At 44.0% G+C, this 72089-nt stretch overlaps 1 protein-coding gene across 1 annotated transcript; it reads left to right on the forward strand.

The window, feature by feature from the left end:
• Positions 1–12113: 12113 nt before the first annotated feature.
• On the forward strand, positions 12114–58757 carry LOC141098645 (serotriflin-like). Its single transcript, XM_073586617.1, has 9 exons — positions 12114–12198; positions 12265–12326; positions 14914–14982; positions 25616–25732; positions 30956–31046; positions 35183–35328; positions 36550–36644; positions 38094–38182; positions 58516–58757. Exons 1-9 carry the CDS (start codon positions 12114–12116, stop codon positions 58659–58661), a joined length of 900 nt encoding a protein of 299 aa, XP_073442718.1. The 3' UTR covers positions 58662–58757.
• The last annotated feature ends 13332 nt before the right edge of the window (positions 58758–72089 follow it).

Genomic DNA, 72089 nt, shown 5'->3' on the forward strand with positions numbered 1-72089 from the left:
CACCGCATAGTGCGCTATACAGAGTAATGAGGCCCATATATTTCTCCATACAGAATCATTGATCCCATGTAATGTTCCATACAGTATATGATGAGCTCCACATAATGCTACAGTATATGTTGGTCCCCATGGATGAAGCTCAACTGTCTTATGGGCCCAAATAATGCTCCATATATAATTGGCCCCATTTCTAATGCTCCAGTGTATAATGGGGCCTATAAATGCTGCTCCAGTGTCTGATGTCCACCTTTGAAATGCTCCAGTGTATGGTGTGCCCCATATATCATTCTCCAGAGTATAGTGCTCCCAAAAAATTTCTCCCAACCTTTAAAACAATTAAATAAGTCTCCTAACTAGGGAATCCCTGTACTAGTCTGGACTCCTCGCCATCCCCATATTCCATCTCTCTGCACTTGGACTGTTTAGGCAGAGGGCGTACAGACGTGATGTCATCTCGCTCTCTGACCAGAATGTCACTGTCAGGAAACGTGGAAGACGTTACGTCGGTGGAGCAGGGAGAGGTAAGTATTTCAACTTTGCAAGTGCTTTGATCCTGAGCAAGCAGGGGGGACCCACTCGTTGGCGACGGCACTGGCACAGGGCCCTTCATAGTACGGCGGTGTGACTGACGGCGGGTGGAGGCCCCTCCCACCTCCCACCGGCAGAGACACTTTTGCATACTATGAGGGGCCCTGTGCCAGTGCCGTCGCCCATGAGTATGCCCCCCCCCACCTGCTCAAGGAGCCTGCACTTTCATCTGCATCTTCCTCTTTGTCACCGTGTAAGGAGGTATAGTATGCGGGAAGGGGAACCTGAGTTTCATCAGGGTCAGATTCTGGCTGTGTAGAGTGTGAGGGGAATGTAGTGGTCGGGGTCAATGTACCAGCAGAATCATCTAGCAATGGCTGGGCATCAGTGCACTTGTGGCGCCCCCAGGAGTACGGTCGCCACAGTGGCATTACCTTCTTCCTAGGGAGTGTGATGTCATGCTTGGGAGTAAGGAAGGATCCCTCTAGCAGTTAAACCAACACACAACACAGTTCCCTCTCCAGGCCAGCAGGGAGAGCTCTGAACCTGACTGCTGAGGAGCTGCTCTCTGTGGTCGGGAGGAGGTAAGTTAGGGCAGTCTGTGAAGGGAAGGGGAAGTGTGTGGATGTGAGAAGGGGAGCTGGAGGATGAGCAGAGTTAAGGCTCACTCCTAGCTGGAGCGCAAGGTCTGGATTCCGGTCTCCGAGTTTGTAGGGACACTGACAGTCCTGCAGCAGAAACCGGAGGAAGTAGCAGCTGTAAATGCTCTGTTCCCAACTAAGGCTCGGAGGCCCCAGCAGTGACTTGTGTGAGCCAGAAGGAAAAGGCTACGGCTGCCTGCCATACGAGAAAGTTTCAAAAGAGAGTCAACAGAGGGAACTTCAGTGAACTCAGTTCTGCGAGTTCCTCAGGCAAGCGCTAGAACGGAGGCCACACTACCTATCTGCTTTGACAGAATTCCTAATTTGCTTCCAGGCTGACCAACTCCTTCTACATCTGTACTCTGGGTCCTGTATGGCACTTACCAAGTACAAGTAAATGAACTGCTTGACTGTGTCTGTCATCTTTCTCCTGCGCCTGGCGCACGGCTCTGCTACATCCTGCACTGCACCCCATCAACCAACTCTTTCATCTGCCCTGCGACTACGGCCCTACCTGTGCAGGACTTCTCCATCTTAGCTGCACCACAACATCTGTCCCAGAGAAGCGACACTGCTGCGCTGGTCAATCTGATCAGAAACCACAGGTGGCGTCACGTATCATTCACCTATAAACTTTATTCATCCCTTTGCATGGACGCCTATGCTCACGGACCGGGTTACCACTGTGACACATCCCTCTGAGACACTGGCCCGGTACCGATTAACCCCACTGCCCTGGCTGGCCACCCACACTCGATGTCAGATTCATGTTGGACTGGGGAATTCACGATTTGACTTGATAACCCAGGCATGGTATGTGGGAAAGCGCTTCATGGACTAATGTGAAGTGTGGCCTGCTGCATCATTCACGTTTGGTGGAGGTGAAGGACACAAGGAAAGGGGTTCTTCCTGACCAGGAGCCAGCACTTGACGACTCAGTGCTTGCATTTTTTGAAACTTTAGAAGAGGAGGGCATATTTGCTGGAGTCTGTTTCGGCAATGTAAGCCAAAACCAGTTCCTGATGCTCCAGCTTTAAAAGTGGTTTACCTACTCCCAGAAAAGGGAGCCTTTGAGGCCATGTGGAGCCAGATGATGACGCAGGCTCAACACCTCCTGCCTTAGCTGCTATTGTGCTTTTGCCACTACCAGCAGATGCACCTCCACCCCCACCACCATCAGTACCAGCTGGCAACCCCAGCCCACTTGCATGGCCTCTTCCACCATGCTTCCCCATTTTTGGAAAAATGTACCCAAAATACCACCAGCTATATGGTACCGTAAAATAAGGTACACGGTGTATATAGTATTGGGGAGAATTTGAATCTCCCTAGAGGCTGAACTATTATCTCAGACCCACTATAGATTACACCTCAAAGTAACAGGCTGAAATTGGCTGGTGTATGACAAAGTGTACAAGGTGTGTATATATTATTGGGGAGAATTGGAAGCTCCTTAGAGATTTTGGGAGGCTGAACTATTATCTCAGGCCCACTATAGATTACACCTCAATTTAACAGGCTGAAATTGGCAGGTGTATGACAAAGTAGAAGGTGTCAGGACTCTAATGTCAGGACCCTGTCAGCATCGGCAAACTGCCACGCAGAGCAGGGTGACTTACCCACACTATGGGAGAGCACGGGGTCCAATACTGTAGTGAAAGTTCTGAGTACAGGACCTGCGACACTAAAGGTAGTATAGAGTACCAAAACCTACGATCATGTGACCACAGAGGGCGTGGCTTAGCATCCTGCTGCAGTAGATGACTGTAGGATTCTATTACAGGAATCCTGGAGTGAAGATTAGGGGAACTCAGGTCAGACAAGCGGGGGGGGGTCATACACAGAGCGGGCAGAGATACCGGAGGAGCAAGCAGAGAATAGTCAGAGCGGAAGCAATGAGTCATACACAGAGATAGCAACGCGGTACAAGGGAGGCAGTCAGAGAGTAATCAGGTCCAAGGCAAGAGAGTCATACACGGGAATAGCAGAGCAGTACCAAAGGAACAGGCAGAACTCGTAACAGGGACAGACCCGGGCCAAAACAAGCATAAAGTATCACAGTCACAAGGCACACGTACGCACAAGGTCAGCTAACTCAGCCGAGGGCAGGAGAATAACTGACACCGGACCTAGGTCGAGTGAGCATTAAATAGCAGCCCTCTGCCAGAGAGAGGCACAAACAATTAACCCCTGTCTGACCAGGACGGGCCAAAGACAAACTCCATCCTGGATCATGACACAAGGTGTGTATTAAGTATTGGGGAAAATTGGAAGCTCCCTAGAGATTTTAGGAGGCTGACAATGATGCTCTCAGTCCAAGTATGGACGCAGGCAGCCTAATAAGCATGACTACTGCACACAAAAGTGTGGAAAAATTAACGTTTGGTAACTGTGCAGAAAAGAGGAAGAAAAGTATTTTTGCTTTTAAAAAAGCAGTTTGCACAGTTGTGTGCAAACAGCAGTGCAGCTATCAGGGAGCCTTATAAGGCAGCCTAATAACCAACAGAGCTGATGCACAAAAAAATAGCCTCCCCTGTCACTGCACACAAACTGTTGTGTTGTACAGTGGAAATCGCTAACAGCAGAAGCAGTTTTTTTGTTCTTCTTCCCTGACTAACGCTCTCCCTTATTCTGAATCAGCAGCTGCAACCTCTCCCTAATGCTAATATCGGCAGAAGAAAGATGGCGGTCGGCGTGCAAGCCCTTTTATAGCCCCTGTGACGCCATACAATGCAAGCCAATCATTTGCATGCCCTTCTCAAAGATGATGGTGACCGCTGCCCATGTCATCGCGTTGCCCACAGTGTGCATCCTCCATCATTGGCTGAAAAAGGGCGCTGGAAGCATCATTTGAAACGCGACTTTGGCGCTCTGGTCGCCAACCTCGTGGCCGACCTCACGCTATGGTCGGGTTTAATTTCATGAAACCCGACTCAGCGAAAGTTGGCGACTTATGAATTTGACCGACCCGTTTCGCTCAGTTGCGAATATATGCATAAGTATGCAAATTTCTGCCCAATATATATCTAGTTGCAACTCTATGAATTATGCATTCAAGAAGAACACAGAGTTAGTGCCACAAGTTCTTGAAAATCAACGCAGGTTTTATTTGAAAATTACACGCACATATAAAATACACAGAAAAATTGGGCATAAAGTATAGATGAGGACAAAAATTAGTGACAGTAACCCAGAAGAGATTGAGCGGTCAGTGGTTCTGATGAAAGATGCAATGGGTATGGACCGATGTTAAATATATATTTATGATGTTTGTAGGTGTCCGCCCTGGAAAAGTGTATCCATTGCTGGATTGTATCCCTAGTATGTATGTCTTAAGCCAAAATGCACTGTAAGTTTCCAAGGGTTAGTTTCACACTGTGGCCACAGTGTAGCAGAGTTCAACCAGTACATACAGTTGTGGCCAAAAGTATTGACACCCCTGCAATTCTGTCAGATAATACTCAGTTTCTTCCTGAAAATGATTGCAAACACAAATTCTTTGGTATTATTATCTTCATTTAATTTGTCTTAAATGAAAAAACACAAAAAGAATTGTCCTAAAGCCAAATTGGATATAATTCCACACCAAACATAAAAAAGAGGGTGGACAAAAGTATTGGCACTGTTCGAAAAATCATGTGATGCTTCTCTAATTTGTGTAATTAACAGCACCTGTAACTTACCTGTGGCACCTAACAGGTGTTGGCAATAACTAAATCACACTTGCAGCCAGTTGACATGGATTAAAGTTGACTCAACCTCTGTCCTGTGTCCTTGTGTGTACCACATTGAGCATGGAGAAAAGAAAGAAGACCAAAGAACTGTCTGAGGACTTGAGAAACCAAATTGTGAGGAAGCATGAGCAATCCCAAGGCTACAAGTCCACCTCCAAAGACCTGAATGTTCCTGTGTCTACCGTGCGCAGTGTAATCAAGAAGTTTAAAGCCCATGGCACTGTGGCTAACCTCCCTAGATGTGGACGGAAAAGAAAAATTGACAAGAGATTTCAACGCAAGATTGTGCGGATGTTGGATAAAGAACCTTGACTAACATCCAAACAAGTTCAAGCTGCCCTGCAGTCCGAGGGTACAACAGTGTCAACCCGTACTATCCGTCGGCGTCTGAATGAAAAGGGACTGTATGGTAGGAGACCCAGGAAGACCCCACTTCTTACCCCGAGACATAAAAAAGACAGGCTGGAGTTTGCCAAAACTTACCTGAAAAAGCCTAAAACGTTTTGGAAGAATGTTCTCTGGTCAGATGTGACAAAAGTAGAGGTTTTTGGGCAAAGGCATCAACATAGAGTTTACAGGAGAAAAAAAGAGGCATTCAAAGAAAAGAACACGGTCCCTACAGTCAAACATGGCGGAGGTTCCCTGATGTTTTGGGGTTGCTTTGCTGCCTCTGGCACTGGACTGATTGACCGTGTGTATGGCATTATGAAGTCTGAAGACTACCAACAAATATTGCAGCATAATGTAGGGCCCAGTGTGAGAAAGCTGGGTCTCCCTCAGAGGTCATGGGTCTTCAAGCAGGACAATGACCCAAAACACACTTCAAAAAGCACTAGAAAATGGTTTGAGAGAAAGCACTGGAGACTTCTAAGGTGGCCAGCAATGAGTCCAGACCTGAATCCCATAGAACACCTGCGGAGAGATCAAAAAATGGCAGTTTGGAGAAGGCACCCTTCAAATATCAGGGACCTGGAGCAGTTTGCCAAAGAAAAATGGTCTAAAATTCCAGCAGAGCATTGTAAGAAACTCATTGATGGTTACCGGAAGTGGCTGGTCGCAGTTATTTTGGCTAAAGGTTGTGCAACCAAGTATTAGGCTGAGGGTGCCAATACTTTTGTCTGGCCCATTTTTGGAGTTTTGTGTGAAATGATCAATGTTTTGCTTTTTGCTTCATTCTCTTTTGTGTTTTTTCATTTAAGACAAATTAAATGAAGATAATAATACCAAAGAATTTGTGTTTGCAATCATTTTCAGGAAGAAACTGAGTATTATCTGGCAGAATTGCAGGGGTGTCAATACTTTTGGCCACAACTGTAACACAATGGCATACAAATGACTCATTGTTTGGCAGTATCAATTCTGCCCCAGGGTGTCTACATATGTCAAGCAAGCGGTAAAATGGATCAAGTACCGGACATATAGATAATGAAAAAGTAGTATATTAGTTACCCATGGCTGACAGCAGTGCACACTGTGTCAGCAGTCCCCAATGCACATTTCTCTAGTGAGTCTCTTCTTGCTTTGATTTTCAAGATCTTGTGGCACTAACTCAGTGTTCTTCTTGTATGCATTTGGAGCGCCCGCCAGGGCTAGCGCGGTACTCGGTACCGGGCCCATTGATCTCAGTGGGAGTTGTCACAGAAGCTGTGACCCGGTCCGTGGCCCTGGGGCTCCATGGCAAAAGGGGAAGAATGAACAATGAAATAGAGTTTATGACTAGTTCGTGACGCCACCTGTGGTGTTCGGCAAGTGAGATGTTAGGCCGACGCTACATGCAGATCCTCTGGGACTGGTGGTGTGTTGCAGCCGAGATGGTGAAGCTCCCCACAGGTGGAGCTGTAGTCTCAGTGCAGTGTGGATGTAGTAATGGAGGGGAGACGCAGGCAGCGTGGAAGCTGGTACCCAGATGTAGCGGTGCGGAGTGTATTGGTGCGGGAATAAGTGGAGGACACCGGGGCATGTAGTTCCAAAGCTTTACTCACAGTCTGTAGTACACACTGGTGCCTGCCTCTGTCCCGTGTCCTCCAGGTCAGGGGCTCAGTCAACCTCCAGGCAAGATAGGATGCTCCCTTCCAACACTCCGCCAACATGTGCCTTTCTGAACGTCTCCTCTATAGCACCTTTAAGTGAAGTACTCCTAGTACTGAGTTACACTGGAGTTCCTCCTGACAGATGTTCCTATGAACTCTACTTGTACGGCAGACAGCTGTAGCCTGCTTCGGGGACTCCTTACTCCTGATTCCCGGCTCACTATCCAAGTTGCTGTTGTGCCCCCAAGTCTTAGGTGGGAGTAGTGAATTTACAGCCCACTACTCCTCCAGTGTCTGCTGCAGGACCATAAGTGTCCATACAACCTCGGGGACCGTGCCCCGGCCTTGCGCTTAGAACTTCTTGGCAGGGTTCTCTCCTAACCCACATCCTCTGTTCCCTTTTACTCCTACATTCCGTACTAGTCTTTCCTTCTTATGGAAGATCAGGTTTCTGTTCAATGTCTTTCTCCTTCTTTCCTTTCCTGTGCCAGCTGGCTCAGATCACTGAGGCAGCTGCAGAACTCCTTCCTCCATCCCTCTCTCAGGGATCTTCTCCTTCTCACTCTCACTGACTGACTGCCTGAAATCCTAAACCTTCCCGCTCTTTTATGTATTCTAAACTCCACCCGCCTCCCAGCACGTTTCGTGTTCCAAGCAGGGAACCACCAAAGGTGCTCTGCTACACTCCAAGCAGGGAGCCGCAATGTGGCTTTTCTACACTATTTTGTGGTGAGGGGTGCAGGTGTTGGAGTGTGGTTAGGAGTTCCCATCTTACCTGGATGGTGGGACACTACACCTCAGGAGGAGGTGCAGTTCCCCTGTGGCGACTGAACCCTCAGGGGCACCACATTCCCCCCGTTAAACACAGCACGTCCGCGGGCTGCAAGTTAAACAGAAACAAGCAATACAGGAACATACAAAATTTTGTAATGCTGAATAAACATGTTTTATACTAAACTTCCTAATGCAGGAGGCACGGTTTCTTGAACATTACAAACAAATTAACTGTCTAAATTGTCAATATCACTTCACATTTTCTAGCAACACATCTCCTTTCCGTTAACTTTCACATTTTCTACTTTCTACTGTCTCTTCTAGACTTAGGATGACAACCGTGGATACCTGGTTCGTCACCTGTAATTTCAATTCCATATTCACATCCTCAACATCTTTATTCAAAGTTCTGTAAAACATTCGCTATGTCTCTTTCTCAATATGCTTCCATAAAATCTGTCATTAGGATTTTCATTATATACTAATACTTTCTAGTTTCTATTCAGAGAATAACATTATGCATTATCATTAAGTGCAAGAGTAGACACTGGTCCGGCCAACGTGTCTGGAAATGTCCCTATGATGAGGTAGGTCTTCTTTTATGAAGAGAGTCCTATGTAAAACCAAGAGAGAGCACCTAAAGAGGTGCAAACTATATACAATTTTCAGTTCCGGATCATTCAACGTTCATGATCTCCACAGTTCAAGTGTGAAGGCTGCCAACAAAACTGGGCAACTCTGGGAAAACAAAACTAGAACATGATAGCCAAAAATAGAAAACTGGTACAAAAACAGGAAACAAAGCACAACTGTGCAAATACCCTCCTGGGTAACGAGAATTTAAGTGAAGAAGCGTCTTAACTAGTGGTTGCCCCCTCCTGGGGTTCTGGAAGCTGATGGTTGGGAACTGCTACCAGATGAGAGAAACGCATTGGCAGTCCTCAGGTACTCTTCCTCCAGTGGGGTAAAACTTGCGGCTTTCTGTACTTTTGGCTGTGGGACTGGTACGGCTCCAGCTTGGCACATGGGGGCAGTGGGCGGTTTCTGCCTGTAGGTCTTGATGAGATCCTCCGGGACCCGTCTGATATTCATTGCATACCAGCCTCCCAATACTTCATGTCTGGTGAACGTTACATGATCTCCCGGATGTAGGTTTCTGGCGGGGTGCCCTTTTCTCAAGTGGGGATCTACATCTCTCCGGTTGAAAAACAGGTTGGAGATTCGGCTAGGTCATGGATGAAGCCGAACCCCCTTTCATGATTTACATTTAGGACGTGTCCCCAACCTGCCGAGTCCCGGGGACCGTAATGACTGGCACGGACCTGCTCCTTCCGGTCCAAATCAGGGCTCAGCACAGCTAACCTTCGCTGCTCTCTGTCTCGGTGTTCAGCTGCCAGTTGCCGGATAGTCGCTTGGCAGCTAGCCCAGTTCTCATCGTCCTCCCGTTCCTCCTGAGACAGATCCAGGCTAGTTTTGTACCGCCGCACCACTATCAGGGGTTCTGGTGTTTCCACTCGAGGGCTGGTATCCCGTTCCCAGACCAGATCTAGCACGACCTGGCCAGGTGCTGCGACCGCGGTACACCCCAAGGCCTTCCCTGGTGCAGGGACATTAAACATACCTGGAGCCTCCTGGCGGTGTGGGTTCTGCTCCGGTGCAGGTTGGAGCTGACCGGTGGCAGCAGGCTGCGGTGAAGCGGATGGTGGCTCCGGGCCCGCAGGGGTCTCTGGTGGGACCAGCGCAGCCGCGTCAGGTCCGGGCGGGAGCTCCTCTTCCTCCGCTTCGGCTCCCAGGGCCTCATACAATTCCTCCAGTGGCGGCGGCAGCGAAGGGGCTCCGGATGCTGCCAGTGGTGTGGCAGTGGCTGCAGGCTCCGTGGAATCTGCCTGGGGAAGCTCCGCTGCAACAGCGATGGGTACCACTGGTGCGGGTACCGCAGGTGTAGGCCCCTCCGCGGCGCGCTGCCAGTTCAGCCTCCACAAGGCCTCCTGCCTCAGCTGCAAACATTGGGTCAGCCGGGCAATCTCCTCCTCCAGCTGCCGGCGATTCAGCCTAGAAGCAGGGTCCGAGCCTTCAGCCATGGCGCCAGGGAGATCCAGCTCAACCTCCCCGCGCTCCGCAGGCCTCCTCCCCTCCTCTTCCATCATGGCGTTCTCCTTCCTGTCTCGGCTTCCTTCCCGCCACTGGCTTCCGCTCCACCTTCTGGGGGCGGCGTCTTCTTCCAACTCCTCCATACCAAGCCAGTATACGAACCCCTCGTGTGGTGGGCCAAGTTGCTGTCGCATAGAAGTTTAGACAGGGGAGGCCCAGGACAGTCCGCGCTCTTTTCTTAGGACCACCCATATTATCACGCCCTTCTTCTCCAGGCTGTCGGCCATTTTTAGTATTCATTTCACAGTCCACTAAATTGGGTCTTCTGCACATTCTCAAAAGTTTTAAGCCCAACAAATCTTAGGCACATAGAACCCGATGGCATTGGGTCTCGTCATCCTGTTTGTGACGCCAGAATGGAGCGCCTGCCAGGGCTCGCGGGGTACTCGGTACCGGGCCCGTTGATCTCAATGGGAGTTGTCACGGAAGCTGTGACCCAGTCCGTGGCCCTGGGGCTCCATGGCAAAAGGGGATGAATGAACAATGAAATAGAGTTTATGAATAGTTCGTGACGCCACCTGTGGTGTTCGGCAAGTGAGATGTTAGGCCGACGCTACATGCAGATCCTCTGGGACTGGTGGTGTGTTGCAGCCGAGATGGTGAAGCTCCCCACAGGTGGAGCTGTAGTCCCAGGGCAGTGTGGATGTAGTAATGGAGGGGAGACGCAGGCAGCGTAGAAGCTGGTACCCAGATGTAGCGGTGCGGAGTGTATTGGTGCGGGAATAAGTGGAGGACACCGGGGCATGTAGTTCCAAAGCTTTACTCACAGTCTGTAGTACACACTGGTGCCTGCCTCTGTCCCATGTCCTCCGGGTCAGGGGCTCAGTCAACCTCCAGGCAAGATAGGATGCTCCCTTCCAACACTCCGCCAACATGTGCCTTTCTGAACGTCTCCTCTATAGCGCCTTTATGTGAAGTACTCCTAGTACTGAGTTACACTCGAGTTCCTCCTGACAGATGTTCCTATGAGCTCTACTTGTACGGCAGACAGCTGTAGCCTACTTCGAGGACTCCTTACTCCTGAGTGCCGGCTCACTATCCAAGTTGCTGTTGTGCCCCCAAGTCTTAGGTGGGAGTAGTGCATTTACATCCCACTACTCCTCCGGTGTCTGCTGCAGGACCATAAGTGTCCATACAACCTCGGGGACCGGGCCCCAGCCTTGCGCTTAGAACTTCTTGGCAGGGTTCTCTCCTAACCCATGTCCTCTGTTCCCTTTTACTCCTACATTCCGTACTAGTCTTTCCTTCTTATGAAAGATCAGGTTTCTGTTCAATGTCTTTCTCCTTCTTTCCTTTCCTGTGCCAGCTGGTTCAGATCACTGAGGCAGCTGCAGCACTCCTTCCTCCATCCCTCTCTCAGGGATCTTCTCCTTTTCACTCTCACTGACTGACTGCCTGAAATCCTAAACCTTCCCGCTCTTTTATGTATTCTAAACTCCACCCTCCTCCCAGCACGTTTCGTGTTCCAAGCAGGGAACCACCAAAGGTGCTCTGCTACACTCCAAGCAGGGAGCCACAATGTGGCTTTGCTACACTACTTTGTGGTGAGGGATGCAGGTGTTGGAGCGTGGTTCGGAGTTCCCACCTTACCTGGATGGTGGGGCACTACACCTCAGGAGGAGGTGCAGTATCTCTGTGGCGACTGAACCCTCAGGGGCGCCACACATGTATACTGTATATAAATGTAGCTATATGAATCATATATACAAAACATAATGTACATTTAATATTTTGCAATTAAAATAAAAGAACAAACAACAACCTTCGAAAATGTCTGTCAAAATCTTTGTTAAGGTCACCATCTGCAATATTTGACATTTTTTCTTCTTCTAGAATTCAGCCTATAGTAACATATATGGTCTTACATTTTCATAGAGAATAGAGTTGAGCTAATTTCCTGAAATTCAAGTATGGCAGATTCGTTCAGTTCCCGGGAGGGGGTGGCATTTGATTCACATCAATAAATTACTGTATGTGTGAATGGACTAGCAAGAAGATGCTCAAAATACCTTCATATACTCACCTATTCTCACCCCTGCATATATTTGTCCATTGCTGATTGGTTTTCTAATCACCTCTTCAGCCACCCATAGGTTTTCTCTCTTCTGGTTCTGCCATTGACTCCATTGGTAATGGCCTACAAAAGTGAGGGCTGCAAGTTTCCGTGGTGGCTGACCTTGCTCATGCACAACACACACATAAATTATATTAATGACTTATGTCCCTTCCCACGAGATCTTGGGGGGCCCTAATCAATGGCAGTACAAGGAGAGACAAGATCCAGAAGGCCAAAGAGGGGCCAGTTGGGAGGACTTGTCAGTGGGACAGAACCTAGGAGAGGTAAGTACAAGAGTTAATATTTTTAACTCTTTCCTCTAATCTATCCATCTATCGTTCCATGTACAGTTTTTACCTGTGTAGCAGAACTTGGCTCATGTTTTGTGTCTAAATATCATGGCCGTCAGCAGGTAATCAGAGCATGTCGTTGACTAATAGAGAAGAACAACGCTTGGTTTAAAAGATTTTTTGGAGGTTAATCAGGGGGATTACATGTGTATCCTATTTCTAATCCAATAAACAGATGTTGAAGAAGTGAAGACTAGAGTTATGGTTTTTTTTTCTGGAGCAGTCCTGTGGAGGAATATATACCAGATTTCCAGAATAGATACGAAAGTGACAGTAAATCTAATAAATATTAAGCAGCAAAATTATTACTATTGTTTAGTGATTATTTCATATTTTTATTTTATTTATTAAATCATTTACTGCTTTTTAATTATTCTCTTTTTACTTCTTTTGTAGCTTCCTTTGAATTACAGATAAAGCGTTAGACTCTTTTTATATCTTTTTAATTTCAGTTTCATTCAGTCAAAAAATGTTTCAAACAAAAATCCAGTGGGGCTAGAATTATATTTTGGGGTAATAGTAGGTTTTGAGTTTTATTTTTTTTTTTCATTAAATTTGTCCTTTTTATTTCCTTATTTTCATTTGTCATTTTTTTTATACATGTTTCTCTAAAACTATTTTTGTCACAAAAGCCTTTAACCCCTTTTAGACGTATGACATACAGTTACAGTAATATGTCCTGTCCCTGCCTTTGATGCGGACTCGCCAGCCGATCCATATCTTTTCCTGGCAGATGGTGGCTTAAATATCCAGCCACTATCTGCCGCTATGAAGTGCGGTTGGAGCAGAGCCTGTGGCTGTTAACATGTTAAATGCTTTGAATGCCAGTGTGTAGCTGGCATTCATAGTAGCTGTTGATTTTTCCTATACATAGCACAACAGATGATTGCAGTTTCAAGTCCCCTAAGGGGACTATAAAGTACAAAGAACAATCCGCAGCAACACTGCAATAAAATGCAACAAGAAGAGATCAAAATATTGTATCTATCCCAAAATGGTATTAGTAAAAATGTCAGCTCCGTACTCAAAAAAGTAAGCCATCATTACATAGCTACATATCCCAAAAATTGAAAACTTTACAATCAAAATAATTTTTTTTACATATTTTCCCACAAATTTTTACTAGTTAAATAAAAAAAAATCTACACTTGTTTGACATCTTTGCACTCATACTCTCCTGGACAATTATATTGCCAGGTCAGTTTTACAATATAGTGAAAATGCTTAATAATGAATTCAAAAAATTGTGAAATTGCCTCTGTTTTTTGCAATTTCAACGCATTTTTATTTTTCTCCTGCTTTCCAGTTCATCACATGATAAAGTGAATGGTTTCATTCAAAAGTACAACTCGTCCCACAACAATAAAGCCCTCATACAGTTATGTGGATGGAAAAATAAAAAAAAAAATTGTATGGCTCTTGGAAAAAGGGGAGCAAAAAACGAAAAACAGGAATATAGCCTGGTCATGATGGGTTCAAAATGCAGCAGCGATAAGAACTGATTGTATGTGTACACAACATCATTCACATGACGGCATACCTTTCAAATTTTCAGAAGACATTTAAAGGAAAATGCCATTGATGCTTATCCTGATGCTACAGACAGTTGCTCTGCATCTGGTTGCAGGAGGTCTCTGCGCTTGGCATTGCAGACACCTTCTTAATCCTTCTGACTTTTTGACCCAGTGGCACCCTCCCCTACCGCCCCTATATTGGTTCCACACCAATCGCCGAGCAGGAGCCTAAGACCTGTATCTCACTAGAGCTAGGTGGAAGGGGATGAGTACTGGTCAGTTCTCACTGTACACTAAAGAGAAGAAGGAAGACAAACAAGGGGGAAGCAAGTTAGCTTGAGCAGACTCAGAGAGGTAACACCAAACTTCCTCCAACAGCACCAGAGAGAACGTAAGCCGACTGCTATAGCTCCAAGCCTTCACAGGGGAAAATGTGAATATCATTGGTGACTCCTTGTAGCAAGCTGAGAGTCTATAAACACCCATGTCCAGGGGGGTCAATTAGAGGGAGGTTGCCACAGGGTCCAAAATTCAGAAGGATTAAGAAGGCGTCTGCAATGCCAAACGCAGAGACATTCTGCAGCCAGATACAGAACGACTGTGGCATCTGACACACCCGTGACACAGTCAGATCTGAAAACAGCAGCATGTCAAAGTTTTATCCTATTAAAATAGTGCAATCATCATAATATACAGCACTTTACACTTACAATTGCTCATTTTGCCTTTCTACCCTGGTAATTAATTTCTTTTTTCATTAGGTCTATGTCATCATGTAATTTAAGCAGACTAGCTGAATCCTTCTAAGCTCTATGTAGAAACAGGAGGTCAATTTTCTTGTGTGAGTCATGAGTCACAGCAAATGTCCCTGGCAGGGGAGAGGAAGGAGCATCTGGGTCAATAGTTGAAGAGGGGAATGATTTATGCAAGGAAAAAGAGACTTCTTGTTTCTATATAGAGCAGAGAAAAGGGAAGCATTATCTAGGTAGAAAGGCAAAACAAACAATTGCATGTACCCAATGCTATATAATATTATGACTGCAATATATTGGGGATAAACACTTTCTTTAATAGCTTCTTTGTACTTAACTTTTTTGTTATAAGTTTTATTTATGATTTTCTCATTTTTTTTCAGCTGAAGATGAATTTGGTGATTCCCCTGTCACTTTGTCTGACGATATTAGTTCAGCAAGCTATATGTCAGGTAATTCTTCATGGTGAATACCTTTTATCAAATTGTCATCAAGCAACTCAAACATTCCAAAAAAGTTGTAATTTTCATCTTTTAACTATGTATTGAATAATATGTTATTAGGGTTCCAAATGTTCCCATCATGACACACATTGGAGCAGACTTTTAGAAGAAGCAATGCATGATCTCGGGGGTCTGGGAAATAAAGGGTCATTGATGCACTTAATTGCCCTTCAATGCAGAACTCAATATTGCAACACTCTTGTCTACATGGTTGTGTCTAGTGTTATAGTTTTGCTCATTTAACATACCTTACAGAAATTTGACATACAACGGGGAAAAAATGTATTTAGCCAGCCATCAATTGTGCAAGTTCTCTCACTTAAAAAGATGAAAGCGGTCTGTAATTGACATCATAGGTAGGCCACAACTAGTATAAATGAGTAAACAAATCCAGACAATCACCTTATCTGATTTGGCAAGATTTATTTTGCAAATTATGGTGGAAAATAAGTATTTGGTCATTAACAAAAGTTCATCTCATTTGGGTGGCACGCCGGCTCAGTAGTTAGCATTGCAGCCTTGGAGTCCTGTGTTCAAATCCCACCAAGGACAACATCTGCAATGAGTTTATATGTTCTCCCTGTGTTTGTGTGGGTTTTCTGCGGGTTCTCCGGTTTCCTCCCACATTCCAAAGGCATACTGATAAGGAATTTAGATTGTGAGCCCCATTGGGGACAACACAGACTTTCAACTCCCTCCAAAGGTTTTCTATGGGGTTGAGATCCGGAGATTGGCTAGGCCACTCCAGGACCTTCATATACTTTTTATGAAGCCACTCCTTTGTTGCCCTGGCAGTGCGCTTGGGATCATTATCATGCTGAAAGAATCATCCATGAATCATAGAATCATAGAGTTGGAAGGGACCTCCTGGGCCATCTGGTCCAACCCCCTGCTCAAAGCAGGATTCTCTAAATCATCCCAGACAGATGTCTGTCCAGCCTCTGTTTGAAGACTTCTATTGAAGGAGAACTCACCACCTCCCGTGGCAGCCTGTTCCACTCATTGATCACTCTAACTGTCAAAAAAGTTTTTTCTTATGTCTAATCTGTGTCTCCTCTCATTCAGTTTCATCCCATTGCTTCTAGTCTTTCCTTGTGCAAATGAGAATAAAGATGATCCTTCTACAATGTGACAGCCCTTTAGATATTTGTAGACAGCTATTAAGTCTCCTCTCAGTCTTCTCTTCTGCAAGTTAAACATTCCCAAATCCTGCAACCGTTTCTCATAGGACATGGTTTGCAGACCAGTCACCATTCTGGTCGCTCTTTTCTGAACTTGCTCCAGTTTGTTGATGTCTTTTTTAAAATGTGGCACCTAAAACTGGACACAATATTCCAGATGAGGTCTGACCAAAGAGGGGTAGAGGGCAATAATGACTTCACGTGATGTAGATTGTATGCTTCTGTAAATACATCCCAGAATTGCATTTGCCTTTTTTGCTGCTGCATCACACTGTTGACTCATATTCAGTCTGTGATCTATTAGTATACCCAAGTCTTTTTCACATGTGCTGTTGCTTAGCCCTATTCCTCCCATTCTGCTATGCTTTTTCATTTTTATTGCCCAGATGTAGTACTTTGCATTTTTCCCTGTTAAAAACCATTCTGTTAGTTGCTGCCCACTTCTCCAGTTTATTTATATCCTTTTGAATCCTCTCTCTCTTCTCTAGTATCCCTCCTAGCTTTGTGTCATCAGCAAATTTAATCAGTTTACCCTCAATTCCTTCATCTAAATCATTGATAAATATGTTGAACAATACAGTGCCTCAGAGCCCTGTGGTACCCCACTTGAGACATTCTTCCAACTGGATGTGCAGCCATTTACGACCACTCTTTGGGTTCGATCACTAAGCCAGTTATGAATCCACCTAACAGTTGGCTTGTCCATTCCATACTTAGCCATTTTTTCAATAAAGATTGTGTGAGATACTTTGTCAAATGCTTTGCTGAAGTCAAGATATACTATATCTACAGCATTTCCCAGGTCCACCCAATCAGTGATTCTGTCATAGAAGGAAATTAAGTTAGTCTGACATGACTTATTAGTTGCAAACCCATGCTGACTCTGTTTAATCACTTCATTCTTATCCAGGTACTGACATACATGTTGTTTAATAATTTGTTCAAAGATCTTTCCTGGTATAGAAGTCAGACTCACAGGCCTATAGTTGCCTGGGTCCACCTTCTTCCCCTTTTTGAAGATAGGAACATTTGCTCTTCTCCAGTCTTCTGGGACTTCTGTTCTCCCATGATTTTCAAAGATTATGGAGAGGGGTTCAAAAATTTCTTTTGCTATTACCTTCAGTACTCTGGGGTGTAATTCATCTGGACCTGGAGACTTGAATTCATTTAGGTTAGCTAAGTGTTTCCTCACTATCTTTCTGTTTATAGATATCCTGGATTCTTCTATTCCCTTAATAGGACAGTGAATAACAGTTGATGTCACGTTTCCTTTCTGAGAGAAAACAGATGCAAAAACCGGATTACTTACCGGTAATACTCTTTTGTAGAGTCCACGACAGCACCCACTGAGAGAGGGGATCCGCCCCCGGAACAGGAAACCTACAGAGAGATAAATGGGGCGGTCCCCCTCGCTCCCTCAGTTTGTGTTACCGAGAACAACGGAGGAACCGCCATACATGTTTTAGTCAAACTGCTTGGGCGATTCATCTATCTTACCCCTATGCAGTTTTAAGCTTACTAAGTTTAATCACATATCTAACTTAAATCATAATCTCCACCACCAAGGAGACCCATGTGTGAATAAATTCTTACGGGAGGGAAGTGAGCGGGTGCTGTCGTGGACTCTACAAAAGAGTATTACCGGTAAGTAATCCGGTTTTTCCTCTTCGCCACGACAGCACCAACTGAGAGATTTCCAGAGATAATCACTTGGGCGGGCACACCGTGTTAAGGACTGATCTACCCAAAGCTAGATCCTCGGTAGAGGACAAATCTAGTCTATAGTGACTATAAAAGGTAGATGGAGAAGACCAGGTTGCAGCCTTACATATTTGTTCAATTGGGACGTTCGCCCTCTCGGCCCAGGAGGATGATATGGCTCTAGTAGAGTGCGCCTTAATCCCCAGTGGAGGGTCTTCTCCTTTTGTCAGATACGCCATTGTGATCGCATCTCTAATCCATCTGGATATCGTGCCTGATGTAACTGCAGACCCCTTCCTGCTGCCCTGGAAGGAGACAAAAAGAGACCTACTCTGCCTCCAGGGACTGGTCCTATCTATATAGGCTAGCACGGCTCTCTTCACATCTAAGGTGTGATATCTCTCCTCGTCCTGTGTTGACGGGTTCTCATAGAATGAAGGTAGGCATATCTCTTGAGATCTATGAAATTTAGTTGCCCGTTTGGGCAGGTAGGACGGGTCCGTCTTTAAAATCAGACTGTCTCGTGTTGTTAACAGGAACGGTGGGTCTACTGATAAAGCGTGAAGATCACTCACTCTCCTGGCCGATACTAAGGCCACCAGCATAGCCGTTTTCAATGAGAGGCACTTTACTGATGCTGAGCTTATGGGCTCAAACGGTGCCTGAGTGAAGGCATCCAAAACTAGAGTAAGGTTCCACGCTGGTAGTCGAGGCACATGCACCGGTTCTGTTCGTTGACAGGCCGAGATAAACCGAGTCACCCATCTATTTGCTGCCACGTTATAGTTAAACAGGGCTCCTAGGGCTGACACGTGGACCTTAAGAGTGCTTACTGAGAGTCTAAGCTCTCGGCCTCTTTGTAGAAACTCTAGAATGGCCGTAATGGGTACTTCACCAGCTAGTTTTGTTGGGTGAAAGGCCAGGAACTTCTTCCACACTTTAGCATATATTTTTGTCGTGGACTCCTTCCTGCTTTGTAGCAGGGTATTGATTAGGTTCTTTGAGAAACCCTTCTGCCTCAGTAGCTCCCTTTCAAATTCCAGGCCGCTAGGTGCAGGGCTTTGGCCTGTGGATGGTAGCAGGGTCCCTGCGAGAGAAGATTCTGGTGCAGCGGCAGGATCCACGGGTCGGTTACCGACATGGCTCTCAGCCATGAAAACCACGGTCTTTTTGGCCAAAACGGGGCTATCAAGATGACCCTCGCCCTCTCCTGTCTTATTTTCCTGACTACTGTTGGTAGTAGCACCATCGGAGGAAAGGCATAGGCTAGTTGGAATGCCCAGGGTGCTTGGAGGGCATCTAGAATATCTGGGTTGTCCGACCTGTAGAGAGAAGCAAACCTTTTTACGCGCCTGTTGGCTCTGGTTGCGAATAGGTCTATCTCCGGTCTGCCCCATTCTGACGCTATCATTTCGAAGACGTCTCTGCTGAGGACCCACTCTCCCTGGTATAGGGCCTGGCGACTGAGATAGTCTGCTCGGGAGTTGTCCACTCCTCTTATATGGAGCGCTGACAAGGAGAGAAGATGGAGCTCGGCCATATCCAGAATCTTTCCCGTGATAGACATCAGTGGCATTGACCGCGTGCCTCCTTGCCGGTTTATATAGGCCACTGCGGTGGTATTGTCTGTCTGGATCTTTACGTGGGTGCCTCTTAACTGCGGGAGGAAGTGAGATATCGCGTAAAAAAAAAAAATCGCTGTTAGCTCCTTTACATTAGAGGAGGCCTCTATTTCATTCTCACGCCACAAGCCTTGTACCATGTGCTCCTCTAGGTGGGCTCCCCAACCTAAGGGGCTGGCATCCGTGGTGAGTATCTTGGAGGGAGTCACCCACCACTGTACTCCCTTCGATAGATTGGAAGGAATTAACCACCATTTTAGGGATTCAACCACCTCGGGCGATAGGGACATCTTCCCTTCCAGCCACCCCTGCAGTCTATCTATCTCCTGCAGAATAGCCCACTGTAGTTCTCTAGAGTGGAACTGAGCCCATTGCACTGCTGGAATGCACGATATCAGTGACCCCAGCAAGGACATGCCTTGTCTCAATGATATTACGGGTCCTCCTGTAGCCTTCTGTACTTTGTCGATTATGGCCATTACTTTGGCGTTTGGCAGAAAGCACTCCTCAGTTACGGAGTCTACTTGCAGGCCCAAAAACCTTTGACAGGTCACTGGCTCTAGTCTGGACTTCTCCCAGTTAATTAGCCAACCCAGTGTTTGTAGGGATGAGATAATCCTAGCTATTCTTGCTTCACACTGTGAAACAGAATTCCCCACTATGAGTAGGTCGTCTAAGTAAGGGACAACTAGGGTGTCATTCAGCCTTACATACGACATTACTTCCAGCATTAATTTGGTAAATACCCGAGGAGCCATGGATAGCCCGAATGGCATTGCCGCAAACTGGAAATGCTGAATCCGACCTCTGAACCAGACTGCTACCCGCAGGAACCTCTGGTGCCCTCGATATATGGGGAGATGGTAGTAGGCGTCCTTTAGGTCCAAGACCGCCATATAACACCTGGGAAACAAAAGCTTTATTGCAGATTTAATCGACTCCATTTTAAACGACCTCAGTCTTAGGAAGGTATTAAGTTTCTTTAAATTTATTATAGTCCTGTAAGAGCCATCTGGTTTTGGGACTAAGAATAGAGGAGAATAAAAGCCCATCCCTGTTTCGTCGACTGGGACCTCCACTAGGACCTGTTTAGTTAGCAGTACCGCAATCTCCATCTCCAGTGCTTCCTGCTGTGATCGGGACTTCATAGAAGTCAATAAGAAGGAGTTCGGTGGATACCGAACGAATTCTAATTTTAGGCCTGATGATACAATACTTAGGGCCCACGGGTTTGATGTCACCTTCATCCATTGGCAGCTGAATCTTAATAGCCTGCCACCTACCGGTGTAACGGTTTTATCGGGATCTGTCTCCTCTAAAGGGACGTTTCCCGAATAGGTTGCCTCTTTGCTTGGGGTCCTTATTTCCCCAGCGGTCCTGGGGTCTAAAGTCTTTCTTTTTACCGAACGGCAGCTTCCTGTAGGCCCTCCTGTTGAACGGAACATACGGGTTAGGGAACCCCTTCTTCCTCTCCCCCGCTTTTGTCAAAATCTCATCCAGTTCCGTACCAAACAGGTACTTACCCTGGCAGGGCATAGCACACAATCTAGTTTTTGTTTGTGTGTCTCCTTTCCACCCCTTCAACCATAAGGCCCGCCTGCCTGCATTGGTCAGTCCTGCCGCTCTAGCCGACAACCGGAGAGAGTCCGCGGAGGAGTCGGAGAGGAAGGCCGCTGCTCCCTTAATGAGGGGCATAGAGGAAAGAAGCCTACTCCTAGCTACTCCATTCTTAATATTGTCCTCCAAGTCGTTCAGTCACACCAACATAGATCTTGCCGTACACGTGGCTGCTATTGCGGGCTTAAAGGCTGCCGTACAAGCTTCCCAAGATCTTTTGAGGAATGTATCGGTCTTACGATCCGAAGAATCAGCCAAAGTTCCCGAATCCTCCACCGGCAAGGAGGATCTACGGGAGGTAGAGGCCACTGCCGCATCCACCTTGGGGGCTCTCGACCAGGCCGTTAACTCCTCATCGTCAAAGGGATACTTACGCTTTGACGTTAAGGGGAGGAAGGTCCTCTGACGTTGTTTCTCCCATTCCCTCTTAACTAGGTCTTTTACAGCTGGGACCACTGGGAATGCTCGGACCTTTTTACGGGAAATACCCGCAAACATTATGTCCTGAGGGGTCTTGGGGTCCTTACTCTCCGGCAACCCCATGGTATTTCGGACAGACTTCACAAGATTACTGACACTGTCCGTGGGGAAGCACGTCTGATCCTCGTCCTCTGAGGAAAGGTATTCCTGGGACTTATCGGAATCTAGTTCTCCGGTATCTGACGGCGACCTTGACGCCAGCGAGACTCCTCCTTTAGATGAACGTATTTCTCTCACGGAGGAGTGACCCCCTAGACTACTGGAACCGCCTAAGGCCCGTAGTTCCTCTCTTATCATTGCCCGGATATCCTCCTTCTTTCGTGAGGATTCCTCCTGCAAGGCCTCCTCAACACATGATTGGCATAATCTCTTTGGGTGGCCATCCGGGAGGGGCTGCGAACATAAGGCACACTCTCTATGTTTCGCCTTCTCTGTTCTTTTAGCCTAAAGGGGGTATGGACCAGAAAGAGAAGGCTATCAATTATCTAACCTGACCAAAAAACACTCACCCGTGAATTTCGTCAGCAACTACCGGCTGCGGTGTCCGGGACCCAGGCTGAGGCGAGGCATGGGACGACTTCTTTTCCTTACGTTTCTTCTCTAACGGCTCATCTTGCCTGGAAGGCCCACTGGATTCCTTCCTAGAGCTGCCACTTCTTCTGGTGCTATTGGTTCTCCTCGTAGCACTGCTCTGTCTACTGCCAAGTGGGGATACCACTAGCTGACCTAATGGGAGCGAAGCTGGGTCATCTAAGGACGACATGACTGCGCACTAGCGCTGTGTCTGTGTCTTCCTTTTAAAGCCTTTGCTATAGCTGCTCCTCCTTCTCTTCTTTCTCTTTTTTTTTTTTTCGTCCTCCATTTTTTTTTTTTTTCCTACTGCGCATGCGCGGGCGTTGTCCCGCGGTCTCTGCCTTCGGCCTGATCCCGGAAGTCCTCCTTCACTTCCGGGTTGCCTCTCCTGAAGCGCTGGGTCACCGCAAATGAAAATGCGGTCGGTGACACCGCGCGTCTGCGCCCCCCTCCATGCCTTCTCCTACCGCAGGTATGACTCCCAGCAGCGCCGCTCAGCACACACCGCACAAGCCCTTCTGCCACTCTGGGGGGGGGGGCGCGTGGCCTCAGTATGCCCGATGGCGTTTGTAATGCGTCTACCCCCTCGGGGGGGGGGGGTTGAGTATAGCCATGCCCCCAGTGAGCTTTGGCACCACTTTCGCCTCCAGCCTCACCTGCATTACACCAGCTCTGGGGGGGGAATACACCTCTCCGCCCGACGCTGCCTCCGGTCCTGGGGCCCCTGCTGCTCATATTCTGCACGCAGGCGGCTACCAGACCAGGCATCCTCTTCTGCGGGTTCCTTCCCAGGAACAGGAAACCAAACTGAGGGAGCGAGGGGGACCGCCCCATTTATCTCTCTGTAGGTTTCCTGTTCCGGGGGTGGATCCCCTCTCTCAGTGGGTGCTGTCGTGGCGAAGAGGAAAATAGGAATTTAAAAGTTCAGCCTTCTCAACATCCTGTCTTACCATTTCATCATTTTCATCCTGTAAAAATCCTATAGCATCTTTGACTTTTCTTTTACTTTTGACATATCCCCAAAATCCTTTATTATTGCTTTTGACATCTCTTGCAAGCCTCAATTCATTGTCAGCTTTAAATAATCTGATTTGTGCCCTGCAGGTTCTGCAGACAGCATTATATTCTTCTTTAGATATGCCTCCCTCTTTCCATTTTATAAACATTTTTTTCTTCCTTTTTAGCATGTGCTTAAGTTCTGTGTTCATCCATCCTGGCTTCCTTAAATGCTTCCTATTCTTCCCTCTTTTCAGAATTGATAACAATTGTGCTTTGAGAATTTCATTTTTCAAGATTTCCCATCCCTCCTGGACACTTTTACCTCCTAAACCATTTTCATTTCCATGTTTCATCTTCAATGCCTTTGCTGATGGAAGGAGGTTTGCACTCAAAATCTCACGATACATGGCCCCATTCATTCTTTCATGTACATGGATCAGTCGTCCTTATCCCTTTGCAGAGAAGGAGCCCCAAAGCATGATGTTGCCACCCCCATGCTTCACAGTAGGTATGGTGCTCTTTGGATGCAACTCAGCATTCTGTCTCCTCCAAACACGACGAGTTTTGCTTCTTCCAAACAGTTCTACTTTGTTTTCATCAGACCATATGACATTCTCCCAATACTCTTCTTGATAATCAAAATGCTCTCTAGCAAACTTCAGATGGGCCCGGACTTGTGCTGGCTTAAGCATGTTTGGTACTGCACGATCTGAGTCCCTGGCGGTGTAGTGTGTTACTGATGGTAGGCTTTGTTACGGTGGTCCCAGCTCTATGCAGGTAATTCACTAGGTCATTTACTAGGTTCTTGGATTTTTTCTCATTGTCCTTGTGATCATTTTGAAACCACGGGGTGAGATCTTGCGTGGAGCCCCAGATCGAGGGAGATTATCAGTGGTCTTGTATGTCTTCCATTTTCTTATTATTGCTCCCACAGTTGATTTCATCGCACCAAGCTGCTTGCCTATTGCAGATTCAGTCTTCCAAGCCTGGGACAGGGCTACAATTTTGCTTCTGCTGTCCTTCAACAGTGCTTTGGTCTTTACCATAGTGGAGTTTGGAGTGCGACTGAGGTTGAGAACAGGTGTCTTTTATACTGATAACATGCTCAAACAGATGAAATTACTACAGGTAATGAGTGGAGGACAGAGGAGCCTCTCAAAGAAGAAGTTATAGGTCTGTGAGAACCATAAATCTTGCATGTTTTTAGGTGACCAAATACTTAATCCATAATTTGCAAAAACAAATCTTGCCAAATCAGACAAGGTGATTTTCTGGATTTGTTTTCTCATTTTGACTCTCATAGTTGTGGTCTACCTATGATGTCAATGACAGGACTCTCTCATCTTTTTAAGTGGGAGAGCTTGCACAATTGGTGGCTAACTACTTTTTTTCCCCACTGTAAGTCTGTCATGTCTCCTAATATGTTGTTTTATGGCATTAGAATTTGTAGACTTTAGGATTAAAATTTGAATTGTTTTCTAGATTTGTAGGAATATATATTAAATTACACTCATCTTGCTTATCCTTATATACAGTATACCTATAAGAAGTTATATACTTAGACATTTTAAAGCCATAAAGCTATACTGTAGCTGTCATTGATCTCTAGCGGTCACACTTTTGTGAGAAAACCAGAAAGGAACCCATCCTTTACCATAGTGTGTCAAAATTAAACTTGATGTGTAGATGAAGTTGATTTTTGAATACTGCTCTCAATTCTCTCATGGGATGCATTAAACGAGGTCTGGATACACATGATGAGAGCATTATACTGCCTCTGTACACATCTCTGGTTAGACCGCACATGGAGTACTGTGTACAGTTTTGGGCACCGGTGCTCAGGAAGGATATAATGGAACTAGGGCAAGTACAAAGGAGGGCAACAAAATTAATAAAGGGGATGGAGGAACTACAATACCCAGAGAGATTAGCAAAATTAGGATTATTTAGTCTAGAAAAAAAAAGACGACTGTGGGGCGATCTAATAACCATGTATAAGTATATAAGGGCACAATACAAATATCTCTCTGAGGATATGTTTATTCCAAGGAAGGTGATGGTCACAAGGGGGCATTCTCTGTGTCTGGAGGAAAGAAGGTTTTTCCACCAGCATAGAAGAGGATTCTTTACTGTTAGGGCAGTGAGAATCTGTAATTCCTTGCCTGAGGAGGCGGTGATGGCTAACTCAGTTGAGGGGTTTAAGAGACACCTGGATGTCTTCCTGGAGAATAACAATATTGTATGTAATAGTTATTAAGTTCTTTAGAAGGACGTAGATTTATTTTAACGGAATATAAGCTGAGCTGGTTGGACAAATGTCTTTTTTCGGCCTTGCTAACTATGTTACTATGTTACTCTCTTACCTCTTATCTCCAGTTTATTAGCGATCCTATTTGATTTCTCCTGCAGGATGATGGCTATCAAAAATATTCATGTGAACAGGAAAGCATCAAACAATACATTGTGGACAGACACAACGAACTAAGAGCACAAGTGAGGCCTGCCCCAAGCAACATGCTGAAAATGGTAAAACTTTACGTCATCCCAATCATTTTGTAATTGGTTTATCCTCCAAAGTTGCTAAAATTTTCCATTTTGAATTGACCAGTAAATACAGTATTATGAATATTTTGGGCAGTCCTCGTAAATGTAATGGACATCATGATCAATAAGGTTCTTACGCAAACTTGGCATACATTCATGTTCATGGTGATTTTACAGGAACAGGAGCTGTGCTTAAATTATCCCTGCACGTGCTTCGCTCAACTGATAGCCAAGCTCTTGCTGTGATAGACAGAGCCGGCGCAAGCATCGCCCCTTTGATGTTTAACCCTTTAAATGTCATGATCATTATCACTTGCATCATGTAAAAGATTGTGAGAGGAGTATTCCTCTCTCACTCCATTGGGCATCTCCGCAATGCAGTAGTCATGACCAATGGATCTCATGGCACCCACATGTCAAGGAAAGCCCTCCGGGCCTACCAGCCAGGGCCGGACTGGCCATCCTGGCAAATGCCAGGAGGGCCTGTCTGGTCATGGGCTACCTTGTCTGCTACGTTGTTAACAGAATCGGTGTTCTCAAGACACCCATACTGTTAAGAGTTGTGACGGAGCACAAAGTCGCTGAATCCGTCACTGACCACAGCAGGCCACGGGTATCATTAGAAATATTGGTCTTGTAGTAATATATCCCATCTGGTTCATGGGGACGGGGACAACATGGGCCTGTGTGATTTTAAATGCCAGGACTGAATTTCAGCCCCAGTCCATACCTGCTACCAGCTATGATGGTTTGTTCACTAAGTAACAAGTGTTTTGGCAATGTCAAACTGACAAGTCTAACACTTTGCAATGCATAATATTGCATAGTTTTAGAGAAGTGATCAGGGTATAAAATATTCAAGCTCCAAAGTTAGACTAAATAAAAAAAGTAAAAATTAAATGTGCAATAATAGAAAAAAAACACACAATAAACAATTAAAAAATTATGAAACAATGATGTGTCAATTAAAATGTTTTTTTTTTATTTTTTTAAATATATACTAAAAAAAGGACACAAATTTGATATCACTATGCCCGTAACGACCTAATCTATAATATGGTCCCATTATTTATCCCCTGCAGTGAACAGTGTTAAACATAAAAGTAAAAAGCTCAGCAAAATGCTATTATATTTCCAGAAAAACAGTGAAATAAAATGCAATCCAAAACCTGTAGGTAAATAAAAATTATACAACTGAAAATATCCTCTTGTCCCACAAAAATTAAGCTCTCACATGGCTTTGCTAGGAAAAACCTTAAAAGTTATAACTGTCAGAATATTACGATTCAAAATGTAAATTTTTGTAAGCTATGGTTTTATGGTCTGCTCATTCATTATTTGAGGTTCTTTTTTCATTTTCATTTTTTTCCTGAACTGCTAGTTTGCCATTTTTGGCACTAAATTAATCAAAATTAGCACATAATTCATGAATTTGGCACAAAGTCACGCAATGGCTTTTTTTCCTGTGTTTAGCTATTTTTATGCCTTTTGGTGCAAAAACTTGCAAAAATTGCATCACAAGTTTGGCATAGTCAAAAATACACCATGGCAGGGGGAGGAGGTGGGGAGGTAGAATGAAAAACACCAAATTTTGCTTTTCTTAAGAGCTGCAATTGATGAATCAGGTAATCTGATCTGGAATCTGTAAATTCCGCCCAAAAAGCAGAATAAAAAAAAAAAAAAAAACAGGGGAGCGCATATAAAACAGAATTCAAAAAAGGTGCAAAACACACAACACTAGATAAAAAACAGCCGTAAAGACAATAATGAACTGGGGTTATATTGTGCAAAAGAAGCAAAGTTTAAAAAAACCGTTATAAATGTGGTTTTAATGTAATGCAGGCATAATTCAGATGTCCGGGTTTTTTTTTGAGCACGAGAAAATCAGATCTATTTTTCTGATTAGACTCGGATCAAAGTTTGATCAGAGTTTAATCTGAGTGTGGTACAAGTGTCATCTGATTTTTCTCATCACCTGGAGATATAGAAAATTACAAAATCTTCACCTTCTCAATTCTGACAGTCTGTGAAAATCGGAACGCACTCAGATGTTATTTGAGTGCTGTGCAACTTCTTCATGGACCCCATTGACTTGCCTTGCAGATATTGATCCAACTCTCGACTCAAAATCGGACATGTCTCCGTGATTTTCTGAAAACCTCTTGGTCAATGAAAAATCACGGACATAGAGTATTACGGCTACGAGTGCTATCCCTGAAAATCACGGATAGCGCTCATACACAATAACGAGGCCTTATTTTGCATAAAGGGAACTTGATGGCTGATATATGTTGCTAAATCCATGAGCAGTCTCAATAATTCACAGGATGCTTTCAGCCATGTACTGTATGTTTGACTCAAAACATGGCAGCGACTGAGTTGCTTTCCAGACTAGTCGTACAAGTGGTCACCAACAGCTTCTACCTTCCTGTTTTCCTGGAGTGACAGGTCTCTCCCTACATGCATAATAAGGAGACTTGTCAGTCACAGGCAGTGGGAGGGGAGAAAGCGCCGGAGACCCATCTTTTCAGTCATGTTTTTGGATCACCCGCAAGGCAGGAGGGGGATCACTCGGTACTGGTCTGGTGTCTAAAAAGGATGTGTCACTGTGGCGGTGACCCGGTCCTTTGCCCTGAAATGAAGCTGAATAAAGTTCATGGGTAGATAATTTGTGACGCCACCTGTGGTACTCGGCAATGAAGGTGTTAAGCCGACGCTGCGGTGCAGATCCTCTGGGACAGATGGTGTGAGGCAGCAAAGATGGAATAGCTCTCCACAGGCAGAGCTGTACTCCCAGGGCAGTAGGTGTTGAGGTAGATGATGTACTGTTAGGCACAGAGATGTAGCAGTGCTGAGTAGGTTGTGCAGGAAGAAGGCAATGACACAGCTGAGTACAGTTCCAATTCTTTTACTCACGTTTCTGTCATACACAGGTGCCCACTTCTGTGCCGTGTCCTCCAGGTCAGGGGCTCAGCCAACTCCGAGGCAGATGGAGTACACCCTTCCAGCACTCCCTTTCGTGTGCCTTTTCTGAACGTCTCCTTTCTAGCGCTAATCTGAAGTACTTGTAGTTCTGAATTACACTCAAGTTCCTCCTTCTTTATGTTACTTATAACTGCACTCATATGACAGGCAACTGTAGCCTGCTTCCTGGACTCTATCAATCATGTCCCGGCTCACACCCATTGCTGCTATGTCTTCGAGTCTTTGGTGGGAATAAAGTGGTCACAATTTCTATTCCTCCGGTTTCTGCTGTAGGATCATTAGTATCACACACAGCCTCGGATACCGGCGCCCGGCCTTGGCGCATTAAACTTAGGAAAGGGCTCTGCACTAGCCCTAATCCCCAGTCTCTTTCCTCCTCACATTCCATTCTTATCTATCTTCCTTCTGAACAACTGATCCTTCCTTCTTTCTCTTTCCTTGCAAGCAGCTCCAGCTTACAGGAGGCTGCTGAATTCACGTCCTTTCCCTCCTTCCCCCGTAGGGGAACTCACGGAACTTTCTGTCAGCTTTGCCCTGTAGTGTTTCTAAGTTCCACCTACCACCCAGCACCCTACATGAACCAAAGCATCTGCCATAAAGGGTGCTCTGCTGTTCTAAGGTGTCTGTGCTGGATGTAGGTGCTGGAGTCTGGTCAGGTGTTACCATCTTACCTGTGGAGTGGGATACTACAACTCAGGAGGAGGTGCAGTACCTCTGTGGCGACTGAACCCTCAGGCTACGTGCACACGCTGCGGAATGGGGTGCGGATTTAGCCACGCGAATTTTGTAAAATCCGCAGGTAAATCTGCAGGTCCAAAGACCTGCGGTTTTACCTGCGGATTGCTTTTTGTTTTTTCCCTGCAGTTTTTCATCTCCACAATGGAGGAGATGGCAAACCGCTGCGGAATGTCAATTCTTTCTGCGGTTTCAAAACTGCAGAAAAACCGCGCGGAAAAATCGGCACCGTCTGCACTGCGGTTTTATATTCCCATACGGAATAATGGTACTGTAGACCGCAGCAGAATCCACAGCGTGTGCACACACCCTCGGGGGTGCCACATTTTTCTTGGAAATGCCCCAGCATTGAGGAATCAAAGATATATGGCTGAAGTACTACAGCTAGTGCCTGATGATACATGCCGCCTGTGGTTTGGGCAGCATATATAAGATGTTAGGTTCCTTCTAGTAATACAGTCATACTTTATATAACTTAATGCCACTAGCAGAGGATTGGGTTTTTGCTTTTATGGTTTTTTTTGGGGGGGTGATTTTGTGGGATTTAGATATAGAAAATGTAACAGGTAAAATGATAGACTAAGGTCTGAATGTATATAAATTTGTATATTTAGGTTGACAATGTATGAATTGTCTGGACACTTTGGGGGGGAATTCATCATTTGTTTTGCGCTGAAATTTGGCACATTTTGCGTTACTTTTAGTTTTTAACTCCTTAACACAATATCACGTATATGGACAATGTGGGGTTGACCATGTTTGGAGTGGGGTCAGGAACTGAGCTCTCTTCACACATAGAGGACACCGCCTATAACAAAAAGTAACATTTGCCTCTAAGGGCTCGCTCACACCAGAGTATAACACGGCCAAGTGCTCACCGATGTGTTATCAGATAACACTCGGACCGCTGTTATACTATGGGGCAGTGCAGATCTGTTATTTTTTTCTCATGTCGACTTGGCATGAAAAGAAAAAATTGCAGCATGCTGCTGGTTTTAGCTTACAAATACTGGGGTAAAAAAACTCAGCAAATACTCAATATGTGCACATGGCCTTAGGCCGGTGTCCCACTTGCAACGGTAATGCGAGAAACTCGCCCGAGTCTCTCTCCTCAATACCCAGAACTGCCACCGGCACTCGAGACCGGAGTGTGTGGCTGCATGTATTTGTATGTAGCTGAATGCTCCGGTCCAAACCGCCAGCGGCAGTGCTGGGTATTGAGGCGAGTTTCTCGCACTGCAGCTGCAAGTGGGACACCTGCCTAATTATGAGTTTTAAATTTAGCATTTTTTTGTTTCCTGGTCACTCATACTGAAGATATCTTTCAGGTTTGTATGGCAAATTGTGCAAGGTATTTCCATTCTAATATGAGCACTGTGCAAGTGCCAGACTTTGTCATCAAAGCATCGTCCTAATGTGAGACACCATAAAGTATATTTATTTTTTGCTGTTTTAACCGATTATATTTGTGTTATTTTATTTTAGGAATGGGATGATGAAGCAGCGGCTAATGCAGCCTTGTGGGCAAACGATTGCCTAAATTGCCACAGCAAATCAAACCAAAGAGAGATTACCAGTATGTATACCTATAATCAGGGTCTTGAATTTAACCATTATGTATAAATGGACTAAATGGTTGTAAGAGAGATGCACAAAAATCTGGCAGCAGCATAGTGTACATTATATGGAGTTAACTATTGTGACACTATATATTACACCTACTACAGCCTAGGTGTCACCCCATTCTACATCCATAGGCAAAAATATGGAGTTTCTTTACCTTTGTAGCTGTAGCATCTTCCACTCTGGGCTTTCTGGCATTAACCAAACTCAGACTCCTCCATCACATGCACATAGAGATGTGTGATCCATCACTGCACAGAAAACATCTCCTCCAGAGTCCAGTGGTGGCGGCTTTGGACCACTTCACCCAATGCTCAGCAACGTGCTTGGTGATGTACGGCTATATTCAGCTACTCGGCCATGAAGCTCACAGTGGGGGCGCAGTGTTTGTACTGATGTTAATACCAGGGGAGGTCCGGGCTCGGCAGTTATGGAGTCAGAAGAGCGTTGGTGACTTTTCTGCCCTCTGCTTGTCAGCACTCGTTCCCGCACTCTGTAAAACTACAGGGTCTCTATTTCATGGCTGAGTTGCTGCAGTTCCTTCCACTTCTCAATAATATCACTCACAGGTGATGGGGGAAGATCCAAGAGGGCAGAAATATCATGAGTGGACTTGTTACCCCGGTGACTCCTATTACAGGACTGCGCTGGCATCAGTGACCTCTGCACCACAGGCCATTCTGTCACCTGTTAATAAAGGAAGACAGCATAACTAGAAGCTGGATTGTATACATCTGTGCCAATGGGACTAAATGAAAATCCTAATTTCAAAGATTAACCCCTTAACGACCAGTTTTCGAATTTCCTGTTTTTTGCTCCCCTTCTTCCCAGGGCCATAACTTTTTTAATTTTTGCTCAATATGGCCATAGAGGGCTTCTTTTTTTTGCAGGACAAGTTCTACTTTTGAACGACACCATTGTCTTTAACATTTCATGTACTGAGAAATGGAAAAAAAATTCCAAATACGGGGAAATTGCAAAAAAAAAAGTGCAATTCCACATTTGTTGTTTTTTTTTTACCATGATGGCTAAATGCTAAAACTGACCTGCCATTATGATTCTCCAGGTCATTACCAGTTCATAGACACCAAACATGTCTAGGTTCTTTTTTATTTAAGTGGTGAAAGAAAAATACAAAATTTGTTAAAAAATAAAAAATGGTGCCATATTCCGAGACCCGTAGCGTCTCGTCTCCACTTTTCGTGATTTGGTGTTGGGTGAGGGCTTATTTTTTGGGCATCGAGCTGACGTTTTTATTAATATCATTTTGGTGTAGATAAGATCTTTTGATCGCCCATTATTGCATTTTTTTGCAATGTAGCAGCGACCGGAAAAAACGAAAATCTGGTGTTTTTAATTTTTTTCTTATTATGCCGTTTAGTGATTGGGTGATTCGGAACGCGGCGATACCAAATATGTGTATATTTGATTTATTATTGTTTTATTTGAATGGGGAATGGGGAGTGATTTGAACTTTTATTTTTTTTATATTTTTAAAAACATTTTTTTTTACTTTTTCCATGCTTCAATAGTGTCCATGAGAGACTAGAAGCTGCATGACTTTGATCGCTTAGATCGCCTCTGCTACATACAGGCAATGATCAGATTGCTTGTATGTAGCAGAAATGCTCACTTGCTATAAGCGCCGACCACAGTGCGCTGCTCAAAGCAATCTGGCAATGACAAACATACAGGTCTGCTGCAGACCTCTGGTTGTCATTCCGACCCATCGGTGACCCGCGGTCATGTGACGGGGTCACCGATGGGCGAGATTAGCGACACACTTCTGGTAAGTGCAAGTTAAATGTCGCTATCAGAGACTGACAGTATCTTTTATGCCAAGAACCTGCATGAAAAAGTGATAAAAAAATGAAAAAATAATAAACATGCACAGCAATGTCAAAATGACTTGCTGTGCATATGTTCTATTTTTTTAATGTCTTTTAACTGCTTGAGGCAGCTGAATGAAGTGACCTGACCATTCTTCAGGCGGCTTCTGCTTAGAAATCAACATTATTTTAGAAATAAATTGTTAAAAAATATATGTCGACGGCAAACTTTCTACAAAAATAATGAAAATACTTTTCTCCGTATATTTTATGTGCCAGTGATAATATAGGAGTTTCTATAAGTCTAGTTTTCAAAAAGTGAAATATTTTCCCCCAGAATTCAACTTGATTAATGCCTTGGGAAAAGTGTAAGATCAACTTTTTGTATGGCTTTAGGAAAATAACACAAACGTGTCATATAATACCCAAATATCGGTGCCACATAATTTCCAAACTTTTGTGCAACACGGATCACATATAACAGTATAGATAACAGCAACAATGTCCACAAAAGAGTGCCGTATAGCATGCATAACCAATGTTCTACGTAGATCAGAATGGTGGTCTCAGAATAGTCTGCAAATCACAATGTCATGCAATCTCCAAACTAAATTGCCACTTGTACATTGCAACCAAGTAATCACGCCGCGCTGTGCAAAAATTTAGAAATGCCAAACAATTAAAAAACAATGTGTCATATATTGCACCAAACAGTACCAAATACTGTCCAAATTATCAAAGAAATTGAAAAAATACTGGCACTCACCATTCCTTAAAAAATCAGTCCTTTATTCCTTGATGCGGGACAGTCAAGAGGCGGGCAGGGGATGCGGGGAAGAGAAAGCGGATGATGGCCGGATCACGCTCAACAGAACGCTTCTGTGGGTTCTGTAGGGATTCGCTCCATTAGGTAATGGCAGGGCTGCAGTAACGAGGCAACACACAGGCTTACAGTCCAATTTCAGTGGTTTAATGTCACGTTGCAAAAAGCAGGTTAACCGAAAGTAAGGAAAACATAAATATACTCCTGCTTGATGAACCACTGGTCCCAGACTCACCCCTTGCACGGGACGGGCTTAATTAAGCGGTTGCCAGGTCCACGGCATCTGTCAGGTGCCAATCCCAGGGTGGTTGAGAGTCTTGCTGCTATAGTCCTGCAGCACGAGAAACCTGTATACAAGTTCAGGTTAAGTCCAGCCAAGTTCCTGTAACTTCCAGACACATGCTCTCCATGTGCTAAACACCAACCTCCATTACATAGCCCAGAACCCCTCCCACAAGTGAGGTAGACATCACATGGGCTGATCACGTGACAATGACATCATGGCAGGTCCTGTCTTTAGGGAAAATCCTGGCCAAACATTAATCTGCAGGGAGAAATGTATCTCCCATCCAGTAAAACACCCTTCTACTGTACCACAGTCCAAACAATAATTTTTAATTTTTTTTTTCAATTTCTTTGAAAGTTGTCTGCTAATACGTCCGAGCACCACTAAAACCTTTTCTAACCGTAATAGTTTGCAAGTGGGCGATATTTCTCTTTATTATAATTGGTTTGGTGCCGTAGATGCTTTAAGTTATTGTACTATCCAAATTATAGAGAACAGAGAACCCAAATAACAGTGCCATAAATAGGAGAAATAAAGTCAATATAATTGAGCCACGTTATGCCCAAATATCATGGTGGCACAATATATAGATGACAGTTATATAAATGTGCAAAAACATTAGAGGGGGCTTTTTTTAGCTTAAATACATGTATTTTTGAATGAAAAAAAACTGTTGCAAATGAGTTTCATGAAAAGTTTTTCATAGTTTGTCTATTATAAGTTCTTTATTTCCCTGCAGATTTCTGGATGCAGAGTGGCATAATTAAGAATCCGTCACCAAATTCATTCCGAAGGGGAATTTGCAAATTTTTTATCTCTTTTTTCTGAGCTGCTCTTTTGCTGCTTTACAACCACAGACCACATCAAAGTTGACCTGTGGTTTGATATAGTCATTAATCAGCTAAGAAAAGCTTAGAAATATAAGGATAAAAAAATACAAATTCCCAAGAAGGAATACAATTCGACGTTAGCTCATTCTGAATCCAGCAATGTGAAAAATTGTACAAAATTTTTAGCGAAACCCAATGACTAACGTTATTTTAGCCCAAAATGCATTCAATAAAAAAAAGCTCACCTATAGTTTGTGCATACTTTACCGTTAATGTATAACTTTAAGCAAAGTTATTACAAAATTATGATTTTGCTTTCAGCTTTTGGATGTGGAGAAAACTTATACATGTCTAGCAGGCTAAACAGCTGGGCAAAAGTCATCGAAGCCTGGTGGGGTGAAAATAAATTCTTTGATCATGGAAAGGGAGCAACAGAAGAAGGTGCTGTCATTGGTCATTACACCCAGGTAGGCAGCCGTGTGTTTGGGAGCAGAGACCTCACAGAAAGCTGTATCATCAGACTCAGTCGTGGCATCCAGGAGCAGATTTGGAGGGCAAAAGTCTATAAAATGCAAAACACAACTTTAGTAATGTCAACGTGACCTCACCATAAATGACTAGGCATAAAGAGATGGTGACTAGAAACTAGTATTGAGTGATTGTGCTCTGATAAGGTGTTTTCTGAGCCTACTTGTTGCTAACCGAGAGTCCCCGCGGCTGTTCGACAGCCACAACACATGAAGGGATTGCGTAACAAAAAGGCAACCCTGCATGTGTTCCGTCTGTCTAACAACAGCCGCGGGGACTCAATCATATTTTTCGAGCACGCCAAAGACACTCGGTTAGCACACAAGCATGCTTGGATAGCACCTTTTCTGACCACGTTTGCTCATCACTACCTGTAACACTGTACCTTTCTTATGTCTCTGTGACTTACATCTGTATTATTCTCTTTTCCTCACACACTAATCTTTTTCCTTGCTTTGCCATCACACACTATCTGTACAGTTTCTATCTCTAACTCTGTGACTAATATATGAGTTGTGGCATCCTCTAACTATCCAGACTCATCATAAAATTTCTGCTGCATTCCCATTCACCGCTTTTATACTGGCTATGACAGTCACTCCTGATCGGTTGTGTTATAGGATGTGATGTGATAGCCGCATGGCATTCTGGGAAAGTTCACCTGACTGTGTCTGAGCTCATGTGAGCCTTCTCTGGATGATACAATCTTCTGCAATGTGTAAAATGAACATTTTAGGGAATTCTTGGGAAGTTAATTGCACATTGTTTGCATTTCCCGGATCCAACAAATTCTTAAACAATTAACTCAAATGTAATTCTCATTGAATTGATTTGCTCATCCCTAAAGTCTGAAAAAAATATAAGCTTCCATAAAATGTCTACTGCATACTGTATAAAATACCCTTTTTTGATTGTAGTATTTTTAAGGTCCATACCTTTTCCCCCCATGAATCGTTGTTGTATTTCAGGAGTTCACAGTCTCCCGGCTAATGGGAAGCTCCACTTTTCCTAATACCTTATATTGCACTAGAATTTTTATAGGCCACCACATCACCTTTAATTTCTCTTGTTGTCCCTAAAGATACATTGTGTATTGTATATATATATTTCTTTTTGCAATCTTTTGATACCATGCTACTTTTTAATTTATTTACTTGCAGCTTGTCTGGTATAAATCCTTTAAACTGGGTTGTGCACTTTCCTATTGTCCCAATCAAAAATTAGCCTTCTTCTACGTTTGTCACTACTGCCCAGCGTAAGTAAATTTTAAGCATTTTTGAAAGTTCTGCTGCTCTATGTATTATAATTTACTGCTGTCTGTATCTTAGCTAATTAATTCCAGATGACCAGATGACTATCTATTGTGAATAGGGCACCTGTATGTCCCCTGATGTAATCATGATCAGGCATGTGTTTGGGGAGATGGGCTTGATAGCGTTCTACTGAATGACCAGTGTCCAACTGCTATCCAAATGAGTGTAAATTTTGGCCTGTGCCTCAGGCAGCAAAATTGGGGGGCGGGAGGGGCATATTACTGTATTAGGTTTGTCACTAATTCTATCTTCTTGAGTGGGAATTCTGATACATTTATCTTATTAAATCTGCTCCTATAATAAAAATAAAGATTCAGGGTCATAGGCAAAAAAAGTGAGTTCTTGATGTGAGGTCTATATAGATGGGGGTCTCTTTTTGAGTCTTCATAAATCATGGCTCTGATCTAGGATGTCTATAGATAGGGGCTGTTTTCAAATTTATATAGATAGAGGAGCCTGGTTTGGGATTTATATAGTTGATGGTCTGAGCTGGGTTATTTATCAAGGACCGATCTGGGATCTGTATAGATGAGTGGTCTGGACTAAGATCTGTATAGATTTGGGATCTCCTTATATATTTGGGGCCTTAACTGGGCTCTGGTAGGGTATAGTCTGTATTGTTCAAAAATGGAGGTCTGATATGGAGTCTTCATAAATTGGAATCTGATATGGATCTATGGGGCTATGATTTGGAATCTGAATACATGGGGGATCAGGTCTAGTATACTGTATGTATTGGTTGTAATGATCCTGTCAGGGGGTCTGTGTTTATTTTGGGACATGTTGAATGGGGTAATAGAGTATGGACTATTTATGATTCTATGGTACGTGGCTCACTATGATGACAAAGAATTCCATTAACATAATATAACTGTTAATACAAAGAGCAGAAAGCTTATACAATACAAAGTGAGGCTATGTTCATTCCATGTCATAGGAACGTCTGCTGCAGATTATAATTTCTACTACCCCATTGTAATTTAAAGGTGTTGCGCCATAAACAACGCATATAATACACCCATTGGTTAACTGTATCATAACTGGACATCTTAACTTTGGGGTATCCACCAACCATAAGATTGGAGGAGCCCAAAGTCCTTTGTGTGAATGGATCAGATGTGAGCATGTGCAACCACACCCCTAAAAACTCCTATCGTGGAGCTATGATTGCACATGCTCACTACAACTTTACTCACACTGGGGACTTTGGAACCTTAGGAACCGTGTTTTCTTAATTGTTTGAGGTTCCAGCAGTTTGACCTCCAGAGATCCTACATTATCCCGTGGAAAGGTGATATTTATGTGATAACCTTTTAAAAAAGCCAAATGTTGAATGTGGAATGTAAAGTGTAAGTAAAATAAGATTGTAACTTTGTCCCATTTTATGACAGAGGAAATGTAAAAAAGGACATGAATTTCCCTTATGAAGCTGGACAAGCATGTGCCAAATGTGAAAACGATTGTGTGAATGGCCTGTGTGGTAAGATTTTGTTCCTTTTAGCTAAAATAAACATGAAGTTAATATGTTCCTAACTGTGCGGACCTTAATTAATGTGAAAACAGGTGTTTCATTGATGTAGATTCAATTTTTATATAGAGAATAATGAGAATAACTAAAATTGGGAAATGCTTCTAAAACACCAGAAACACCTTTATAAAGGACTTTGGGTCAGAATATATAAAAAATCATTAAAAGAGGCAACAATCGTAGTCCCCCTTCAACTTTTCTATTAGCCATAAATACTCTTTCTAACAGCTGTACCAAACTGTAGTCCCAGAGCAAAATTATGAAGAATCAGGATTTTTTTTTTAAACTGAATTAAAAGGACTTTAACCCCTTCACCCCCAAGGGTGGTTTGCACGTTCATGACCGGGCCAATTTTTACAATTCTGACCACTGTACCTTTATGAGGTCATAACTCTGGAACGCTTCTATGGATCCTGGTGATTCTGACATTGTTTTCTCGTGACTAGAGTTGAGCGATACCGTCCGATACCTCAAAGTATCGGATCGGAATGGATCGGCCGATCTTAAAAAAAAGTATCGGTATCGCCGATTCCGATACCGGAAGTCCCATTCAAGTCTATGGGACTTCCGGTATCGGAATAAGAAAAACCCTGTTTTTGCCTTGTACAGCCTCTCTGGGGTCTGTACGGGCCTTTCGGGGGGCTGTGCCGGCCTGCCAGGGGGTCTGTGCAGGCTCCGGTGGGCTGTGCCGGCCTGCCGGTGGTCTGTGCAGGCTCCGGTGGGCTGTGCCGGCCTGCCGGGGGGCTGTGCAGGCTCCGGTGGGCTGTGCCGGCGTGCCGGGGGGCTGTGCCGGCCTGCCGGTGGTCTGTGCAGGCTTCGGGGGTCTGTGCAGGCATCGTCCGATGGGACTACAAGTCCCATCGGGCGGTGCCTGCTACCATAACAGTGATTGACACATTAGCCAATGATGGGACAGTAGTAGTCCCATCATCCGGCTAATGTGTTGAATGTAAAAAAAAAAATAAAAAAATTACATGCTACATACATGCTACATACATACAACATGCATACTACATACATGCTACATTCATACTACATACTACATACATGCTACATTCATACTACATATATACTACATGCAACATACATACTACATATATACTACATGCAACATACATACTACATATATACTACATGCATGCAACATGCATACTACATGCAACATACATACTACATATATAGTACATGCATGCAACATGCATACTACATATATACTACATGCTACATACATACTACATATATGCTACATACATACTACATATATACTACATGCATGCTACATACATACTGCATGCTACATACATACTACATGCTACATACATACTACATATATGCTACATACATACTACATATATACTACATGCATGCTACATACATACTGCATGCTACATACATACTACATGCTACATACATACCACATATATACTAAAAACATACTACATGCATGCTACATGCTACATACATGCCACATACATACTACATACATACTACATGCATGCTACATGCATGCTACATGCTACATACATAACACATATATACTACATGCATGCTACATACATACTACATGCTACATACATACTACATATATGCTACATACATACTACATATATACTACATGCATGCTACATACATACTGCATGCTACATACATACTACATGCTACATACATACCACATATATACTAAAAACATACTACATGCATGCTACATGCTACATACATGCCACATACATACTACATACATACTACATGCATGCTACATGCATGCTACATGCTACATACATAACACATATATACTACATGCATGCTACATACATACTACATGCTACATACATACCACATACATACTACATGCATGCTACATACATACTACATGCTACATACATACTACATATATACTACATGCATGCTACATACATACTACATGCTACATACATACTACATACATACTACATACATACTACATGCATGCTACATGCTACATGCATGCTACATACATACTACATGCTACATACATACTACATATATACTACAAACATACTACATGCATGCTACATACATATTACATGCTACATACATACCACATACATACTACATATATACTACATGCATGCTACATACATACTGCATGCTACATGCATGCTACATACATACTACATACATACTACATGCTACATACATACCACATATATACTACATACATACTACATACAATACATTCATACAATACATACATAGACATACAGTACATATAACATAGAGTAACATACTTACCAATACTTGTCACATTGTTCCCCGAAGCCATTGTCTTTTACGGAATAAATATTAACATAACAAACCACAAAAATACTCACCCACGATCCGAAGCAGTCCACGAGTGTGTCACATGACGATCTTGGGTAGAGAACGGCAGCATCAGCTGATGCTGCCGTTCTCTACGGGCTGCAGGAATCCAATGACAGAAGGTAGGTATCCTTCCGCACTGTATTCCTCCGCCACTTTAAAAAAAAAAAGTCCCTAGTCTCACTTTATGCCATTGCTGTGTGGGAATTTCCCCCTGCCCCCCGGCAGGCCGGTACAGACCCCCACAGGGTGCACAGACCACCGGCAGGCCGGCACAGCCCCCCGGCAGGCCGGTACAGACCCCGGGCAGTCCACACAGCCCCCCGGCAGGCCGGCAAATGATGGCGCATCATGATGACGTCATTTCGGCTGTCAATCAACTTTGAACTTCCGATTCCGATGCCGACTTCCGATATTGAAAAAATATCGGAAGTCGGTATCGGAATTCCGATACAGCAAGTATCGGCCGATACCCGATACTTGCGGTATCGGAATGCTCAACACTACTCGTGACATATTGTACTTCATGTTAGTGGTAAAATTTCATTCAAATAACTTGCGTTTATTTGTGAGAAAAACAGAAATTTTTTTATGCCCTTAAATCACAGAGATACGGCACACAAAAAACTTGATAACTAACATTTCCCACATGTTTACTTTACATCAGCACAATTTTGGAACCAAAATTTTTTTTTGTTAGGAAGTTATAAGGGTTAAAAGTTGACCAGCGATTTCTCATTTTTACAACACCATTTTATTTTTAGGACCACATCACATTTGAAGCCACTTTGAGGGGTCTATATGATAGAAAATACCCAAAAGTGACACCATTCTAAAAACTGCACCCCTTAAGGTGCTCAAAACCACATTCAAGAAGTTTATTAACCCTTTAGGTGCGTCACAGGAATTTTTTTTGAATATTTAAAAAAAAATGAACATCTAACTTTTTTTCATAAAAAAAATACTTCAGGTTCAATTTTTTTATTTTACCAAGGGTAACAGGAGAAATTGAACTGCAAAAGTTATTGTGCAATTTGTCCTGAGTACGCAGATACCTGATATGTGGGGGGGAACGACTGTTTCGGCGCATGGCAGAGCTCAGAATGGAAGGAGCGCCGTTTGACTTTTTCAATGCAAAATTGGCTGGAATTCAGATTGGACGCCATGTCACGTTTGGAGAGTCCCTGATGTACCTAAACAGTGGAAACCCCCTACAAGTGACCCCATTTTGGAAACTAGACCCCCCAAGGAACTTATCTAGATGTGTGGTGAGAACTTTGAACCCCCATGGGCTTCACAGAAGTTTATAACATAAAGCCATACAATTAAAAAATCTTATTTTTTCCACAAAAATGATCTTTTCACCCTCAATTCTTATTTTTCCAAGGGTAACAGGACCCTAAAAGTTATTGTGCAATTTGTCCTGAGTACGCTGATACCCCACATGTGGGGGTAAACCACTATTTGGGCACATGGCAGAGCTCGGAAGGGAAGCAGCGCCATTTGACGTTTTTGGGCTGGAATTGAGATCGGACACCATGTCGCGTTTGGAAAACTCCTGATGTACCAAAACAGTGGAACCCCCCACAAATGACACCATTTTAGAAACTAGACCCCCTAAGGAACTTATCTAGATGTGTGGTGAGAACTTTGAACCCCCATGGGCTTCACAGAAGTTTATAACATAAAGCCATACAATTAAAACTACTGTATGGGCACACGTCGGGGCTCGGAAGGGAAGTAGTGACGTTTTGGAATGCAGACTTTGATGGAATGGTCTGCGGGTGTCATGTTGCCTTTGGAGAGCCCCTAATGTACCTAAACAGTGGAAACCCCCCACAAATGACACCATTTTGTATACTAGACCCCCCCAAGGAACTTATCTAGATGTGTGTTGAGCACTTTGAACCCCCCAGTGCTTCACAGAAGTTTACAACGCCCGGGCGTGAAAATAAAAAATTCGTATTTTTTCCACAAACATGATCTTTTAGTCACCATTTTTTTATTTTCCCAAGGGTACCAGGAGAAATTGGACCCCAAAAGCTGTTGTCCAATTTGTCCTGAGTATGCTGATACCCCATATGTGGGAGAAAACTACTGTATGGGCACACGTCGGGGCTCGGAAGGGAAGTAGTGACGTTTTGGAATGCAGACTTTGATGGAATGGTCTGCGGGTGTCATGTTGCCTTTGGAGAGCCCCTAATGTACCTAAACAGTGGAAACCCCCCACAAATGACCCCATTTTGAAAACTAGACCCACTAAGGAACGTATCTAGATGTGAGGTGAGCACTTTGAACCCCCAAGGGCTTCACAGAAGTTTATAATGCCAGGGCATGAAAATAAAAAAATCGTATTTTTTCCACAAACATGATCAATTAGTCCCCAATTTTTTCATTTTCCCAAGGGTAACAGGAGAAATTGGACCCCAAAAGTTGTTGTCCAATTTGTCCTGAGTATGCTGACACCCCATATGTGGGAGAAAACTACTGTATGGACACACGTCGGGGCTCGGAAGGGAAGCAGTGACGTTTTGGAATGCAGACTTTGATGGAATGGTCTGCGGGTGTCATGTGCGTTTGGAGAGCCCCTGATGTACCTAAACTATTGAAACTCCCCACAAGTGACCCCATTTTGGACACTAGACCCCCCACGGAACTTTTTTTTTTTTTTTTTTTTTTTTTACTTTTTTATTCCAGGATATTTGTTTTGTGTTTTGTTTTTGGTTTTCCCCCACGGAACTTATCTAGATGTGTGGTGAGCACTTTGAACCCCCAAGTGCTTCACAGAAGTTTATAACACTCGGACGTGAAAATAAAAAAATCATTTTTTTCCACAAAAATGATATTTTTGCCCCCAATTTTTTATTTTCCTAAGGGTAACAGGAGAAATTGGACCCCAAAAATTGTTTTGCAATTTGTCCTGAGTAGGCTGATACCCTACATGTGGGGGTAAAACACTGTTTGGGCGCATAGCAGAGCTTGGAAGGGAAGGAGCACCATTTGACTTTTTCAACTCAGAATTGGCTGGAATTGAGATCAGACGCCATGTTGCATTTGGAGAGCCCCTGATGTGCCCAAGCAGTGGAAACCCCCAATTCTAACTCCAACCCGAACCCCAACACGCCCCTAACCCTAACCCAAGCCCTAACCCTAACCCTAGCCATAACCCTAACCCTAGCCCTAGCCCTAACCCTAACCCTACCCTAACCCTAACCCTAACCCTACCCCAACACACCCCTAGCCCTAACCCTAGCCCTAACCCTAATGGAAAAATGGAAATAAATTCATTTTTTTAATTTTATTATTTTTCCCTAACTAAGGGGGTGATAACGGGGGGTTTGATTTACTATTTATGGCGGTTTTTATGTTTGGCGGCTGTCGCACGCTAAAAGACGCTTTTTATTGTAAAAATATTTTTGCATCACCACATATTGAGAGCTATAATTTTTCCGTATTTTGACCCACCGAGTCATGTGAGGTCTTATTTTTTGCGGGACAAGTTGACGTTTTTATTGGTACCATTTTCGGGCACGTGAAATTTTTTGATCGCTTCTTATTCCGATTTTTGGGACGCAGCATGAACAAAAACCAGCGTTTCATGAATTTCTTTTGGGGGGGGTGCGTTTACACCTTTCCGCGTGCGGTAAAATTGATAAAGCGGTTTTATTCTTCGGGTCAGTACGGTTACAGCGATACCTCATTTAGGTCGTTTTTTATGTTTTTGTCGGTTTTATGCAATGAAAACTATTTTATATAAAAAATAATTATTTTTGCATCGCTTTATTCAGCGAGCTATAACTTTTTTATTTTTTCACTGATGATGCTGTGTGGTGGCTCGTTTTTTGCGGGATAAGATGACGTTTTCAGCGGTACCATGGATATTTATATGCGTCTTTTTGATCGCGCGTTATTACACTTTTTGTTTGGCGGTATGATAATAAATCATTATTTTTTGCTTCGTTTTTTATTTTTATTTTTTAAGGGGTTCGCTAAAGGGGTTAACTAATGGGATAGTTTTATAGGGCGGGTCGTTACGGACGCGGCGATACCTAATATGTGTACTTTTATTGTTTTTTTTTTTATTATTTCCAAAAAATGGATTTATTGGGGGAATATATATATTTTTTTTTCTAATTTATTTGGCGATTTTTTTTTAATTATTTTTACACTTTTTTTACTTTTTTTTTTACTTTATTAAATAGTCCCAGGTGGGACATCACTGTCCTGTGACAGATCGCTGATCTGTCACATCACAGATCACTGTGACAGATCAGCGATCTGTCACAGGCAGTGCACAAGGCTTCCTCATGCCTGCGCTTTGCATTCACTGAGGAAGCCAGCTTCCGCAGGCCCCCGAAGGCCCCCGTCGCCATCTTGGATTCGGGGGCCTGGAGGAAGCCCTCTCCCTGCCGATGCTTCCCTTTAACCCCCGGTACACCGCGATCGTGTTTGATCGCGGTGTGCAAGGGGTTAACGTGTCGGGGCGGTCCGTGACCGCCCCTGACACATTGTGCCGGGTGTCAGCTGTGATAATCAGCTGACACCCGGCCGCGATCAGCGGCGCTCACCACGTGGGCGCCGCTGATCGCGCCGACGTACTATCCCGTCCCCGGTCATACGGGCCCGGGTACCGTGGACGGGATAGTACGTCGGATGGCAGGAAGGGGTTAAAATACAGAGTGTCCTGTGAAATAATACAAAGAGTAGCTTTCAGACTGGTAGACATGGTATGATTAATTACATAAGCTGGGGCTATATAAAAATACAATCCCATAGCAGCAGCCACTATGAATAGACAAAAAGGAAATAAACATATTTTAACTGATTTTCTTTTCTTTTTTTTTAAATGTTCATTTGATTCCCCACTGTAAAATTAGGCCATTGTCTAAATTATAAATTTCCTACATTTTTGTTGCTGTAGAGCCTGTGCAGTTTCTACACATAGTTGGCTGCTATGTAGCTCACTGCTCTCCCCTGTCATTTTCTTAGTGTTAGACATTGCAGCAGAGAATGGAAGAGGACTTACTGGGCAGATCCAGCATGTATTTCTGGGAGAGACACTCCCACAAGTCTGAAACTAGGAACAGTCAGTAATGAAGTTTGCAATCCTAAAATTAGTATAACATTTTTAACTAAAAGTAATCACAATCATTTGTAAAAGTTGTTTTTTTTTTGTATTTCAACTTTTGTTTGTTAATTTGCTGCACTAATTTGCAGACAGTAGACTCCATTCATTTTAGTATGGCCTAGAAAAATGCTGTTGTGCAAAAGGAATAGACAACAGATGGAAATTATTGGCAATTATCACCCTCAATAAAGGAGTGGTTCTGCAGGTGGGGACCACAGACCACATCTCAGTACCAATGCTTTCTGGCTGATGTTTTGGTCACTTTTGAATGTCGGTTGTGCTTTCACACTCGTGGTAGCATGAGACGGACTCTACAACCCACACAAGTGGCTCAGGTAGTGCACTTTTCAGTATTTTAATTTCCACAAAAATTTAAAATAACCAATGAATTTCACTCAACTTCACAATTGTGTCCCACTTGTTGTTGATTCTTCACCAAAAATTTACATTTGGTATCTTTATGTTTGAAGCATGATTTGTGGGAAAAGGTTGAAAAGTTCCAGGGGGCCGAATACTTTCGCAAGGCACTGTAGATAATATATAGAAAGAAAGATAGATGGTAGATAACAGATGGATAGATAGATAATAGATAGATATATTTTCTATAGATAATAGAGAGATAATAGATAGATACATAGATTGATAATAGATAGATAGATAATAGATGACAGATAATAGATGACAGATAATTTATAGAAAGATAATAGAAATTTAATTATTTTTGAAAGAAATGCACAGTTTTTTTTCCAATGAAGCTAACATTAAATGATTCAGAAATACGCTCTATACATTGTTACTGTGGTAAATTACTATTCTAGCTGCAAACGTCTGGTTTGTGTTTGCTAACTGTGTAAGAAGGCTAATGAATGGTTAGAATACCCTTGAAAACCCTGGTGAAAGTATGTTAGCGCAGCTGAAATCAGTTTGGCTGATTAGAAAAGCTATAAACCTGACTTTCCTTTGAGCTAGTTGAGAATCTGGAGCATTACATTTGTTGGTTCCATTAATCTCTGACAATGGTCACAAAAAAAGAACTTTCATGTGAAACGCGACAGTCTATTCTTGTTCTTAGAAATGAAGGTTATTCAATGCGAGAAATTGCCAAGAAACTAAAGATTTCCTACAATGGTGTGTACTACTCCCTTCAGAGGAGAGCACAAACAGGCTCTAACCAGAGTAGAAAGAGAAGTGGGAGGCCCCGCTGCACAACTGAGCAACAAGACAAGTACATTAGAGTCAGCAGTTTGAGAAATTGACGCCTCACAGGTCCTCAACTTGCAGCTTTATTAAATAGTACACGCATAACGCCAGTGTCAATGTCTACAGTGAAGAGGCAACTCCGGGATACTGGCCTTCAGGGAAGAGTGGCAAAGAAAAAGCAATTTCTGAGACTGGCTAATAAAAGGAAAAGATTAATATGGACAAAAGAACACAGACATTGGACAGAGGAAGATTGGTAAAAAGTGCTATGGACAGACGAAGTTTGAGGTGTTTGGATGACACAGAAGAATATTTGTGAGTCGCAGAACAACTGAAAAGATGCTGGAGGAGTGCCTGACGCCATCTGTCAAGCAGGGTGGAGGTAATGTGATGGTTTGGGGTTGCTTTGGTGCTGGTCAAGTGGGAGATTTGTACAAGGTAAAAGGGATTTTGAATAAGGAAGGCTATCAGTCCATTTTGCAACGCCATACCATACCCTGTGGACAGCGCTTGATTGGAGCCAATTTCATCCTACAACAGGATAATGACCCAAAGCACACCTCCAAATTATGCAAGAACTATTTAGGGAAGAAGCAGGCAGCTGGTATTCTATCTGTAATGGAGTGGCCAGTGCAGTCAACAGATCTCAACCCCATTGAGCTGTTGTGGGAGCAGCTTGGCCGTATTGTACACAAAAAGTGCCCATCAAGCCAAACCAACTTGTGGGAGGGGCTTCTGGAAGCATGGGGTGAAATTTCTCCAGATTACCTCAGCAAATTAACTGCTAGAATGCCAAAGGTCTGCTGTTATGAATGAGTCACCGAAGGAGGAAAAAACAAAAATACAAGCTAAGTCCAGAAAGTCGGAGAGGTTGGTAGCTATCGGATTGCAGACCCCTGATCCTATTCACACAACTAACAGTAGCCGTGGGGGGTTCCTACGGTGCCCTAGACCCCTCGTTCATAGCCAGAGAACTAAATAAGCCTAAAGAAAGAAAGGGGAAATCTAAACTGCCCCAGAGCAGACACCAAAGCAATAGACAGCTCCCAACATGTATTGTTGGTGAAAAGCAGATGAAAACACAAACACAGACAGAAAGACAGGTTGAGCAAACCTTGGGGCCCAACTAACTAAATAGGAAAGGACAGAAAAGATGCTGGCTGCAATCCACAAAAATTCTGCCAAAATAATGTACAACACGTCTGATAGAAAAAAGGCCCTGAAGTCACTAGACTTCAAAATCACTATATCAGCACTCAGGTATATTCTGAAGACTGAGCAAAAGATCAACTTGACCAGAGACAAAAATGGAACTCAGACTGTACCAACAAGGGCAGGCAGAACAAAAACACTAAGTAAACAGACACAATCTCATGGAAAGATAAGGGAGCAAAAACTTAACTCTCAGAAGACAGGTACTGAACTGGTTGGCAAGATTTCAGAGCATAAAGGATCACCAGCAATCCTGCAGGGCATCAGCTGCCTTATATCCACTCAGTGATTCCGGGTGTCCAATCACGCTCCGCCTGTTCAGATGACAGGTTTTTCCCATCTCAATCAATTTCACTACCTCTCTTCACCAGCAGAGGGAGTTCATCAGACATCCACGGTGAAGGGGAAAATGAACTCACAACAGTACCTCCCCCTTGAGGAGGGGTCACCGAACCCTCATCCACGCCACCAGGGCGATCAGATGGGCCCGATGAAAAGCACCAACCAATTTTTTTTTTCGGCATGAATATCGGATGCAGGGACCCAAGAATTATCCTCCTGGCCATAACCCTTCCATTTAACCAAATACTGGAGTCTCCGTCTAGCCAGGCGAGAATCCAGTATCTTCTCAACCTCATATTCCACATTACCTTCCACCTATACAGGGTCAGGAGGTGCCACCACAGGAACTACTGGCTCAACAAACCTCTTTAACAGAGACTTATGAAACACGTTATGGATCTTAAATGTAACAGGAAGAGCCAATCGAAAAGAGACAGGATTAAGAATCTCCAAAATCTTGTAAGGTCCGATAAATCTAGGTTTAAACTTTGGAGAAGCCACCTTCATAGAGATATTCTTTGATGACAACCAAACCATATCACCCACCTTAAACTGGGGACCAATGGTCCTATGACGGTTGGAAAACCGCTGAGCCTTTTCCTGGGAGAGAGACAACCTATCCACCACTTTGTCTCAGATCTGGTGCATTCTCTCCACCACAGTGTCAACACCTGGGCAGGCAGAAGACTTCACCTGCCCTGAAGAGAATCGAGGATGAAACCCAAAGTTACAAAAAAAAGGTGACATCAAAGTGGCAGAACTAGCTCTATTATTTAAAGCAAATTCAGCCAAGGGCAAAAATGAAACCCAATCATCCTGATCAGCAGAAATAAAACATCTCAAATACGACGCCAAAGTCTGGTTTGTTCTCTCCGTCTGCCCATTTGTCTGAGGGTGAAACGCAGAGGAGAAGGACAACTGAATTCCCAGCTTGGAACAGAAAGTCCTCCAAAATCTAGAAACAAACTGAACTCCTCTGTCAGATACAATGTTCTCAGGAATCCCGTGTAAGCGAACCACCTGTTGCAAAAACAAGGGCACCAACTCTGAGGAAGATGGCAACTTAGGGAGTGGTACAAGATGGACCATCTTAGAGAATCTATCACAAATCACCCAAATAACAGTCATTCTCTGAGAGACAGGCATATCAGAGATAAAATCCATTGAAATATGGGTCCATGGCCTCCTGGGCACCGGCAAAGGATTCAACAACCCACTAGAGCGAGAACGAGGTTTAGACCGGGAGCAAGTCCCACAGGACTGCACAAAACTCCTGACATCACGAGACAAGGCGGGCCACCAAAAAGACCGACTTACCAAATTTCTAGTACCAAAAATACCTGGATGACCAGCCAATGCAGAGCAATGAACTTCAGACATCACTCTCTTCCTCCACTGGTCAGGAACATACAATTTTCCAATGGGACAACGCTCAGGTTTGTCCTCCTGAAACTCTTCCAGAGCACGTCTCAAATTGGGCGAGATGGCAAAAAGAACTACCCCCTCACCTAAGATGGTAGCAGGCTTGGTCACAACAGGAGAATCAGCAAAGAAACTCCTAGAGAGGGTGTCTGCCTTGACATTCTTATTGCCCGGAAGAAAAGAGACCACAAAATCAAAACGTGTGAAAAACAATGCCCACCTAACCCGTCTAGGATTCAAGCGTTTGGCCGACTCCAGGTAAATCAAATTCTTGTGGTCAGTAAGGACCACGACTTGATGATTAGCTCCCTCCAACCAATGTCTCCACTCCTCAAATGCCCATTTCATGGCTAACAGTTCCCGATTCCCCACATCATAGTTACGTTCAGATGGGGAGAACTTTCGGGAAAAGAAAGCACAGGGATTCATTTTAGATGTTACCGGATCTTTTGGGGACAAAACAGCTCCTGCACCAATCTCAGAAGCGTCTACCTCTACCTGAAACGGGAGTGAGACATCAGGTTGCCGCAAAACCGGAGCAGAAGTGAACCTTCACTTCAGCTCCTGAAAGGAAGAAACAGCCTCCGGAGACCAATTCAGCACATCAGCACCTTTCTTAGTCAAATCAGTCAATGGTTTGGCAATACCAGAGAAATTAGCTATAAATTTACGATAAAAATTAGCAAAACCCTAAAACTTCTGGAGGGCCTTCAAAGAAGTGGGCTGAACCCAATCATAAATGGCCTGTACCTTGGCCGGGTCCATTTCAATAGTTGACGGAGACAAAATAAATCCCAAAAATGAAATCCTCTGTACCCCAAAAAGGCATTTTGATCCCTTAACATACAGGGAATTCTCCCTCAAAATCCGGAACACAGTCCGAACATGTTCCACATGAGAGTCCCAATCCTTGGAAAAGATCAAAATATCATCCAGATAGATGATCAAAAATTTATCCACAAAGTCTCAGAAAATATCATTCATGAAGCACTGGAAGACAGAAGGGGCATTAGTGAGCCCAAAAGGCATCACCAGGTACTCAAAATGTCCCTCCGGAGTATTAAACGCCGTCTTCCATTCATCCCCAAGCTTAATGCGAATAAGATTATACGCCTCCCTGAGGTCAAGCTTGGTAAACCAGCAAGCACCCTTAACTCTAGAGAATAGATCAGAAATCAGGGGTAACGGATACTGATATTTAACAGTAATTTTGTTGAGGGAACGATAGTCAATATAAGGCCTTAATAAACCATCGTTCTTGGCCACGAAAAAAAACCCAGCACCTAAGGGTGAAGAGGATGGTCTAATATGACCCTTCTCCAACGACTCCTTAATATAGGATCGCATAGCCTCGTGCTCGGGTACAGATAAATTGAAAAGTCGACCCTTGGGAAACTTACACCCAGGGCTCAGCTCAATTGCACAGTCATAACTCCTATGAGGAGGCAAAGACGCAGACTCATTCTCACTAAATACATCATAAAAATCAGCCAAATAGTCAGGAACATCATGCGACTGGGGAGAGGTGGAGAAAACAGGAGTGTCACTAAGGGAACACTGACAACCCCAACTCACCACAGACACAGATTTAAAATCCAAAACTGGATTATGGATTTGCAACCAGGGAAACCCCAGAACAATGGGATCATGCAAATTATGCAACACCAAAAATCTGCAATTTTCTTGATGATCTGGGGCGACCCGCATTACCACCTGGGTCCAAAACTGAGGTTTATTCTTCGCCAAAGGAGTAGCATCAATACCCCTCAAAGGGATAGGCGTCCGCAGAGGTGTCATAGGAAATCCACAACGTTTAGCAAAATCCAAATCCATCAGGTTCAGAGCTGCTCCCGAATCCACGAAAGCCTTAGCGGAAAATGTGGACAGAGAGCAGATCAGAGTAATTGCCAGAAGAAACTTAGGTTGAACACCACCCACAGCAAATGTGTGTGCAAAACGTTTCTCTCGTTTAGGGCAGACAGAAATAATATGCGAGGCATCTCCACAGAAAAAACACAGCTTATTACGCCTTCTGAACTCCTGACGTTGTGCCCTAGACAAAACTCTATCACATTGCATAGGTTCAGACATTTGTTCAACAGGTGGCAACACCTCTCGTGCAGTTTTGCGTTCGCGCAAACGCCGATCAACCTGAATGGCTAATGACATAGAATCGTCAAGACCAGAGGGAACAGGAAATCCCACCATAGTATCTTTTTCGGTTTCTGACAAACCATTCCGAAAGAGAGCTGCCAAGGCACCATCATTCCAAGTAGTAAGGACCGCCCACTATCGGAATTTTTGACAGTACAACTCCGCAGAATCCTGACCCTGGCTCAATGCCAACAGGGCCTTTTGAGCCTGATCAATTGCATTAGGTTAATCATACAACAGCCCTAAGGCTTGAAAAAATGCGTTCACATTAGTAAGAATAGGATCATCAGGTTTCAAAGAAAACGCCCAATCCTGAGGATCGCCGCGCAGCAAAGAGATAACAATTTTAGCCTGCTGCGCGGAGCTCCCTGATGAGTTAGGCTTCAAGGCAAAAAATAATTTACAATTATTCTTAAAGTTCAAAAATTTAGATCGATCCCCAAAAAACACATCAGGAGTAGGGAATCTTTGGTTCAGCAACATGTGAATGAGCAAGATAGGTGGAAATTCCCCGCACATCAGCAGCGAGCTGCTCCACACGATCAGACAATTTCTTCATCTCCATTGAGAAGAAAAAAATTCCCCCTATGGCCTCAAAGACATAGAGGAAAAAATATACACAAAAAAAAAATTCTGACACTTTTTTTTTTTTTTTTACAATTCTTTCCTGCTATTGAGTACCCTAGAATCTGCGGTATGGCTGGTGATTCTGTTATGAATGAGTCACCGAAGGAGGAAAAAACAAAAATGCAAGCTAAGTCCAGAAAACCGGAGAGGTTGGTAGCTATCGGATTGCAGACCCCTGATCCTATTCACACAACTAACAGTAGCCTTGGGGAGTTCCTACGGTGCCCTAGACCCCTCGTTCACAGCCAGAGAACTAAATAAGCCTAAAGAAAGAAAGGGGAAATCTAAACTGCCCCAGAGCAGACCCCAAAGCAATAGACAGCCCCCAACATGTATTGTTGGTGAAAAGCAGATGAAAACACAAACACAGACAGAAAGACAGGTTGAGCAAACGATGGGGCACAACTAACTAAATAGAAAAGGACAGAAAAGATGCTGGCTGCAATCCGCAAAAATTCTGCCAAAATAATGTCCAACACGTCTGATAGAAAAAAGACCCTGAAGTCACCAGACTTCAAAATCACTATATCAGCACTCAGGTATATTCTGAAGACTGAGCAAAAGATCAACTTGACCAGAGACAAAAATGGAACTCAGCCTGTACCAACAAGGGCAGGCAGAACACAAACACTAAGTAAACAGACACAATCTCATGGAAAAATAAGAGAGCAAAAACTTAACTCTCAGAAGACAGGTACTGAACTGGTTTGCAAGAGCTCAGAGCAGAAAGGATCACCAGCAACCCTGCAGGGCATCAGCTGCCTTATATCCACTCAGTGATTCCGGGTGTCCAATCACGCTCCGCCTGTTCAGATGACAGGTTTTTCCCATCCCAATCAATTTCACTACCTTTCTCCACCAGCAGAGGGAGTTCATCAGACATCCACGGTGAAGGGGAAAATGAACTCACAACAGTCTGCAATGCTGGAATTGCTGCAAAGAAAATTATTATTTCAAATAAAAATCTTTTTTTCGAACCTTGTCAATGTCTGGACTAGATTTTAAATTCATTTGGCAACTCATTTGATTAATAAAAGTATGAGTTTTCATGGCAAACACAAAATTGTCTGGGTGACCCCAAACTTTTGAACGGTAGTGTATTATATAGATAATGGATAGAGAGATAATAGATGGATAGTAGAAAGCGATAGATAGATAATTGAAAGATATATAGATAGATACAGTTGTGGCCAAAAGTACTGACACCCCTGCAATTTTGTCAGATAATACTCAGTTTCTTCCTGAAAATTACTGCAAACACAAATTCTTTGTTATTATTATCTTCATTTAATTTGTCTTAAATGAAAAAACACAAAAAGAATTGTCCTAAAGCCAAATTGGTATAATTCCACACCAAACATAAAAAAGAGGGTGGATAAAAGTATTGGCACTGTTCAAAAAATCATGTGATGCTTCTCTAATTTGTGTAATTAGCAGCACCTGTAACTTACCTGTGGCACCTAGCAGGTGTTGGCAATAACTAAATCACACTTGCAGCCAGTTGACATGGATTAAAGTTGACTCAACCTCTGTCCTGTGTCCTTGTGTGTACCACATTGAGCATGGAGAAAAGAAAGAAGACCAAAGAACTGTCTGAGGACTTGAGATACCAAATTGTGAGGAATCATGAGCAATCTCAACGCTACAAGTCCATCTCCAAAGACCTGAATGTTCCTGTGTCTACCGTGCGCAGTGTCATCAAGAAGTTTAAAGCCCATGGCACTGTGGCTAACCTCCCTAGATGTGGACAGAAAAGAAAAATTGACAAGAGATTTCAACGCAAGATTGTGCGGATGTTGGACAAAGAACCTCGACTAACATCCAAACAAGTTCAAGCTGCCCTGCAGTCCGAGGGTACAACAGTGTCAACCCGTACTATCCATCGGCATCTGAATGAAAAGGGACTGTATGGTAGGAGACCCAGGAAGACCCCACTTCTTACCCCGAGACATAAAAAAGCCAGGCTGGAGTTTGCCAAAACTTACCTGAAAAAGCCTAAAACGTTTTGGAAGAATGTTCTCTGGTCAGATGAGACAAAAGTAGAGCTTTTTGGGCAAAGGCATCAACAAAGAGTTTACAGGAGAAAAAAAGAGGCTTTCAAAGAAAAAAACACGGTCCCTGCAGTCAAACATGGTGGAGGTTCCCTGATGTTTTGGGGCTGCTTTGCTGCCACTGGCACTGGACTGCTTGACTGTGTGCATGGCTAATAAAGTCTGAAAACTACCAACAAATTTTGCAGCATAATGTAGGGCCCAGTGTGAGAAAGCTGGGTCTCCCTCAGAGGTCATGGGTCTTCCAGCAGGACAATGACCCAAAACATACTTCAAAAAGCACAAGAAAATGGTTTGAGAGAAAGCACTGGAGACTTCTAAGGTGGCCAGCAATGAGTCCAGACCTGAATCCCATAGAAAACCTGTGGAGAGATCTAAAAATGGCAGTTTGGAGAAGGCACCCTCCTAATATCAGGGATCTGGAGCAGTTTGCCAAAGAAGAATGGTCTAAAATTACAGCAGAGCATTGTGAGAAACTCATTGATGGTTACCGGAAGCGGTTGGTCGCAGTTATTTTGGCTAAAGGTTGTGCAACCAAGTATTAGGCTGAGGGTGCCAATACTTCTGTCTGGCCCATTTTTGGAGTTTGGTGTGAAATGATCAATGTTTTGCTTTTTGCTTCATTCTCTTTTGTGTTTTTTCATTAAAGACAAATTAAATGAAGATAATACCAAAGAATTTGTGTTTGCAATCATTTTCAGGAAGAAACTGAGTATTATCTGACAGAATTGCAGGGGTGTCAATACTTTCGGCCACAACTGTAATAGATAGCTAGAGAGAAAATAGACCGATAATAGAAAGATAATAAAAAGTAGATATAAAATAGGTAGATAATAGATAAATAGCTAATAGACATATAATAGATAGACAGTTAATAGATAGAGATATAATAGATAGATAGATAATAGTTTTTATATAGATAATATATAGTTTGATAGCTAATAGATAGATAGATAATAGAGAGATAGATAGATAGATAGATAGATAGATAGATAGATAGATAGATAATAGATACAGTGCCTTGTGAAAGTATTCGGCCCCCTGGAACTTTTCAACCTTTTCCCCCATATCATGCTTCAAACATAAAGATACCAAATGTAGATTTTTGGTGAAGAATCAAGAACAAGTGGGACACAATTGTGAAGCTGAATGAAATTTATTGGTTATGTTAAATTTTTGTGGAAATTCAAAAACTGAAAAGTTGGGCGTGCAATATTATTCGTCCCCTTTAACTTAATACTTTGTTGTGCCACCTTTTGCTGCGATTACAGCTGCAGTCGCTTGGGGTATGTCTCTATCAGTTTTGTACAGCGAGAGACTGAAATTCTTGCCCATTCTTCCTTGGCAAACAGCTCGAGCTCGGTGAGGTTGGATGGAGATCGTTTTGTGGAGATTTTTCCACAAAAATGTAAAATAACCAATAAATTTCTTTCAACTTCACAATTGTGTCCCACTTCTTGTTGATTTTTCTCCAAAAATTTACATTTGGTATTTTTATGTTTGAAGCATGATATGTGGGAAAAGGTTGAAAAGTTCCAGGGGGCCAAATACTTTCGCAAGGCACTTAGAGAGATAATAGACAGATATTAGATAGATAGATAATATATAGTCCAAATCCATGTTGAGAAAAATGGACCGCACTCTTTTAGTGAAAGGATGTGACGGACTCAAAAAGGTCTCGTCTCTGCATAGCTCCTCCTTCCACAGCTGCTGCCAAATAACGTGAATACATACATCAAATTAGAAACACATACATCATTTCACAAAAATATATGAAAAAACACAGAAATACATAAATGACTAAGGACAGAATAGAAAAACCATTACAACCATTGTGATCACCTGACTATGATCGCATAAATCAAATGTGAAACATTGGTATAAATTTTCTTTATATTTTTTTATGGATTTTTTTAAATGGATTTTTTTAACCAGAGGTCTCCTCCCTATACCACTCACTGGTATAGGGGGAAGGAGGAGCTATGCAGTGATGAGACCTTTTTGAGTCCATCACATCCTTTCACTAATTGACCCATTGAAGCCTCTGGTGCAGAGCGAAACGGCTGTTGTCAGCTTTCTGCTCACTCCTGCTATCACTCCCCCGGCCAATATGTATTGAATGTGCCAATGAAATAGCAACGTTTCCTCACCAGCCTGAAGAGTGCGGCCCATTCCTCTCAACATGGATTTGGACATTGCTGTGATTTTCCAGGATGTACACCCGTGGCTGCAGGCAAGCCTGTAACCGACAACCGCTCACAAGTTGATCTTCTTACGGAAACAGCGGTGCCATCCGCTTTTTTCTCTTTTATGCATTACTTTAGATAATAGATAGTTTGATTGATGATAGATAGATAGATAATAGACAAATAATATATAGATAGATAAATAATAGATAATAGATAGATAGATAATAGATAGATGATAGATAATATATAGATAATAGATGATAGATAGATAGATAATCGATAGATGATAGATGATAGATAGATGATAGATAGATAGTAGATAGATAGATAGATAATCAATAGATGATAGATAGTAGATAGATAGTTGATAGATAGATAGATGATAGATAGATAATATATAGATAATAGATGATAGATAGATAAATAATGGATAGATGATACAGTAGATAGATGATAGATAATATATAGATAATAGATAGATATTTTAAAAAATAAGGAATTCTAAGCTCTTGGTGCTTTTTATATCAAACCTTCAAGGTAAAGTCCTGTGATCACAGCAGCATCAACACTGATTCAAGCAGGCATTCCCTCTCTTATACTGCAATGTGAGATGCCAGCGTTACATCATCCTGAAGACCTCTATACAGTACACCGTGTTGTGACCAAGTTATAACGTTTCTTTATTTTTACCAATGATTGCACTGACTTAAAGGGAGTCTGTCACCCATTTTTAGTGATATCATGTAAAGATATCATTCAATTGTGTGTCACATAAGGATTCTATTAGGACTTTTGATTCCCCCCGACCCCGCACCTTTGATGCATAAATACCTTTTTTATCTCGGTTGAGATGTATGTAAATCGCCGCGGTCCGGTCCGATGGGCATGGCTTATTCGCCTTCTCTCCCCATCTTGCTCTACGCATTTCTTCGTTCTTCTTCCTGCGTTCACGTAGTGTTTCTGCACTTGCGCATTGAAAAGGCCTCCTGCGCTTGCGCAGTATGATTCGCCCAACTGTGGGCAAAGCATATAATCGGTAGTGCGCATGCGCCGGTATTTTTCAGCATGCATCCGGTGTCCAGGAAGAGTGTCCTGCATGTGAAGACTTCCGGGGCATAGACTGCACTGAAAAATACCGGCGCATGCGCAGTACCGATTATATGCTTTGCCCACAGTTGGGCGAAGCATACTGTGCAAGTGGCGGAGGCCTTTTCAATGTGCAAGCGCGGAAAAACTACGGCATCTGTGATATTCACAGATGAAGTTGCGTTCAGCAAGCCGAGGAGGGGGGGAGGGAAGGCGAATATGTCCCGCCCATAGGACCGAACCGCGGCGATTTACATACATCTCAAACAAGATAAAAAAGGTATTTATGCATCAAAGGTGTGGGGTTGGGGGGGAATCAAAAGTCCTAATAGAATCCTTATGTGACGCGCTATTGAATGATATCACTAAAAATGGGTGAAAGATTCCCTTTAAGAGCTCTTTACAGCACAACAACTGAGCGTTGAGTTGGAAGTCTTTAGTATGTCACTGTTGGGTTCAGTGTAAATCTATATTACTGGAAAAAAAAAATCATTTTCAATACATTGCCGTAACGGTTGCTATAATTTATTTCAGTGAATGCCTGTCAATACGATGATGACTATGATGAATGTCCAACATACAAGGAATTCTGTGAGGATGATGAGGAAGGAATGCCGGAGGAGTTTAAGGTTAAGAACATTTGTAAAGAGACTTGTTACTGTGACGCAGAGATCCGTTAATCACTCTAATATCAGGCAGATCAACTAATGCATCATTTACCAATGAATGATAGTTTGCAGACCATATTTCTTGTATTTCTTTTGTGCCACATTAAAATTGAAGGAGAAAATAAAACTGTGCGTCATTGATTTTTTTTATTATATATTTTTTTGTTCTCAAGAGTCATCTATCCATAAACTATTAGCTATTTAACTACAGTTGTGCTGAAAAGTTTACATACCCCGGCAGAATTTTTGCTTTCTTGGCCTTTTTTCATAGAGTATGAATAACACCAGATCGCATCAGGGGAGAGAAAAATTAAGTGGAGATCTGACATTTTTTTTTTTTTTTTTTGGGGGGGGGGGGGGGCACTGTTATACCATTAAAAAAAAAAGCAACAAAACGACCCGAATCATGTTCTCTGAGGTCTCGCCTACCCCAGTAGCCAAGACACCAGAAAAAAATCCAACTCTGGGTTGCGTTATAACCTTATTCCTCAGCGCCGTTAAAAAGTATCACTGTGATTTAGGCACCCTTAACTGCAGCCGTTAAGAAGCGTATCGGCGGTCATTAAGGGGTTAAAAGAACTTAAAGCACAACGAGTGCCCTCACAAAACTCATACTTGCTGCATTAGAAGGAAAAAAGGAAAATGGAGTTATGTTCATACCAACGGGGTGGCGTCTTTTCATACCACGTGATGACATCACACCAGGTGAACCCGGTCACATGGCTATGTAGGAGCGTATCGAAAGGTCCATGTCTAAAAAAAAGACAAGGATCGACGTCTCATCTTAGCACATGACAACAATCATGTGATATTGCCTAGGTGTGTCAATAAGCCATGTGATCATGACCTCACACAGTCACATGACATAGAGCCACACAATGTCGTAGCTTATGTACAGCCGTAATATCTATAAAACACACCCTCCCGCAGGTCCTGTTCTACATTTACAACAGCTAAAAATTCCCCCTCTCTCCATTACTATGACATAAGAATAAACACCAAGTCCTTACTTATAACAAAGTGGACCAAAAAATGCAAAGAGAACAGACTTGATATCAAGCATATAATAACTCAATGTAAGGCTAGTTTCACACTAGCGTATTTTACATGCAGCGCACGGCGCCGCTAAGCCCCGCCCCCTCCAGTCATCTCCTCCTACTATCGCACACGGCTGCATGCGATCTGCGCACCCTATCTTTAGCATAATGTGCGCAGACCGTGCGCTAGTAAGATTTTTGCGTGCGCTGCGCACTTTTGAAGGTGCGCCGAGCGCGCCAAAATGCAACATGGTGCGTTCGGCGCACACCGGCGCACCTTCAAAAGTGCGGAGCGCACACAAAAATCCTACTAGCACACGGTCTGCGCACCCTATGCTAAAAATAGGGTGCGCAGATCGCATGCGGCCGTGTGCGATAGTAGGAGGAGATGACCGGAAGGGGCGGGCAGGGGATGGGGCTTAGCGGCGCCGTGCACTGCATGTAAATTACGCTAGTCTGAAACCAGCCTAAGAAAATATGTAAATCCTAACTGCCCTAAAGCATGTGGAACTAACCACAGAATGAAATTGCCTAGTGCAAAAGACACCCAAGAATGGTTATACCAAGGCTGAAATTGCAAAGTTGCAGTGGATGCAAAATGAGCAAATTAGAACCACCAGATACAGGTCAGAGCAGCAAGTCTGTCTTTCTGCCTTATCTTTGCCTGCAATGTACATGGCTGTCTTGCTATATAGAATTGCATGATATGTGCCTGCTTATGGGCGGCTATGAATAGTCCAATATGGGCCACATTTTAGGTTCATATTACCTGGTTTTTTGGGGGGTGTCTGGGTTATTGGTTCTTTGTTTGTATTTTAAATGTTTTTAGCTTATTGTATCCAATATGAAATAAAGTTTTTTTTTTGTCTATTGGGATGTGCATACCATCATTAGCCTAGTCTTTTTCTCCCTTTTTTTAAGTAAGACAATAAGGCCCATGAAATCCAAATGGGAAAAATGGTTCGCCTGAAAAAAAATATGGTATTTATTATAATAAACAGTTTTAACATTTTTTTATTTTTCATTTTTTTTTTAAATACAAAAGATTTTTTCATGGAATTATTTATTTATCGATATGTTATTGTTTTAACGACACTGGTATACTCACAATCTCCATAATCCCATTAGAGGATATTCAGAAAGCATCCAAAGAATATTGATATTCCTGAGAAAGAAATGAAAGCATCAGATATTAGAAAACTAAATAAACGGTAATAGATTGTACTCCAGATTAATTCCATAAGGGGTTAATGTGCCCAATTTTTTTATCCATAACATCTCCTTTTTTTTCTAAGTTTTAGAAGTCTATCGCCAGCTCATCTCAATCTTGGTATCCCATCGATCACTTGATAACGCAGATGTGATTCCTGCTTCAATAAAATGTTTAGGGAACGGCAGATCAGTCTTTTCAGAATGTATGGTCGATTTAGGTTTCCCTATATGGGTTTTCTCTTCCTGAGTTGTCTCACCAACCTAATGCAGTCCGCAAGGTCATGTCGGAAGATATATTACTTAATCAGAGTTACATGTATAATAATAATGGATTTTGTTTTTCTTCCCAGAGTACAATGTTGATAAGTATCACTCTTAGGCCGGAGTCACGCTAGCGATGAATACGGATGAGTGCTATGCGATAAAACATGGCATAGAACTCGGACCAGTATTCATCTATGGGGCAGCTCCCATCACCATTTTTGTCCTCTGACGTTTTCAGCGTCCGAGTGAAATCGCAGCATGCTGCGATTGTCACCGACACTCGGCCGAGACTCGGCTCACTCGCACCCTATAAGTTTATGGGTGCAAGTGAAACAGCGCACATCACTTGGATATCATCCGAGTGCTGTGCACCATACGCCGACGCCGGCAATGGAGGAGATAGAGAAATTAGTTTCTCTGCCTCCTCCACAGCTGTTGTCACGATCCATTTTTCGATCTGTGGCAAATTTTGCTTTGCATATTAAACCTTTTTTCCTTTCAGGCCATCAGGGGTTAATATCAGTTTTTCCCCCCGGTGGTCGCTGGTGTAATTGCATGGCTGGTCTGTTTGCTATGCAGGTGGGGACCACTCCCACCTGCCTTCAAAAGGTCACCAGGTGCTGCAGCTAACTGTTGGTGATACTCTTCCTCTTTGGAGACCATCCAAGCTGGAGTCAGGATCTAGCTGAGTGCAGTGGAGCTTCAGCTTTTACCTTGTTCTGGTGCCTAACTCTGCTGTGTGGTGCATTGCAGCAAATAAAGCTAAGTTTTGTTTTTTAGTTGATTTAACCCCGAGGTGTCTGTCTTATCTTTCCTTTTGTTTTATTTGTGCACTTCACTTTTTACCCCGTCTCACCTCCTGGGGAGTTGGTTGGGGGTTTACCTCAGAGATAGGGACAGATGGGGGACATGGGCCTCACTACCATCAAGCGTACCCCCAAGTTAAGGAAAGTCAGGGCACCCCCTTAGCTTGAGGGGCAGTTCAGGGGCCCAGGTTCCTTGTCCCCTGTTTTCCCACTACTGCCCTGTGACAGCAAGAAAGACATTGGTATGTCCCATGTTTAGGTGTCAACAAAAACCACTGTGTCTTTCCCTACCAACCTACAACAACCCTTATGGTAGTGTTCTTAATCGATTGAGGCTGGTGGTATGACATGATAGGTGATTCTTGAAAAATATCTATAGAGGGATGTGTGTTCTTAATAATATGCCAGTATTTTCTCACATCTTTGGCAATACGTCTACTCTACTAGCAGTACTATATACATAGTAACATGGTTGCAAATGGGACTCTCTCCCTTTTGTGTTAAACAATTGGATGATCCTTGTGTACAGTGTCCCTCAGTGAACGATCCAACACTGTTTTGGGATATCCTCATTTCTGGAATTTTTTAACCATAGTTTTTCTGCATCTCTCATTTTTAACAGGGTCAGATACTATTCTTTCAATTCTTTGTAGTTGGCTTTTAGGTAGGGAATGTATTGTGGATTTTGGATGAAAACTGTCATAATGAAGAAGGAACAAATTTCTATCCGTTGTCTTTGTAAAAAGATCAGTATATAATCTGTCCCTTTCAACACATACCATTGTGTCCAAAAAAACTAAGTTCCTTCATAGTAGAGACCATGGTTAACTTTAGTGTGGAATGCTGCGCATTCAAATATTGAAGAAATCCATCTAAAGTTGCCATGTCATCTGTTCAAGTCACAAAGACATCATCGATATACTGCTGCCACAGCACACAGTATTGTTACTAGAGATGAGCGACTTTGCCTTTTTTCGGGTCGAGTCGGGTTTCATGAAACCCGACTTTCTCAAAAGTTGGGTCGAAAGAAATCGGCCGATTATCGTGAAAAGTCAAAGGCCGACTGAAACACGAAACCCAATGCAAGTCAATGGGGAACCAAGGTCGGCAGGGAGTGGAGGACAGGTAACACACTTAATGCCAAAACCATCAATTCTTATTACTTAAGCTTGTCAACCTTAATTTACTTGATAATAATAGTTAGGCATTGAAAACTGGGGGTTATTTGGCTAAAGTTGTGGGGGGGTAGGGCTGGCTCCAGATTTTCGTGCGCCCTGGGCCAAAGAGTGTCACTGGGCTCCTTTAACACATGCCACAATTCATGATCCTCTGATACGGCAGAGAAATAGCGGTATAGTACAATGAAAAATACTTCACTTCTTACATCTCATGACTGATATCCATTTTAAATTCTCCAATAGCTCCAAAAACGGACAGTATATTACTCCATACAGTATTATGGCAAACGCATAGTGTGCTATACAGAGTAATGAGACCCATATATTTCTCCATACAGAATCATTGGTCCCATATAATGTTTGAAACAGTATATGATGAGCTCCACATAATTCTACAGTATATGTTGGTCCCCATGGATGAAGCTCCACTGTCTTATGGGCCCAAATAATGTTCCATATATAATGGGCCCCATTTCTAATGCTCCAGTGTATAATGGGCCCTGTAAATGCTGCTCCAGTGTCTGATATCCACCTTTCGAATGCTCCAGTGTATGGTGGGCCTCATATATCATTCTCCAGAGTATAGTGCTCCCCAAAAATTGCTGTCCCAACATTGAAAACGATTAAATAAGTCTCCTCGCTAGGGAATCCCTGTACTAGTCTGGACTCCTCGTCATCCCCATCTTCCATCTCACTGCACTTGGACTATTTAGGCAGAGGGCGTACAGACGTGATGTCATCTCGCTCTCTGACCAGAATGTCACTGTCAGGAAATGCGGAAGACGTCACGGCGGTGGAGCAGAGAGAGGTAAGTATTTCAACTTTGCAAGTGCTATGATCCTGAGCAAGCGGGGGGGGGCACTCGTTGGCGACGGCACTGGCACAGGGCCTCTCATAGTATGGCGGTGTGTCTGATGGCGGTTGGGGTCTCCCTCCCACCGGCAGAGACACTTTTGCACACTATGAGGGGCCCTGTGCCAGTGCCATCGCCCATGAGTATGCCCCCCCCACCTGCTCAAGGAACCTGCACTTTCATCTGCACCTTCCTCTTTGTCACCGTGTAAGGAGGTATAGTATGCAGGAAGGGGAACCTGAGTTTCATTAGGGTCAGATTCTGGCTGTGTAGAGTGCGAGGGGAAAGTAGTGGTCTGGGTCAATGTAGCAGCAGAATCATCTAGCAGTGGCTGGGCATCAGTGCACTTGTGTCGCCCCCAGGAGTACGGTCGCCACAGTGGCATTACCTTCCTCCTAGGGAGTGTGATGTCATGCTTGGGAGCAACGAAGGATCTCTCTAGCAGTTAAACCAACACACAACACAGTTCCCACTCCAGGCCAGCAGGGAGACCTCTGAACCTGACTGCTGAGGAGCTGCTCTCTGTGGTCGGGAGGAGGTAAGTTAGAGCAGTCTGTGAAGGGAAGGGGAAGTGTGCGGATGTGAAAAGGGGAGCTGGAGGAAGAGCAGAGTTAAGGCTCACTCCTAGCTGGAGCACATGGTCCGGATTCCGGTCTCCGAGTTTGTAGGGACACTGACGGTCCTGCAGCAGAAACCGGAGGAAGTAGCATCTGTAAATGCTGTGTTCCCAACTAAGGCTCGGAGGCCCCAGCAGCGACGTGTGTGAGCCAGAAGGAAAAGGTTATGGCTGCCTGCCATACGAGAACGTTCCAAAAGAGAGTCAACAAGGGGAACTTCAGTGAACTCAGTACTGCGAGTACCTCAGATAAGCGCTAGAACGGAGGCCACACTACCTATGTGGAGAGAGAGAATCCAAATTTGCTTCCAGGCTGACCAACTCCTTCTCCATCTGTACTCTGGGTCCTGGACGGCACTTACCAAGTACAGGTAAAGGAATTGCACGACTGTGTCTGTCATCTTTCTCCTGCGCCTGGCGCACGGCTCTGCCACATCCTGCACTGCACACCATCTACCAACTCTTTCATCTGCCCTGCGACTACGGCCCTACCTGTGCAGGGCTTCTACATCTTAGCTGCACCACAACATCTGTCCCAGAGAAGCGACCCTGCAGCGCGGGTCAATCTGATCAGAAACCACAGGTGGCGTCACGTATCATTCACCTATAAACTTTATTCATCCCTTTGCATGGACGCCCAGGGCCACGGAACGGGTCATAACAACCAACGTGACACATCCCTCTGAGACAACGGCCCGGTACCGATTAACCCCACTGCCCTTGCTGGCCACCCATACTCCATGTGAGATTCATCTTGGACTGGGGAATTCATGATTTGACTTGATAACCCAGGCATAGTATGTGAGAAAGAGCTACATGGAGTAATGTGAAGTGTGGCCTGCTACATCATTCACTTTTGGTGGGGGTGAAGGACACAAAGAAAGGGGTTCTTCCTGACCAGGAGCCAGCACTTGATGACTCAGTGCTTGCATTTTTTTGAAACTTCAGAAGAGGAGGGCATATTTGCTGGCGTCTGTTTCGGCAATGTAAGCCAAAACCAGTTCCTGATGCTCCGGCTTTAAAAGCGGCTAATCTACTCCCAGAAATGTAGCCTTCCAGGCATTCCGGAGCCAGACCATGACGCAGGCTCCACAGCTCCTGCCTTAGCTGCTATTGTGCTTTGGCCACTATCAGCAGATGCACCACCACCATCAGCACCAACTGGCCCCCCCACGCCCACGTCTGTGGCCTCTTCCACCAAACTTCAAAATTTTGCAGAAAATGAACCCAAAATAACATCAGATACTGTATATGGTACTGTATCAGAAACGTACAGCTCTATACAGTCAAAGGATAATTGTCAATCTCCCTACATATTCCATCAGTCACACTGAGACGCTCACAGTCTGGATTATGGATTAGACAAGAATATAAAAAGTAGAAAAAGTGTACAGAATCATCAGATAGCAGGTATATATAGTATAGTTTAAACATTCTAAATCTCCGTAGATATTTCAGGAGGCAGACACAGACGCTCTCAGGCTAAGTATGGTTTACAAAACAATATAAAAAGCCGTAAAACGGTAATGGATCTAAATAGTACAGCTGTACACAGTGTAGGTGTCATTGTTGTCAATCTCAGTATTTATTTCCACAGTCAGAAAATAACTCTCACTTGGTCAGTTTGGATTAGACCAGAAAATAAAAAGCAGTAAATGGGTAATGTATCACAAGCGTAGAGCTGTATACACTAGTGTTGGGGTATTTTTTAAATGTACATCTAAATTGCAAGAGTAACCCACAGACTGCCACACACTCAGGATGGATCACACCACAATATAACAAGAAGATCCGCAAAAAATAATCTCACATGTGGGACAATGTTCCAGGTGTCAATGATACACTTAGAGTGTTGGTTGGAGGAGGACTTCCTGGCAGAAAGGGTACAGTATCACCAGATACCAGGTATATATAGGATATTGTAAATATTAAAAATGTACGTCTATATATTCAGGCGTAGTGTTGAGCCACCCCGCTAGTGTTCCAGTTCGTTTTGGTTCTTCGAACAAGAGGCAAGTTCGTCGAATGTTCGTCGAGCAACGTCGAACACCATTGAAAACAATGGCAGGCAAACACAAACACATACAAACACATAGTAAACAATTACAAAACACCTTAAAAGGTGTCCCAAAGCAGACAAAATACTCAGAATACAAAAATAACATATGGAAAAGGGCAACTACTAGAGTAGAGCGAAACGGGTCGAAAAAATTCAAAAGTCGCCGACTTTTGGCAAAGTCGGGTTTCATGAAGCGAAACCCGACCCTAGGATGAGGTCGGCCACGAGGTCGGCGACTTACGCGCCAAAGTCGCGTTTCAAAAGTTTGTTTTGCGCTCTTTTTCAGCCAATCAGGATCCACGGACACTGTGGGCAACGTGATGACCTAGGCACGGGTCACCACCATCTTTCAGAAGGGCATGCAAGTGATTGGCTTGCTTTGGTGGGCGTCACAGGGGGTATAAAAGGGCGTGCACACCGACCGCCATCTTACTTCTGCCGATCTTAGTATAGGGAGAGGTTGCTGCTGATTCTGTAGGGAGAGCGTTAGGCAGGGAAGAAGACAAAAAAACTGCTTCTGCTGCTAGCGATTTGGCCTGCACAACACACAAGTCACTGTGTGTGCAGTGCAAGGGGAGGCTATATTGTGGTGTATCAGTGGTGTTGGTTGTTGGGCTGCCTTTTAAGGCTTCCTGACACGCTGGCATTGCTGTTTACCCACTGCTCCGCAAACTGCTTTTTTAAAAGCAATCCAATCTCCCTTATCCTCTAGTCACTTTTGTCACAGCTGTGCCATCGAGCGTGTCACATAGCGCTCAGATATCAGTGGGCCTCACACAATCCACAAGTGTCCAGTGTCCAAAAGTGTGCGCAGAGATTCAAAATCTCCATTATCCTCTCGTCACTTTGGTCACAGGCAGCTGTGCCATCGAGCGTGTCACATAGCGCTCAGATATCAGTGGGCCTCACACAATCCACAAGTGTCCAGTGTCCAAAAGTGTGCGCAGAGATTCAAAATCTCCATTATCCTCTCGTCACTTTGGTCACAGGCAGCTGTGCCATCGAGCGTGTCACATAGCGCTCAGATATCAGTGGGCCTCACACAATCCACAAGTGTCCAGTGTCCAAAAGTGTGCGCAGAGATTCAAAATCTCCATTATCCTCTCGTCACTTTGGTCACAGGCAGCTGTGCCATCGAGCGTGTCACATAGTGCTCAGATATCAGTGGGCCTCACACAATCCACAAGTGTCCAGTGTCCAAAAGTGTGCGCAGAGATTCAAAATCTCCATTATCCTCTCGTCACTTTGGTCACAGGCAGCTGTGCCATCGAGCGTGTCACATAGCGCTCAGATATCAGTGGGCCTCACACAATCCACAAGTGTCCAGTGTCCAAAAGTGTGCGCAGAGATTCAAAATCTCCATTATCCTCTCGTCACTTTGGTCACAGCTGTGCCATCGAGCCTGTCACATAGCGCTCAGATATCAGTGGGCCTCACACAATCCACAAGTGTCCAGTGTCCAAAAGTGTGCGCAGAGATTCAAAATCTCCATTATCCTCTCGTCACTTTTGTCACAGGCAGCTGTGCCATCGAGCCTGTCACATAGCGCTCAGATATCAGTGGGCCTCACACAATCCACAAGTGTCCAGTGTCCAAAAGTGTGCGCAGAGATTCAAAATCTCCATTATCCTCTCGTCACTTTGGTCACAGGCAGCTGTGCCATTGAGCGTGTCACATAGCGCTCAGATATCAGTGGGCCTCACACAATCCACAAGTGTCCAGTGTCCAAAAGTGTGCGCAGAGATTCAAAATCTCCATTATCCTCTCGTCACTTTGGTCACAGGCAGCTGTGCCATCGAGCGTGTCACATAGCGCTCAGATATCAGTGGGCCTCACACAATCCACAAGTGTCCAGTGTCCAAAAGTGTGCGCAGAGATTCAAAATCTCCATTATCCTCTCGTCACTTTGGTCACAGGCAGCTGTGCCATCGAGCGTGTCACATAGCGCTCAGATATCAGTGGGCCTCACACAATCCACAAGTGTCCAGTGTCCAAAAGTGTGCGCAGAGATTCAAAATCTCCATTATCCTCTCGTCACTTTGGTCACAGGCAGCTGTGCCATCGAGCGTGTCACATAGCGCTCAGATATCAGTGGGCCTCACACAATCCACAAGTGTCCAGTGTCCAAAAGTGTGCGCAGAGATTCAAAATCTCCATTATCCTCTCGTCACTTTGGTCACAGCTGTGCCATCGAGCCTGTCACATAGCGCTCAGATATCAGTGGGCCTCACACAATCCCCAAGTGTCCAGTGTCCAAAAGTGTGCGCAGAGATTCAAAATCTCCATTATCCTCTCGTCACTTTTGTCACAGGCAGCTATGCCATCGAGCCTGTCACATAGCGCTCAGATATCAGTGGGCCTCACACAATCCACAAGTGTCCAGTGTCCAAAAGTATGCGCAGAGATTCAAAATCTCCATTATCCTCTCGTCACTTTGGTCACAGGCAGCTGTGCCATCGAGCGTGTCACATAGCGCTCAGATATCAGTGGGCCTCACACAATCCACAAGTGTCCAGTGTCCAAAAGTGTGCGCAGAGATTCAAAATCTCCATTATCCTCTCGTCACTTTGGTCACAGGCAGCTGTGCCATCGAGCGTGTCACATAGCTCTCAGATATCAGTGGGCCTCACAGAATCCACAAGTGTCCAGTGTCCAAAAGTGTGCGCAGAGATTCAAAATCTCCATTATCCTCTCGTCACTTTTGTCACAGGCAGCTGTGCCATCGAGCATGTCACATAGCGCTCAGATATCAGTGGGCCTCACACAATCCACAAGTGTCCAGTGTCCAAAAGTGTGCGCAGAGATTCAAAATCTCCATTATCCTCTCGTCACTTTGGTCACAGGCAGCTGTGCCATCGAGCGTGTCACATAGCGCTCAGATATCAGTGGGCCTCACACAATCCACAAGTGTCCAGTGTCCAAAAGTGTGCGCAGAGATTCAAAATCTCCATTATCCTCTCGTCACTTTGGTCACAGGCAGCTGTGCCATCGAGCGTGTCACATAGCGCTCAGATATCAGTGGGCCTCACACAATCCACAAGTGTCCAGTGTCCAAAAGTGTGCGCAGAGATTCAAAATCTCCATTATCCTCTCGTCACTTTGGTCACAGGCAGCTGTGCCATCGAGCGTGTCACATAGCGCTCAGATATCAGTGGGCCTCACACAATCCACAAGTGTCCAGTGTCCAAAAGTGTGCGCAGAGATTCAAAATCTCCATTATCCTCTCGTCACTTTGGTCACAGGCAGCTGTGCCATCGAGCGTGTCACATAGCGCTCAGATATCAGTGGGCCTCACACAATCCACAAGTGTCCAGTGTCCAAAAGTGTGCGCAGAGATTCAAAATCTCCATTATCCTCTCGTCACTTTGGTCACAGGCAGCTGTGCCATCGAGCGTGTCACATAGCGCTCAGATATCAGTGGGCCTCACACAATCCACAAGTGTCCAGTGTCCAAAAGTGTGCGCAGAGATTCAAAATCTCCATTATCCTCTCGTCACTTTGGTCACAGGCAGCTGTGCCATCGAGCGTGTCACATAGCGCTCAGATATCAGTGGGCCTCACACAATCCACAAGTGTCCAGTGTCCAAAAGTGTGCGCAGAGATGCAAAATCTCCATTATCCTCTCGTCACTTTGGTCACAGGCAGCTGTGCCATCGAGCGTGTCACATAGCGCTCAGATATCAGTGGGCCTCACACAATCCACAAGTGTCCAGTGTCCAAAAGTGTGCGCAGAGATTCAAAATCTCCATTATCCTCTCGTCACTTTGGTCACAGGCAGCTGTGCCATCGAGCGTGTCACATAGCGCTCAGATATCAGTGGGCCTCACACAATCCACAAGTGTCCAGTGTCCAAAAGTGTGCGCAGAGATTCAAAATCTCCATTATCCTCTCGTCACTTTGGTCACAGCTGTGCCATCGAGCCTGTCACATAGCGCTCAGATATCAGTGGGCCTCACACAATCCACAAGTGTCCAGTGTCCAAAAGTGTGCGCAGAGATTCAAAATCTCCATTATCCTCTCGTCACTTTTGTCACAGGCAGCTGTGCCATCGAGCCTGTCACACAGCGCTCAGATATCAGTGGGCCTCACACAATCCACAAGTGTCCAGTGTCCAAAAGTGTGCGCAGAGATTCAAAATCTCCATTATCCTCTCGTCACTTTGGTCACAGGCAGCTGTGCCATTGAGCGTGTCACATAGCGCTCAGATATCAGTGGGCCTCACACAATCCACAAGTGTCCAGTGTCCAAAAGTGTGCGCAGAGATTCAAAATCTCCATTATCCTCTCGTCACTTTGGTCACAGGCAGCTGTGCCATCGAGCGTGTCACATAGCGCTCAGATATCAGTGGGCCTCACACAATCCACAAGTGTCCAGTGTCCAAAAGTGTGCGCAGAGATTCAAAATCTCCATTATCCTCTCGTCACTTTGGTCACAGGCAGCTGTGCCATCGAGCGTGTCACATAGCGCTCAGATTCAGTGGGCCTCACACAATCCACAAGTGTCCAGTGTCCAAAAGTGTGCGCAGAGATTCAAAATCTCCATTATCCTCTCGTCACTTTTGTCACAGGCAGCTGTGCCATCGAGCATGTCACATAGCGCTCAGATATCAGTGGGCCTCACACAATCCACAAGTGTCCAGTGTCCAAAAGTGTGCGCAGAGATTCAAAATCTCCATTATCCTCTCGTCACTTTGGTCACAGGCAGCTGTGCCATCGAGCGTGTCACATAGCGCTCAGATATCAGTGGGCCTCACACAATCCACAAGTGTCCAGTGTCCAAAAGTGTGCGCAGAGATTCAAAATCTCCATTATCCTCTCGTCACTTTGGTCACAGGCAGCTGTGCCATCGAGCGTGTCACATAGCGCTCAGATATCAGTGGGCCTCACACAATCCACAAGTGTCCAGTGTCCAAAAGTGTGCGCAGAGATTCAAAATCTCCATTATCCTCTCGTCACTTTGGTCACAGGCAGCTGTGCCATCGAGCGTGTCACATAGCGCTCAGATATCAGTGGGCCTCACACAATCCACAAGTGTCCAGTGTCCAAAAGTGTGCGCAGAGATTCAAAATCTCCATTATCCTCTCGTCACTTTGGTCACAGGCAGCTGTGCCATCGAGCGTGTCACATAGCGCTCAGATATCAGTGGGCCTCACACAATCCACAAGTGTCCAGTGTCCAAAAGTGTGCGCAGAGATGCAAAATCTCCATTATCCTCTCGTCACTTTGGTCACAGGCAGCTGTGCCATCGAGCGTGTCACATAGCGCTCAGATATCAGTGGGCCTCACACAATCCACAAGTGTCCAGTGTCCAAAAGTGTGCGCAGAGATTCAAAATCTCCATTATCCTCTCGTCACTTTGGTCACAGGCAGCTGTGCCATCGAGCGTGTCACATAGCGCTCAGATATCAGTGGGCCT

This window comes from Dendrobates tinctorius, unplaced genomic scaffold (genome assembly GCF_039654945.1).
Source record: "Dendrobates tinctorius isolate UK_male_01 unplaced genomic scaffold, ASM3965494v1 ptg000093l, whole genome shotgun sequence".
Taxonomy (NCBI): Eukaryota; Metazoa; Chordata; class Amphibia; order Anura; family Dendrobatidae; genus Dendrobates; species Dendrobates tinctorius.

What these genes read in the sequence shown, in the direction of transcription:
- LOC141098645 (XM_073586617.1), top strand. Translation starts at nt 12,114, where the DNA reads ATGGCAGTACAAGGAGAGACAAGATCCAGAAGGCCAAAGAGGGGCCAG. An exon ending in TGGGACAGAACCTAGGAGAG is followed by an intron (nt 12,199 to 12,264) that starts GTAAGTACAAGA and finishes TTCCATGTACAG; the next exon opens with TTTTTACCTGTGTAGCAGAA. An exon ending in GTTTGTCACTACTGCCCAGC is followed by an intron (nt 36,645 to 38,093) that starts GTAAGTAAATTT and finishes ATTTTATGACAG; the next exon opens with AGGAAATGTAAAAAAGGACA.